We start from the raw sequence: 72,089 nt of genomic DNA on the forward strand, positions 1-72,089 counted from the left end.
ATCCTTATCCTTATTATTTTAAATAAATGACATCTTTTATCCCTCCAATATGTTCGTTTGTAATTTTCTCTTCAATATGTTCGTTTGTAATTTCAATTTGACATTTGTGTTTTTGAACATTAATTTTTGTATGAACTCACTTTATGAACTATAAATATTTTGTTTTACTTTATATATTTTCAAATATATGTTCTTACTTTATATTTTATTAAAATATATTGGTTTTCATTATTTTATATTTTAATAGGTAAACAAACATATACATTTACATTTTATGAAGATGTCCTTTTTAGTCTTTTTACATTTATCAGCTTATCAAAAAGCTAATTTTACTAAACACTTTTAAACATAACAGTTAGTTTAACAACTATTCAGATTTTAGCTACTAGCTTATAGTCCCTCCGTCCCATTTTACCTGTCTTACTTTCCTTTTTAATCTGTCCCAAAATTTTGTCCACTTTTCTAAAATGAACATCATTACATTTCTATTTTTCCTATTTTACCCTTTTAACTTAAACTTCAACTACTCCATACTCTGATATACTCAACAATTGCAATCCACTCAAATATTCTTAAAAATCGTGCCCAATTAGAAATAGTGATGAACATATCTCTTCCTGGGTTTCTTCATTTGCACTTCGCAAACCGAAGAAATGGTTTTTTTTTCTTACTTTCTTCAAAAAAACAAAAAAGAAAAAAAAAACTGGGTTTCTTAATTTCTCTTCCTGGATTTCTTCACTTCGGTTACCATTCTTCGCCGGAAGAAGACTCGCGCCGCCTGAGTCCATGGTAGATGGATTCTTCACTTTGTGCTTTAATTTCTAAAAAAATTGAATAATAGAGAAGAAGAAATATAATGGGTAGAAGTAAAGAATAGATGGATTCTTTTTCTTCATAACTTCGACGCCGCCTGAGTGCCGTGAAACCACCGCCACTAAAGTGATTATTAATTTTTTTAAAAAGAAAAAATATAGATGTTTAATCAAATAATCTAAAAAAATGCCATTCAAACTCCATTTTCGTAGAGGATAGAGGTGAGGAAGAAGAAATGGAATTACAGAGATAAAGATATTTGATGTATACGGGGTAACTTTCTGAGCAAAGTACAACACATTAAAAATTGAAATTGAATAGTCAACTCATCACATGCTTATGTTCGGGGCAAAATAGGAAAAACATGCATTCGTTTGTTCACTTCCTAAAAATGCATGCAAATGCTAAGTATGACTTATATTTCGGGACAGAGGGAGAAACTTTTAAGCTTTCAGCTAGTTTTGACAAACATAGTCATAGAATTAATATTCAAAAGATACAAAATTTCATAACACAAAATATAAAAAGTCGTAATACAAAATACAAACACACAAATCAAGGTTCATAATGCAATGTGAATCCTAGTTCATGGTATAACGATTATGTTTATAGTTACATGTAATTTTCAATTGCACTTTTATGAATAGTAAGAAGAGGATTATTTGCTCCTGGGAGCAGAGATACCAGGAGGAGTCTTTTTCGATGGTCAAAACCAGAGTCAAGTTGGCTTAAGCTCAACACTGATGGCAGCAGAAATAGAAGGACAGGAATCGCGGGCTGTGGAGGTGTGTTTCGTGATGACAAAGGTAATTGGATTGAAGGTTTCATAGCCAACCTTGGTATATGCTCATCTGAGGAAGCTGAAGCTTGGGCCGTGCTGAAGGGACTCAAAATAGCTTGGGAAAGAGGATTTAGGAAGGTTATGGTGGAGACTGATGCTAACAATATTGTTGAAGCGCTTAATATGCCTAATAGTGGAAGTAACTATCGTGGGTTATTGGCTAATATCATCCAGAATTGCAAACAATGGTTGATGAAGTCTTGGGATATTACTGTGACTCATATTTTTCGGGAACAGAACCGAGTGGCTGACGTCTTGGCTAAACGGGCACTTTCTTATGATCGTGGCCTCTTGATTTTTCATCAGCCTGTGCATGAGGTTGTTTTGTCCCTTGAGGAGGATGTGCTTGGATTTCCCCAAGTGAGGTTGGTTTCTAGCATGAGCTAATCTAGGTATCCCCTCCACTGGAAGAAAAGAAAAAAAAGAAAGAAGAGGATTATTTTATAACATATACATAATATAATATATGTTGGGGACATAATATCTTGTCGACATAAATTGTGAAACAATATAATCCAGAGGTGATTAGTGACAAGTTGAAGGCAATGCTTATAAGATAGCGTATAGTATTGCATTTTCATTTTGGACCACTTGCCGAGGAGTGGTGACAATAGTTTGGAGCAGGCCAGAAAAAGAACAGTGATTCAACATGAAGATTGAGGGGGTGGAGCCACATGATTAAATTGGAAAAGAAAGGATGTGATCTAATTAGAAAGTCTAAAGCATAGTTTAATCACATGAAAATAACCGTATAAATTTTGAGAAATTTGTAACAGCATTCTCAATAACAATGTTTTTTTTAGGTGTTAACTAGGAGAAACAAAGCACATGACACGCCAGCTGGCATTGTGTTGCAATGCACGCGACTAGGCGCAAAAATTATAGATTTTGATAGGTTCCATAAGTCTGATAAAAATCAAGATTCTTGCAAGGAGATTTTTTATTCTCTCTCCTTACCCTCTCTCCTCCACGTAAGCTTGCTTTCTCAAAAACTACACAAAAACTCACACAAAAACTCACATAAAAACTTATATTGATAATGCTCTAATGCATATTGTAATTCGATAAATAATAAATGTTTTCTCTATAATTTGTATCATTTCATTCATAATGCTCTAATGCCTTCATTAAAGTCTCGCTCACAATCTTTCTTAATGAGCAAATATCAATTTTGGTCCCACGACTATTAGTAAAATGATAATTTTGGTCCATATATTTAATTTCTACCAATTTTGGTTCTACGACAATTGTTTTAGTACCAATTTTGGTCCCACGATTATTGTTTTAGTGCCAAAATTCATCGCATCAGTCACCAATCCGTTCAAAACATGCCGAAATCCAAAAATTTTAAAGGTATTTTCGTCCTTTTCAACTCAATATCCCAATTTGAGCATGAATAAAAAGATTTAAGCTTTAAGATCGATCACAATTCACAGTTTTTCTCCTCAAATTAAGGTAAAATGAGGATGAAAACAACAAATTTTGATCGATCTTAGAACTTATATCCATTTATTCATGCTCAAATTGAGATATTAAGTTGAAAATGATGAAAATACCCTTAACAATTTTAGATTTTTGGACGTTTTAAACGGATGAGTGACCGGCATGATGAATTTTGGCATTAAAACATTAGTCGTAGATGAAAATTGGTACTAAAACAATAGTCATGGGACCAAAATTGGTAGAAATTAAACATGTGGACCAAAATTGTCATTTTGATAATAGTCGTGGGACCAAAATTGATATTTGCTCCTTTCTTAATTTATTACTTTTTAATCCTTTGATCAAAAACTTACTCTCTCCGTTCCATTTTGGTTGTCTGGTTCGTTTAACGAGGCTTGACTGAAGTTATTTTTAATCCAATTTTTCATAATATTAAGTTTAGTATTAATATATAAAATTTATATATTTAGAAACTAAATCAAAAGTACTATTAAACACAAAAAATTAAATTTAAAAATAAAAAAAAATTACTAAAGAAAATAAGCAATGAAGAAAGAGTTGGTTTGACCAATGAATAGTAAATAAGACAGGTAAAATGGGACGGAGGGAGTATTATTAAACTTTTGTAACACAAAAATCCAAATAATTAATACACACTAATTAGCAATCACAAAAATCTCAACCCACAATTAATTATTACTAAAATCTCGTAACAGTTTGTAATAAAAGTTGATTAGTATTTATAGAGCACGTGAGTTAATTTTAGTAAGTTTTCTCGCAATTCATCATTTCACACACGTGTTTCTTATGCTCACTTGTTCCGTGTTCTTCCGCTAGCTGTGGATGCAGAAAACTACAAAAAGGACAGGGGGCGAAAATGACATTTAACAAAAGCCTGTTTTGTAGGTCTGATGCATATGTCATTTCAATTAAATCGCTGTTATTTCACTACTGCAAGTGCATCTTATTATTATATTTTTATTTTTATTTTTTAAATAAATTTTTAAATTTTTATTATATATATATACCCCGCACACCTCATGTATAATGTATCACACCCATCTTCTTCCTCTCACTTTCCTTTTCTCTCTTCTCTTTCTATAGCCATGGCTTTTGAAGCTTTTGCAATCATTCTTTTCCTTTTGGCTATCATCTTTCTTGTAATTCGTTCTGTTTCGAAACTGAAACCTCTGTGTAAGTGTGAGATTTGTAAGACGTATTTGACGTCGAGCTGGGCGATGGAGCATAGCAATCTGAGCGATTGGTATTCTTGTCTGCTCAACAAATCTCCGACAGGCACCATTCACATCCATGTTCTCGGCAACGTTATCACTGCTAATCCTGCGAATGTGGAGTACATGTTGAAGACGAAGTTCGAGAATTTTCCCAAGGGGAAACAGTTCGCTTCCATCCTGGGCGATCTGTTGGGGCGCGGCATATTCGCCGTCGACGGAGATTTGTGGAAGTTTCAGAGGAAGATGGCGAGCCGGGAGTACGGAAGCGTGTCCATTTGCACCTACGCTTTCGAGATCGTGGCTGCCGAGGTTAGGACGAGATTGTTCCCTCTCCTTTCGTTTTACGGGGAAAAACAGGAGGTTTTGGACTTCCAGGATGTTCTGCGCCGATTCTCGTTCGACAATATCTGTAAATTCTCTTTCGGGATGGATCCGGGGTGCTTGAGCTTGTCTCTGCCGGCGTCGAAGTTCGCCGCCGCCTTTGACCTTGCGTCGAAGCTCTCGGCGGAGCGCGCCATGACGGCGTCGCCGGCGGTGTGGAAGGTCAAGAGATTGTTGAATATTGGGTCCGAGAAGATGCTTGGCGAGGCTATTGGTTTGATCAATGAATTGGCGGAGGAGATGATCGAACAAAAGAGGAAATGCAGCGGAGGGGACGCGTCCGACCAATCAGATCTTCTCTCGAGATTCATGGGAATCATCGACGACGATAAATTGCTACGAGATATCGTCATCAGTTTCCTTTTGGCGGGAAGGGACACCATTGCTTCCGCGTTGACTAGCTTCTTTTGGCTGCTGTCAAGGCATCCCGAAGTTACGGATCGAATTCGGGCCGAGTCGGGCCGGATGATGGAGCCCGATCAAGACTTGCCATCCTACCAGCAAATCCGCGACATGAATTACTTAACGGCGGCGATACACGAGAGCATGCGGCTGTTTCCGCCGGTGCAATTCGACTCCAAGTTCTGCCTCGACGACGACACGATGCCGGACGGCACGTTTGTCAGGAAGGGCACTAGGGTTACGTACCACCCGTACGCAATGGGCCGGATGGACTCAATCTGGGGGCTCGACTGTCGCGAGTTTAAACCCGAAAGGTGGCTGGAAGACGGTGTTTTCAAGTCCGAAAATCTCTTCAAGTACCCGGTTTTTCAAGCCGGGCCTAGAGTTTGTCTAGGAAAAGATATGGCGTTGGTGGAAATGAAAAGTGTTGCAGTGGCTCTGATTAGGGCTTTTGATATAGAAGTTGCTTGTGAGCCATGTCACACGCCTAGATACGCGCCGGGACTGACCGCCACCGTGAGAGGCGGACTTCCGGTGAGGATCACTGACAGACGGCCACGGAAGGATTAATACTAGCTAGTCTCATACTGGTAGTTGTATAGGGAAGTTAGGCTCAGAATATGGATTTGAAAAAAATGCAAATTTTGTAGTGATTTCCAAACTTCCAACTTAATTATATATGATTCAAGTTAACACTTCTATTTTGTTTTTATTTACATTTGAAGTAAATAATGAAAGTTCAATTTAACCACTAATTAACCAAAAATTGCAAATATCATTTACATCATTAATCATCTGATGGAATAATAAGCATAGTCCAATAACAAGAAATGCTCCTAAAAATATAGTTTTTGATTTTCACACTCAGCATGTATTTAGTTAAGAGGTCTCAAAATCATGTCATCTCAATAGATAGTTATATTATTAGCTCGAACAACTTGTCAAATTATGCATTACATTACCTGCTTGATCGAAAGTTCTCAATTAAGTTTAATCTGAGGTGCGATTGAGTAGAAGTGACTCATCCATTCTTAATCGAAGGTCAAGAGTTTGATCATTGACTTTGAGCATGGATCAATCTTAAGAGTTCGATCCTTGATGAATGATTGTATATATAGGTGATTTACAAACTGCAATCTACTTATTAGATGCAAGTTAACAATATATTGTTCTGTTTCATTTTTATTTATATATATGTAGTGAATGAAAGTTCAACTTAACCAGTAACACAAAAATTGCAAATATCATTTGCATGATTAATGGTTTAAAAGAGTAATAAATATAGCTCAATTCATTATTTGTCTCGATATAAACAAAATATTCCTAATAATATTGATGAGTTAAATATAGATGGTCTAATATTAGGCCTCGTTTTGGGTGGTCAAACTCGGCCCAATGGTCAGACCATGCTCAGTATAGTCTGAAACTTGGAGACACATTATATCATTTATGGAAAGTACAAATGGAAGATTTAGACCAGTTTAGAATATTGTTTTCCTTATTATTTTTTAAAAATAGCTTTCTTTATGTTTTAAAAAGATAACTTGTAATTAGTATACCTTTGATTTAAGGGATTTACTTTTCATATTCGATCCAAGTCCTTGACGGGATAATTTGAACTATATAAATATCTTGAAAAATAGTTTGTATAATAACGCCGAAATGGTCTATTTTTCAAGCCCTTTCTACGCTTTTTACGTGAAACCACCAAGTATATAGTTATCAATTAAGTTTATACTCTGAGGTCTTGAATCATGCCATCTAGAAGGTTATAGAGGTTCAAACTGCTGCTCAAATTAAGCAGGAAAACCTAGCTACAAATTGAATTGATTCAGCAAGATTGTAGGGCTGGAATGAGGATGTGTAATTGTTGTTGAACAATCACCTTTAAAAAAAATTGGGTTGTTTTTATAAGAATTTTGAAACACTTTGATAGTGTATTTTATTTAATAATATACGTAGTAATAAATTGTTGGTGAATCACTTTTTGCATGATTGACATTTATTCCATGCATCAAGCTATTTATAGCAGAATGGGATACGGATTGGGTAGGGAATCTAATTAGTTATTGAATTAAATCATACCCATTGAATAATTAACAAAAAATACACCAAGTAAAATTTTATTTCTTCAATTCAATGAGGTTACAATGAATTCAATTCAAACCAATTAACTAATAAATACACAACAATAATTATCAATGCTTGTAGCTTCAAAACAAATAAACACGTTTCATAGCAATAATATTAAACAAACAAAGTATCCAATCTTCTATAGAGAAGTAAATCATATTATTGAGATAATGTTCAATAATAAGAAATAATTGATTTATGATCTCACTGCACCAAAACTACTATACACAACCTTAAAATTTTTAATCTTCAAAGAATGCATGATTTTTGAAGAAGATATGATATGGATGATGATGAAACATTATTGAGACTGATACCAATACTTTGAAGCATGCATTATAATATATGTATATATGCAAGAAAGTTGGAACTATATATGTAGGGTGTGTGCATGCCCATATGCAATGGATAAGGTGGGTCAAGACACCCACGTTCTTGTGCTTTGATTTCATCCTCAAATCTTCCTTGGAATCTTCAAATAATGCAACATTATTCGTTGGTAAGTTGTTATACAATGGAATAGGTTCCACTTGCCAGGTACACCCTGCTTTTAAATGATATTGAATTATGTATTTTTAGTATTGGAATTGTGAACTTCCAGAATGTAAATTGTGTTTTTAAGTCAAAGCATATAATAACTGTACTAAATTTTAAAAAGGTTAAATTGTGTATTTTTAGTATGTATTAGAATGGATTGCTTGAAAGAAACTTGTGAATACAAAACAAGGTAATCAATTGTGTATTTTTAGTATTGGAAATGACTACAACATTTGAAAGGAACTTGTGAATACAAAACAATGTAATCTTTAACATTGTGTGTTTGTAATATACAAATCGTGAATTTTTAAAAGATAAATTGTGGACATTTAGTATGTAAATTATATATGAATCTATTTTACAAGGTAGATCTGGTCCACAAAATAATTTGCGTTAGTTAGTGTCATACATTGACCTTTTGTTCACAAAAATATATGAATATACATTATTATATATATTCTACACCTCGTGATTTTGTATCGAGTTACAAAATCGATATACATTATTATATATATGCTTCCAAAAATGGATCAATCGGAAAATAGTTTATTCAAAGATAAAAGAGATTTTTTTTTTCAAATAAAAAATAAAGGCATGTAATGTAAACCATTAGTTAGGTAGTCTGACATAGTTTCTTTCTTTGATTTCTTTAAAGGCTGCCACCATTATATAAAGGTGTTTTCTAAGTGAAGCACATCTTGTGACTTTAGTCGACAAAAAACTACAAGAAAGTAAACCAGCTCAAGTTGTTCAACATAGTTTCTTTCTCATGGCCAATCTTGACCATGTGCGGTCAGGGCAACGACACGGGCCCCCAATTTTTAGAGGCCCATTTTTTAAAAAAATTATATAACCTATTTTTTATACTTGGTAATAATTATGTTTTGAGAGTTCATGTATTAGTTTTAATTGCCATTAATAATGAAACTTTGAAAGAAATTGATGTTAAAAATTTGGTGAATGATTTTGTATCTAAATATGCATGACGAATGTCACTTGTACTACGTTAAATTTTGACTTGTAATTTTCCTTGTTAAATATTTTGTGCATTATATTTTGATAAAAAATTTAATAAATATTTATCAACCTGGTTTTTTGTTGTTTTGTTTTAGAATTGAAAATTAAACTCGTGACATTCTCTATACTAATTGTCAAGATAAAGCATTTATCATATGCCAAAAGATATTGCGAGTAGCGATCATGTAACTTTATTTTCTTATACATAAAAAAATAGTCAACACCACGTACGTTTAAATAATATAATGTTGAACTTGACCGTAACCTCAAAATATCTGTCCCACACTTTTTCGTTCAATAAATACAATAATATCATGACAATCTTTTATACATCGATAGATAACAATTAACAAGCAAATTAAAACACTGTATGTAATCACAAAGTAACAGCAATCTTAACAAGATATATATTTCAATTAATAGTCGAAATCATCCTTTAACTATGAGATCAAGGAGAGGTGATTGGAAGTAGTTGGCATGGGTAGGGTATGGTGTGGAAATGTGGAGTGGTATGGGTAATGGCCATGGAAGATGGATTTTTAAGGGCTTTGGTCCGGATAACACAAAGGGATAAACAATAGTGCAAGTGGAAACAAGATGCATTGAAAGGTGGAAGTGGGATTAGGCAAATTATTTTGTGGACCCGGGATTTTTTAAGGTGAATCCGAGTCTAAAATACACAATTTACATACTGAATGTTCACAATTTATATATTGAAGATTCACAATGCAACTAAATATTCGCAATTTACATACTGAATGTTCAGTATGTAAATTGTGACGAGTCCATTTTGTAAGGTGGATCCGAGTCCATGTATAACTATTGGTCGGATTATTGGGATGATTTTAAAGATTATATCTTAGAGAATTATAACTAGATAAAAAAAGAGATTATATTGCCCCATGTGGATGGGTATGTAAGATGCAAAGCACTTGTCTCAACAAATTAAAACATTCTTTGACAATAATCCCAAGTTTGAAATATGATATTACTTTTATATGTACCAACAAATTAAAGTATATGATCCGATCCACTCCACTCATTAATTAATTATTCGTTTCAATAATTTTGAAGTAAATTTATAATATTGTTTTCTATGCAATTCATAGTTAATTATAAAGGAAGATCATAAATTAAAAAAATGTCATATCGATAATTATTTTAATAAAAAAACATATCCAATGATATAACAATATAATACTCTGTAACATGTAAAATGTATTGTAATTATAGGGATAAGCTCACATGATGAGAACTTGTTCCAAGAGAAAATTAAAACCCAATCTCAGACGTCGTCCATTTAGAAAAATCCAGCAAACCTAAAGCAATGACAGAAAAATATCGTAAGGTTCTGATAATTTTGTCAACTTTGAAATGCACTTCACAACACTACATAGTGCACTTTGTAAGAGTGAACTTTACAAAATGCATTTTGTGGTTGTAAGTGTACAAATGGTACACATTTGGACCACCTTATAATTGGCCTAATTATTAGTCAAAAACATAGGTTATTTTATTATGTTGCATTTTATTATGCTGGATCAGTTTTATGGACCACAGTTAGAGCACGCTACAGTTAGTCTAGATCAGCGTCAGAATGCAGTACCGATTTTGGTATCTTTGATCCACTATTTTTGTTGCGATTTTAAAAGAAAGTTGCAGCTTATTTTGAGTAAATTTCAGCTGCACAAATTCAGATCATATTGGTTGAAGGATCGGCTATATAAACAACTCTAGTTCTTGGGATTTATTACTTGAATCAATTCGCTATTTTGATCCAGAATTTCACGAGAGCTTTAAACAGTTTCCCTCTTATTATTTTTGAGAATTAATCAGCGTGTATGAGTGCTTGATGTTGTTGTATTGTTGATGGGTGATTATGGTGTGCACGGTGCCAGCTTGAAGATGATGAAGGTGTAGTTAGGAGTGTTTTTGTAACCATTGATGTTGTGTGGTTGTTTCATGACTCTTTGTAACCCCTTATGATCATCTAGTGGATTGGGCTGACGTGAAGTGCCCCGCATACGTAGGAGTGTAGCTCAGAACTGCGTAAACAATTCTCGGTGTCCGGTTCCTTTCTTTTGCTTTATTGTTTATTTATTTTATTTATCTGATCTAGTAACTAATCTAGATAAATAATATTGATAAAATTAAGTAGGAACCATAGGCTTATCTTGTACATTCAAGATTCACGATACAATTTCAGTGGTGTTGCTAGCTAAGTGTACTTTCCAAAATGATATTTTTGTAATGGTGTAATTAAAAAAAAATTAATAGACAAAATAATTGATAATTTTCACTTATGAGAAGCAAACAGCAAACAAAAAGATGTAATTACCTTAGGAGCTGCGAACAGTTTGGGAGCGAAGATGTAATTACCTTCATTGTATGTTATATATATTGCTATAATTGTAGCCCCAAAATGTTAGGAGCTGCAATAGGAGACTTATAGGATATATCCATTCTCAAGATGATCTGTACTGATCATTTACAGATATATGCTTTTTGTTTGCGAAACGGCCTGCGAACATAGCAGTCCATTTATTTGCAAAAAGATGCTATTTCATTTCTAGGCTAGGTTGTGCTGAATGAAGTGTTGCTCCTTCGTTTTTGTTGGATGATTTAACTACGGATGCTAGATTTAATGAATTATTTTTCTCCTTTGCCAAAAAAAAAAAAATATGACATAAATTTTTTATTATTCAAGTGATGGTTGGCGTACTGAAAGCGAGATATAGGTTTTGATCTTCACGTCAATTCGATCAAATGCAGCATAATTCAGCATTATATTAAAGTTGTGACTTGAGATAGCTGGTTGTATTGATGCGGATAGCTGGACCCGCGGCACCGATGGCGGCGATGCACAAACAGCGGAGGAGTTCAAAAAAATGCAAGAATTCATGGCTGCTCCAATTAAATATTTATGTTTTTTTTTGATAGATATATTAAGTTATCATCTTAGGCTAGACTAATCCTAGCCTCCAGAACTCCTGTCCAAAGGACATGAGGCACTAAATTTCTAACCGCCCAAGCAGCCAAGCAGGCTCCCAGTCAGTTCTACATTTCCGCCAACTTGAGGAGCACAATCTCCAATCTATGGAGCCCAAGGATCCAAACTCTAGATTGATGAGAAACCCTAGTCCAGGATGTTGTTGGCGAGAATTGAACCCCCACCTTGTTGCTCAAGTGGTAACTTTAGGTCAGGTGATAAAAAAATGTGAAACTCTCATCCCACACCCTGGTCTTACGAAAATTGTGGAAGAATTAAATCACGTTGACTTAGCAGACCCGTAGGTGGAGGACCACTACATTGTGCCCACAAGAAGCCACCAACACAAGAGGCTAAGCTATGAAACTTCATATTGCGAATTTAAGCATGCGTCATTTGGTGCAATCTATTATCTATCACCCAAAAATCAACTTTACTACTTATATTATGAGAAAAAATATTTGCTTTTCTCATATATATAATACTAGGAAACTAGAAATAGGTTGTAACACCCCAAAACTCTAACATGGATAGATAAATAAAAGGAGAAATAGAGAGATGACATCTTGTTTCAAAGGAAATTCAAACTGTAGAAGCTTAACTCAAATCCTCAAGTTTCGGGGTGTCACGCCACATTTGGGCCAACCAGGCCCAAATGCTAAGGCTAATTTAAGGTCTATTACATCCCAATTATAAAATATCTAAACTAAACCATCAGTAACTAAGTCATATTACAAAACACTATCTCGGCATTATCAAACTACAAAGTCTACTCATAACAAAAGGAAGCGGAACTAAACCAACACTTCTCTAAGCCGCTCTCAACAAGTCTACTCCATTCTTGAAAACATTAGTTAAAACGTTAGCGAGAAACGCTAGGTAATCCCACTCCACCACATAAAATACGCACATTTGTTGTTTTGAAAATAGTTTTATATCCAAAATAGGTTTTGACACAAATAGTACCACTCACGCATTCTATCAAACTCTATAGGAAGGTTTTCAAAATGATAACTATACAAAATGGTAGAAGTTTATGAAAAGGAAACACATTTACTAAAGTAGCCTTCTAAAAGAAGATCAAGACACAGGAGAGTGCCTGGACAGAAGTACTCAACACCCACTTATACAAGATCACCAGACTTAAAGGAACATAACAAGAGTACGAGGGTTCATTACCGACAAAGTATTTATACATTTATTCATATATGTAAGTACATAGATATTCATAACAATATAATATGGGAGGAACATGTCAATTGTCATCTCAAATAGGTTTCCAAATCATATCATAATTGCAACATAACTCAAAAATCATAATCAAGTAGTAATCATATCACAACAGTATGCAAGTGAAGTTATTCAAAATATTGAAGCATCATATACCAGTGTGGAGATACTAATTAACCTTACCAAGGGAGGAACTCTACCACAGTGAAGCCTAGTGAAATGTGCCCACACATCCGCCAACTCCGCCCAAACAACGGAACCTCACCTAATCACAACAGTCTAGTAAGGCAGGACTCCACCATAGTGAAGCCTAATGAACAGTGTTTCTTACACATCCGTCACCTCCGCGCCAACCAGTGGAACCCCACTTAATCACAACAACCTAGCAAGGCAGGACTCCACCACAGTGAAGCCTAGTGAACGGTGCATCCGTCACCTCCGCCTAAACAGCGGAACCCCACTCAATCATAAAAGTCTAGCAAATCCAATAAACAATCATCCTAGGAGCTTACTCTAGCCCATGCTCTTCAACTTGATCCTCCAAGGTTCTTCCTAGATTTGAAACTGGTGAAGCTTTGTCAATAACAATGATGGAGATGAAATGGTAAGAGTGTTTGTATGTAAAGTGGCGTGGGAGTGAGTGAAGAGGAGGAAGACTTCTTCTTAGGGTTTTACTATTGTCTTATTTCGCAAATTATGCTGTGGACCCAAGTCCACCTTGCAAGGTGGACCTGAGTCCAAAACTACGTCGTTTTGTCTCTTTTTTTTTTCTTTTTTTTTAAATTAGTAAACATATTGCTGAATATAGAGTTGTCCAAAATGTGTGAATGTAGAGGTTTCAAAGTGTGAATGTAGAGTATAGAAATCGTGAATGTAGACTTATGATTGTGTGAATGTAGAGTTGCCCAGAAATGTGTGAATGTGGAGGTTTCAAATTGTGAATATGGAGTATAGAAATCGTGAATGTAGAGTTATGCATGTGTGAATCTGTAATAGAGTTAAGAAGTTCTAGCAACTTGTAGCCCTATAATGTGTGAATGTGGAGTTCTCAAGTTGTGAATATGGAGTATAGGACATGTAAATATAGAGTTTTGAATGTGTGAATGCATAACAGTGGTAATATAGTTACTAAACATATAATCGTGTAATGTGTGAATGTGGAGTTTACAAATTGTGAATATAGAGTATAGTGTATGTGAATGTAGAGTTTGTGTTCCATATTTCAGGCCAATATGTTTAGTATAAAAATAAATAAATAAAATAAAATAAAATAAAATAAACGGCATCGTTTTTGGACCCAGGTCCACCTTGGACCTGGGTCCACGGCATAACTACTGGTATATTGGTCTAGAATTCTAGGAATTTTGCAAGAATAGTAAGTTGGGCTTGCTTTGTAAAAAAAAAATAAGTTGGGTTTGAAGGTATATATTATAAGACCTATATAATAATGAATTGGGTCATCTAGTTTGAGATATTCATAATATCAAAATAAGGCTTTATTTGGACTTCTAGCCCAAGTCTTAAAATAACACACACACACACACAAGGGTATAAAATAAAACATCTTAAAAAGGGGCTTTGTAGTAGAAGATAATATGCTTAATATTTCGTAACTTTTAAAATAATCATGATAGAAAAATAATTTAGTATTAAGAAATAATTTTACAAAATAATTTTGGAATTAAAATATACGGGTTGCTGCATAAGTTGCGAAATTTAATGCATTTTTTTTAGCCAAAGAATAGTGTGATTTTTTAAAATTTTTTTTAATAACGTGAGAAACCTGCAATCACTACTTAAAGATGTGGAGTACTAGGAGATCATGTGCAATGGGCTCAACAATCAAAATATTTAAAAAATTAAACTTGTGACATTCATATATATATGATGAAAATCATGTTTCACTCATTTACTCATACATTTCAAGACTAAATTAATTTTAACCATGAGTAGTACGTTAACTATTAATTATTTATTTTATGTTTTATGTTTAACAAATAAAAGGAATGCCATATGAACTGGATTATATATATATATATATATATATATATATATATATATATAATACTTTAGAAAAAATGTATATGGAAATATTAGGAAAAAAAATGACCAACACAATAATATGTCAAAAAAAAAACACATTAAAAATAAAATTTATAAAAAAAAAATTTAACATGCGTAATAAAACGCATCATTCTGCGTATTAAAATACATCGCAACGTGCCTCATGTCAGTTTATAAACATGCACTATTACACATATTAGAAAATATGTGCTAAAATATGCACCATTCTACGTATTAAAATGCACCACAACATGTGTTAAAATGCACAATTCCAGTTATTGAAAATCCTCGTCCCAAATTATAAACATGCACTATTACACTTATTAGAAAACATATATTAAAATACACACCATTCGATATACGTATTAAAATGCACCAGAGGACGGATTAAAACACATCATTACACAACACAGTTAAACACCATTCTACGTATGAAAATGCACCAGAGAACGGATTAAAACACACTATTCCACAACAAAGTTAAGGCTATGTTTGGCAAACCTAGCTGAAACGGTAGCTGAAAGCTGAAAAGCTATAAGCCCGAAGCTGAAATCTGAAGAGCTGTTAAGCTAGTTGTTATGCTTAAAAGTGTTTGGTAAAATTAGCTTTTCGATAAGTTGATAAATGTAAAAAGACTAAAAATGATATCTTCATAAAAGTTAAATCGTTTTAAATTTAAATAGATTTGTTTACATATTAAAATATAAAATAATGAAATCAATATAATTTAATTAAATATAAAGTATAACATATATTTGAAAATATATAAAGTAAAACAAGATGTTTATAATTTATAAAATTAGTTCATACATAAATTATTGTTCAAACACAAATATCAAATTAAAATTACAACGAAACATATTGAAGAAAAAATGCCAAAAGAGTTTTAATTGGGAGGGATAAATTATGTCATTTATATAAAATAATAAGGATAAAGATGGAAAAAAGTTAAGAAGCTACTAGCTTATTTTTGAAAAACTACCTGAAGTAGCATTTCAAAATAATCTTTTATTTTAAGCTACTAGCTTATTTTGAGAACATTACCAAACAAAGCTTATAGCTTATTAGTAGCTTAAAATAAGCTATAAGCTCCTAAATAAGCTCTGCCAAACATAGCCTAAATGTACCAACATACATGATAAAACGCACCACAACATGTATTAAAACGCACCACACCATGTACTAAAATGCACCACAATATAATATAGATACTAAAATTATCATAACACCCTCCACTTAACATACGCGAATTGCAATTTTCTATACACTAAGATAATACTGCCACAGTTAGATTACTCGAATCTGATGACAAAATGCAGCCACACGACCGCATGGGAGCTCCAAGCCACATATGAGCCAAAATTTATATTGCGTTCAGGTGCGAACCACTCGCCTAGGAAAGAATTGAGAACACATGTCATCCGTCCATGTGTCCAGATCTAACTGATCAGAAACACTGCTTTTTTTATTTTAAAAAAAAACGTTGTGGAATTTTTATAAATAACTGAATATCAAAGTGCAAGTAAAATATATTACAAGCGTAAGTAAAATATATTACAAGTGCAAGTAGCAGTTCCATATAACGAAACTAAGTGCAAATAAATTGTATTACAAGTGCAAGTAAAATGTAGGGAAAAGGTACAAATAAGCCATCGAACTATTTGGGAATTAGCAATTAAGCCATCGAAATTGAATAAGCTCCAAATAAGCCACTGAACTCAGAAAAACAAAGCAATTAAGCCATTAAACTGTAAAAAAAAAAACAATTAACATTTTTAACAGGTCATTTGCATATTTCAGCCACCAGCGATGACTTTTCCGGCCACCGGCGAACACTTTCGGCTATTGGCGATGAAGGAATCGTCGCCGGTCGAATTTTCCGGCGAGGGCGACCATTTTTGGACGCCCTAGCCGAAGAAGGCGACCAGATCTGGTTACCTTCCCCATGGAGAAGGCGACCAAAACTGGTCACCTTCTCCTTGGTAAACGCGACGAGAACTGGTCACCGGAAGTGTTCGCCGGTGGTCGGAATAGGCAAATTACCTGTTAAAAATGTTAATTGTTATTTTTTTCCGATTTAATGGCTTAATTGCTTTATTTTTCCGAGTTTAGTGGCTTATTTGGAGCTTATTCAAGTTCGATGGCTTAATTGCTAATTCCCAAATAATTCGATGGCTTATTTGTACCTTTTCTCTAAAACGTATTATAGGTGCACGTAAAATTTACACTGAGCATCAATACTAAGTACACCTAATGTTATAACTAGTTGCACCTAACATTATAATTATGTGCACCTAGGTGCATGAATGTTAACAATGTAAATTACTTGCACGTATAAGTGATTTTACTTGCACTTTTTAGTTGCAAATGTGCACCAGCTACTTGCACTTATAACACAATAACTTGCACCAAAGTTTGAGTTGTTTACGAAAATGCCACCGCGTCGTTTTTTTTTAAAATTATATCTGATTCGTTGACTTAGACACGTGGACGGCTGCGAAGCGTTCTCATTTCTTTTCTGGGCGAGGGTTCACACTTGAGCGCGCCCATATATATATATATATATATATATATATATATATATATACAGAATTAGGATCATATGAGATCACTTGTTTAGGTAAGATTGTGAGATCAGATATTGTGCATCCATTTGATAATTTAACGGTCTAGATTGATTTAAGATGCTAAGTTGAAGTGTGTGCAAACGGTAATAAAATGTGTGCGAATGGTGATTAACTGTGTGCGGACGATGATTAAATGTGTGCAAACGATGATTAAATGTGTGTGAACGGTGATTGATGTACAAGATTTGATTTCAAAATTTTTTAATGGTCTAGATTGATTAGGATTCCAAGTTCAAGTGTGTGCGAACGGTGATTAAATGTGTATGAACGAAGAGTGTGTGTGTGTCAATCAATCTAGACCATTAAAAAGTATTACATGAATGCTTAAGATATGATCTCACGATCTTACCTAAGCAAGTGGTCTCACTGGAACCCTACCCTATATATATATGTGTGTGTGTGTGTGTGTGTGTGTGATGGTTATCTTAGCAGTTGAAACTCCACTTATTTTATTTGAACAATGTTAGAATTATTAGGGAAAATTGTAATTTTTGTCCCTCCATAATATGTAAATTATAAATGTCACCCCTGAATTATTAGTGGTGTAACTGTTGCCCCTCAATTTTAAAAAACGGTACGTATATTGCTGATGGACAATTTTAATATAGTTCTCGCAAGTGCACGAATCACTATAGTAATAGTATGCAAAATGCAAGGCTCGATCCCACAGGGAATTGAAACAATGCAATTTAAAGACTTGAAAATAATTTAATTGAATGCAATAAAGTAAAGACAAAACTGATAAAATAACTTAGAGCAATAAAATAATTGAAGACCAGACCAAACGAGATAACGGGAAATAAGTAACTAGCAGGAAAAATTAATAAATTAACAATGAAACAAGGCACCAAATGATTAAAGGCTAGGAACATGAATCAATTACCACTATTAATCATGCAAATTAGTTTAACTTGCCAGTCAAATTAAGGATTCGTTCTAACTATTACCTGATTAATCTGTATAGCGTCCAGATTCAGTCACGTATTCTAATGGTTCGTACGCTTAAGACATTTATTTAAACCGTTAGAACCCATTAAGTCAGGAAGAACTTACGGAATACCCGATTTATGAACCAAATAAACAATTTAATAAGACAACTAAATTGTTCATTCATTTATCCTATAGAACTTGAATTATGAAGCATGGTGTATACTCTATAATTCCCCTCAAACAGACTAATTATACTAGAATTGGCCAGATTAGAGTACAATTAATCACAATACAAAATTATAGGATAAAACAAAATTAAATTGGCAAATTAAAACTGATTAATGTAGATTGTTCAGAGTAAATAGTCCATGTTCCTAGAGAGATTATTTAGCAATGCGTCATGAATTTGCAGTCATCCATTAGCTCAGGCAATATCATCAAGCTTTAGGTAGCAGCACAAACAATTCAACAAATTAAAGTTAAAGTTTAAATTAAAAAGGATAGTGGGTTACGACCCACACTAAACTAAATTGCTTAACAATTACGAAGACGCCACATACCCAAATTAAGGGAAAAATGAAGAAGGAACCAGAAATTGCCAAGCTGCTATCGCAAGCTTCCTGCTACCGTAACAATCCTGTGCCACTGAATGGATTCCGCCGCAGACCAGACTCTTTGTCGCCGAGAGCAACTGCCGAACGGAACCGGCTCGCCTCCGGAATTGGTCCGGACTTGAATTGATGATGAAGCCTTCCTTGAATTCTCTATATATTTATACTCTTCAGGCTCAAGGCTTCCTCCCTAAAATTGTTGCTGTCATTGAAGATTTCCGCTCAGAGTTTTAGCTAGTCGATCGGGCATCCAGGAAGACTGAGTTTGATGAAACCTACGCCATTCAGAGCTCTGGTTTACCGCAAAAAGGGCTTCTATGAAGAATACGATCCCAGAGTAATTCTTTTTATTAATATAAACTAGTAATTGTCGCGTGCGATACACGGACTTATGCTATTTTTAATTTGAAGTTAATTAAAAAGATTTACTTAAAAGATAATGAATGCATTTTTTGATTTAAGATTCATGACTTTAACAGAAATAGTTGAACAACATCATTGTTTTGAAATTACAAATTAATAAATACTTCATGGTACACCACATTTGTAATTGTAGTACCACTCATTTCACCTGGGTAGCTACCCCTTGAAACAGCAACGTACAACTGACCATGAACAAAAACATATTTCTTTAACAGCAACCCTACACGAGTTAACGTCTGTCCTTCACTCTTGTTTATAGTCATTGCATAAGAAAGTATAAGAGAGAAAATAACTTTCTCATGTATACTTAATTTTATTAAGCTACCACCTCCATACAATTCAATTAGGCATATTAGTAATTACTATTTGTATTATTTGGTTCTAATACTTGTATCATTTGATTTTCAATTAGGACTACACTCACATTTGAATCTACACTTATTATGAGTTACAATGCTCAATGGTGAATTTCTTGAAGTGTCAAAAACATCAGAAACGTACAAAAATGACAATTAAGACCCTGAGTTTCTTTTAGAGGATCACATATTATTTCCTTCTAGCGACCTTAAATTACCATTCTTTGCCAAGAAAACAATATTAATATCATGAACCGTATAGTGTTCATACGATTGTACGCTTAAGATTTGTATTCACATAATTTTTTTTTTTTGAAAATAAATTCACATAATTCTTTCAAACCACTGTTTACTATAATTCAATCAACTAAAACATTAATCGGATGTAATTAACGATAATTATAATATCACTAAACACAAAATATATATTGAAAACATGTATTGAAAATAAGAGTATAACTAATAAATATAACAAAGATACGTACACTAAGTATGAACATAGATTTCTAAATTGTGAATATAAAATTTTAAAATTTTGAAATCCATAGCATAACAACTGATATTCTTAGACCCTTTAATTTAATACAGAAAATGAGAATGGCAACTGCAGCACAACAATTAAATAATATATTTGAGCCCATTCAAATAGCAAATTATTGCATGGACCAAAAATGAAAAGTACATTTTTCTAATACTAAAAATACATTATTTTTGTTATGAAGGTACATTATTTGATAATATATATAAAATAATGTATTTTTAGTACTTATATAATGTAAACTAAAAAAATGTACTTTATGTACAAAAATAATATACTTTTAATATATAAAAAATATATTTTTTATATATGATCTACACAGCTGTGTGAACCATAGTCCATGCAATAATGATATGATTGCATTCAAATATGGCCATACCAATACCCGCCCATTAGCCCATTCCCGAAAACACACCTAAATTAAGCAATATACTACCACTACCCAAATTTACCCTTCCCCATTTCAGCCTATTCATTTCTGGGTTTCACCGAACGGGAAAACACTTCGATCCTTCATCTATTTCTCCGATCGTCCTTCTTTCTCTCACATTCTTAGCTAGTTCTAGGATTTCATTATTGTATTAATTTAACTTCCACCTTTTTTTAGCTATTTGGCACGATTCAAAGGCATCCTTAAATTAGACAAATTGGGGTTTACAACCTAGATAAGTATTTTTCGTTTTTTGTTCTTAAATGTAGTAGGCTAATTTTTTTTTTTCGAATGTAGATGATTTTCTGCTTCTTATCGGTTATTGCTAGCAATTGTTGTATTACATAGTTTCAGTTCGTAAATTTGGATTTTTTTAAATATTTATCTTATGTCCGATTCCTCTTGCATGTTGTTCTATTGTTGATTTTGTGATTTATCTACATTATTTTGTAGTAATATTTAAGTTTGTATTTGAATTTCAATTCCTCAAATACTGATCTGTATTTTGTGCAGAAATTTATGTTTTCTTAGATCCTTTTAACACTCTTTGTAATATTTCCTTTATCTAGGTTGGGAATTCAAAATTAGATAAGTATTTTCCTAAATTTTTGTATCATAACACTAATAGCTGTTCCATAATTTGTAATCTAGAAGTTCCGCTGCTTATTTGTTTTTATTACGAATTTATGTACTACCCAGGATCTAACTATGGTTGTTGCATATTTGCTATGAAAAGCCAGTCACATTCACTTAGACCTACTCTGATTCTGAAAATGCATTCACAGTGTAATGCTGTGCATTGGTAAAAGTTTTAGACAGTGACACTATTTTTAAATTACAGCTCTAGTATTGCGCATAGGTAATTTATTATTCAATAGCTTACCTTACAAATTTAAGTCTGATATGATCTTTAGCTTGATATCTGACAACACTGTAATAAACCACTCTTGCAGGTGAAGGTACAGTTTGTTATCATTCAATATTCAAATGTATGGAAGAACAACCTTCATTCCTCACACTTAGCATTCTGCTCAGGTAAAGTTATTATTACTTAATTCATACTATGCAATTTGCTTTGGCATTCAATGGAATTCAGAGTATCTAAGTACTTACTATATCACTTTACATACATCAACTAAGTATCCATACTACTCAGCCTTTTAGGCTTTAAACAGGGTACATAACATTATCACAACTGTGACTATGATAATTTACCTAACAACTTTTTCAACACCTTTGGTGACCTATATTCCCTAACACATGAATGCCTTATGATAGTTGAAGGATAACCTCCAATATGCTTCAATTGGTCAGTTGTGTCATGTTACTTGGATTAATCCCTGCACACAAAAGCGCAGAAAACTACAGACATAAGGTAATGGCAAATATATAAAGTTCAATATGAAACCTATATTTCATAGTCTTAAAAGACCACTCCCAGTACCATCGTGTTCATGCCCATAGTGCATGAACAATAAAACCACAAAGAAAATGCACAAGTTTGTCCAATCATAAGTTTGGAGAATCCATTACACAGTTCAATTCTTCATCACCCCAAGCACAATCTAGCTTTTCAATTTTCACAACAATGTCTTAAAGTTTCTTCGATTCCTAGTTTGATGAAAACTCATTCAGCAAAGAGCTCTTGACAGACCCATCAGTGGCCACAGGACTGACTGCCTCATCACTTAGAAAACCATGGAATATCAACCATGATGTCAGCTTATATGTAAATATTCTTTAAGACATATATAGTTTAATCAGAACATGTAGTTTTGAGGGATACTTGTTTACCTTATCAAAATCATCATTCCCCTCACTTAAATGCAATTCTGATGTCAAATCCTTATCTTGTGCATTTATGAATTCTGGACAATGTTGAGACACCTCTCTGATCAGTGTTAATTCTGAGTATAGGAAACGCGTTGTGTCTATTGACATACTGTTCTTTCCTTGCTGCTATTCTGAATATCATAGTTTTCCCAACCAAATCAAGAATTTCCCTGGGAGGTTTATAACTTCTCTGTTAAAGGTAAAAATTAAAATGGGATAATAAGGAATGGTGTATTACCTCATTATGCTTGTCCTTCAACACCTGTGCTCCAATGCCTAGTAACTCATTTGATTCCCTATCCCAGAGGAAGCATTGCCATTCATATCAAAAACCCTAATTCTCAATCTGTACCTTAAAATACCATCAGACCAACTCATAAGACATTTATCACAGATTTATTCCACTGCTTACAGTTAGTTTTTTGTTACAACCCCTAGTTTTGCAAGAGCTATAATACCAATCATCTGTGCTTTCAATTCCAGATATTCTTGCAGCCACCAAAAAGTCCCTAAACTGTTAGCATGATAGTTAAAAGTTTAAAAATAAATTTAGGAAATTTATCCCCAAGTATGTAAACTACCATAGGTCAGAAACTACCTCCTCCTTCTCATTGATCTCACTTAGAGTAACCACTTCCATTGAATGACTTGCAGAGCCCTCAAAAGTGTTGCTGTAACTCAGACTGGACATGGTATATGTGCATGTATAACAGTGTCCTGCAATCAGAAAACATACAATTGATTTTTACTATGCACATTACAAATTGAAAAAATAAATTATTTCACAGGGGTATAATGTGGAAAGAGACGTACCTGTTCATCATGGAAGACAATCTCTTGGATTTGATATCAGTTGAACCTTTCCTCTCCATCACCAAGTATGTACATACAATCCTTACCTTGACAGTGCTCCTATTTTTTGAAGGTTGATAAATCACTTGTAAGAACGTACACCCCTCTATTGGAAGACCACTATTTAGGTCTGATAAATTTGTAGTTCTGCGATTGTTTGTATTCACTTATTAAACCTGTATTATATAGGCCTGAGTTTGTAGATAGGCCAAGAGTTTCAGACCTAAATGGTCTCTTCAAGACTCTTAATTACCGGAGTTTTGAATGTTGTCTTCAAGAATCGAATCGATCCATTCATTAAACAAAAAATGTGCTGCTTCATTAATCCATGTATGCAATTAAGAAAATAATACATCGGGCACCGATATATTACCACCGAATCGATTAATAAAGGATGCTGATAACAAACCACTATACACCTTCTCAAAACGACCTCGTTTCGGTTTGAGCGGGAACTTTTTCCCAAAATGCATTTACTGCTCCTTATGGCTATTTTTTATTAGAGGATTATTTTGGCTATACAAAAGGGCAACGTTTTCCCATTACCATATATACATTAATTATTAATGATTTTCTTCTCCCAAATTATTAATTATTTTGGCACATGAAAGGGCAATGTTTCCTGTAATGCCCAACAATCTTGGCGGGAAATTTTTTTCTATTTTTAATTCAAAAAAGATTCTGCTTTATTATAGTAGAAGATATAATAAACACTATTTATTTATTTAAAACCTTAATAATCACTTGAAAGTTAGAACCCAAATAGAATTAGCCTAACTCATTATTAACAAATAATTAGTACGTAATGGACTAAACAATTACTACCATTATTATTATTATTATTATATTATTATTATTATTATTATTATTATTAAGCATTATTACTATTATTTATAAATATTATTTTACAGATAAAAAGTGTAACAATTTAATAAGATTAAGTAAAAAACATTACTCGATAATAACAATTATTAAATTAAACATTATAAAATAAAGTATGAAAATCGCACTCATCAGTTGCCCCTCCCGTACCGAAAGGAGGGCAATATTTATACCATGGGAGGGGCAATATATGTACCGTTTTTAAAAATTAAGGGGCAACATTTACACCACTAATAATTCAGGGATGACATTGATAATTGGCATATTATGGAGGAGCATAAATTACAATTTTCCCGAATTATTATTATTATTAAATTTAAATAAATATTTATGAGCCATAGAAAATAATAATGAACCATATAATAATAATAATAATAATAATAATAATAATAATAATAATAATAATAATAATAATTCTAACATTCTCCCACTTGGCTCATAAATCATAAATGTAATAATGAACGTGAAACATAATATGCATAGTATAAGCTAATTCCTTCGTTACATTAGCCAGAACATAAGTCACCATCTAGTTAGAAACTAATAAGAATCATGGCGGTAATACGTCACTAATTTAACGCAGTCCCTTCCATGATATTTTTCATGATGGTCCACGATAATGTCTTTGTCAAAGAAAAATCTTGTTCATATTGACATAAAACATTCATGTATATATACTCCAAAACTAAACAGGACACTTAATACATAAACGAAACTATATTGAGCTCCAAGTGTCAAATATATCAAAAACACAAACCTTAACATAATGTTTACTGTTTTCAATAACACTCATTCTTTCAACATGCTCATTAAATGTTTTTGGTGGCAAGACTTTAGTTAATGAGTCTGCTCACTTTTTACTCTTTTTTTTGGGTAATATCTACTAGTGTTCGTACCAGTGCGATGCACGTAATGAATTTGCTATAATATTTTAAGAATAGTTGAATTGGTATATAATTGTAGAAATTATAATATCAAATATTATATAGTGCAATTGAAAATATGGGTTGGATCGATTATGTTTTGTAATGTTATCCTTGCATGAATTTGACCAAATATTTGTTGAACTAATAACTAATGTGTAGATGTAAGCATCCGGTGTTGAAACTTTGAGAATTTTATATATCAGTGTGTGAAAAAAAAAAACATAAAATCAGCAGTTCAAATTACGCATTATTTAAAGCCTCTTTCTTTGTAGACGACATTGATAGTACTAACAGAATCTTATCCATCATCATCTAGCACTAACACCTTCAGGCCATCACGATGGGTGACTAGGGAAAAAGTCACATACAATTGGTCGTGGTTAAACACTGGTTTGCCTAACATGAGTTAGTGTTTGCCTGACTTTTGTTGATAGTCATGGCATATGCGAGCATCAATTGAATTGTTTACGCTGAAACTTAAAAGGGCAATATAATCTCATATTAGGAGGAATGAAAAACATTCGGGGGATAAGAACTTTGGTTCCTTCATGTGTCCCATTAACTATTCTTGCTTCGACAATGTGATCTGCCAATCTTGTGACGATGAGACGCATACCGTTGCAAAGACCAATATGGTAGTCTATGTTCCGCAATAACATAACAGGTGTACCAATCTTTAATGTCAATGAATGATTAGGGAGTCTAAACAATCTCAAACTATTTAAAAATTCAGGAGCGTGTACTTTTGATAGATTTTCACCGTTTGATTCTGCTGTACACAAACAATCACAACTTAAATATGTTCGTCATTTTGTAATGTTCATGTCGCACATGTATTGATTAATTTGATAATAAAATCAAATAAGTATATAATATTTAACAAATTAACTGGAGTAAATCAATAATTTAAAACAACAAATTAATCAAAATTTATATAATAAAATGTAAAGGTTATTACAAATAACTAGTATTTTCACCCGTGCGATGCATAGAATGGATTTATTATTGTAACACCCCGGCCCGGCTATACCGTACAACCGGAGTAGTTACCGCCACACCTAGACTGAACCCAATCAAATACAGAAAGAGTTCACTCTAGATGCACAGGCTAAAGGTAAGGAAACTGTATCATATCATCATAACCATCATAACTTTATATATATATATAACATCAGCAAAAGAGTAGCTAAACTAGCTACTAACATGAACCATAGTTTTCTTACAACCCATTAAAAGAGTTTGAGCTAGACCCGACCTTACTAGCCACCTTAGAACTAGCATGGCTACAAAAGATATATACACAAAAAGGCCAGACTTGACTTTCCTCCCGAGACACAAACTAGTCTAACGAGTGGTACACCGGGCCAGTATACGTGCCCCAAACGAGGTGCCACTCACCCTCGAACAAGGTAATGTGGTCTAGGAAGTTGCAAGTGTTGATGACCATCATCCACTCCTCATGATACTCCGGAGGACTCGGGTCCCACGGATAGGGGTAGTGAACGACAAACTCAAGGGGGTCACTCTCAGGTAAAACCTCCATGGGATAAAACCCATAGCTCGCCTGAATGACATCCATAGGACACCACGGATTAACGGGGGCAGGAGACCAAACAGGTACCACTGGTGAGACAGGAGTGGGAATGGGGTCAGGATTACAAGCCGGAAATGGAGGATCTGGAGCGTAGCCGGGAGCAAACGGGTCGCCATCAGATAGGTACTGTACATAGTCGTCATAGTCTAAGACAGGGAACACAAACTCTGATCGGTCATCAGAGTCCCCGGGGCTGCACGAGCCCACGCTAGACTGCATCTGATAAAGGACACAATGAAGTGTAGTTAGCACGACGGCTAAGTAAGGAAATCCATTGTCACTCAAAAGTAAACAAAGGTTTCGAAAAACATAATACTCAGAAAACTGTAAGCTTTACCCATAAGTTGAAATCTATCTGCAACCATATTATCAACAAAAGAAAGTATAGCATAGTATATGAGCGGCATCCACAAATAATACCTTTCATTTCCGGGAGTTCTCATCATTTTAACTCAACAAAATAGAGCGTTCAACAACACACTTCACTGCTCAAAATTCGTGACATTTTATTTTTCAACATAGTTACGGAGTAACTAAATTTCAACAATCTCGGGCCACGGCTCACAAGCCTCCCGCAGGTCAAACATCTCAACAATCTCGGGCCGCGACACTCATGCCTCCTGCAGGTCAAACAACTCGACAACCTCGGGCCGCGGCACTCATGCCTCTCGCAGGTCAAACATCTCAACAACCTCGGGCCGCGGCACTAATGCCTCCCGCAGGTCAAACAACTCGACAACCTCGGGCCGCGGCACTCATGCCTCCCGCAGGTCAAACAACTTGACAACCTCGGGCCGCGGCACTCATGCCTCCCGCAGGTCAAACATCTCAACAACCTCAGGCCGCGACACTCATGCCTCCCGCAGGTCAGACAACTCGACAACCTCGGGCCGCGGCACTCATGCCTCCCGCAGGTCAAACATCTCAACAATCTCGGGCCACGGCTCACAAGCCTCCCGCAGGTCAAACATATCCTTCACAACTATATCCATAAACTAAGGTTTTTAAAACATTCTTTCTTGATATATATAATTAGTATTTTCACATAAAGTCTCAAAACGATTATTCCTATCAAAATATATTCCCAAATATTCATATTTGTCATTGACTTTTTACCATAAATTCCCAAGTGACAAGAGTTACACTTGTTTCTTGAAAACACGATTTTTCTTCCAAACCAATGTACGTAATTTACAAAACAATATTTGAACTTTCAGAAATTGAACTCGGGTGCCCGTAGGCCTTTCAAACATCATATCATGCAAGAGCAAAAATTACGGAAGAAAGTTCGGTCGAAAACAGAACCACGCATCGCAGCCGCGCGAATTCCCGCACCGCTAGACGCACGGCGGACGCGCGCGTCCGGGCCGCGTCCGTCCGTTCGGCCGTGATGCCGAAACACTGGACACCAACAGACGCGCAGTGGACGCGCGTCCGTGGTCGCGTCCGGCCTTCCGGCCGTGATCTCAAAGCACTGGGCGCCGATGGACTCACGGTGGACGCGCGTCCAAGGCCGCGTCCATCCGAATCTGCCAGTTTTGGGCAGTAAAAACGGCGTTGTAACGCCTTGATTTCCCACTATTTTCACAAGTATACGCTTATATGGGCATTAATACAACATATACATGCATACATTAGCTATGAACATGTATACAAAAATTACCAAAAATTTAAAGTGTAGTCTTTTGAGCCAACTTAAAGATCCACAAACTTAACACATAATTTTCACATAAAATTCCGAGTCACATAATTTACTAGCATTTGTTCATTTTCAAGTGACTAAACCAACTTAAGGGATTCCTTACCTCCCAAGTAGTTTTTACTACCATAGACAAAGTGGTGATCTTCTCCTCCAAACTTTCACCGAAGATCCTAAACAATAATCACCATTATAACAACATTTTCATGAATCCTTAGCTTAAACTTAAGTTCTAGGAAGGATTCTAGCCATATTAATCGAATAAAACCAAAGTTTTACCTATTATGGAACCACTTGTGTTGAAAAAAAATAGCTATGGAGTTCTTGGATCTCAAGAAAAAGATGATATTTTCTTCTCTTCTTTTCCTTCTCCTAATTTCGAAAATGAGTGTGGGAGAAATGGGGAAAGATAACTTGGAGCTTAAGCCAACTAGTATGGTTCATCCTATACTCTCTTATGACAAAACATTATTTAATTACTATGTGGTAATTATTGTGACACTTGTCACAATTCCATGGTAAATCATGAATAGTAGGATTTATCTTGCCAGTTTTGGATTAAATCAGATAAAAGTTCGGAGGAATATAACTTAATTCGGGAAAATTTTAATACCAAAATTATTCTAAAAATAATCCCGTCATTAACCACTAAAATCGGGAAATTTTCCGGTATCTCGCGAAATACAGTGGTACGAAGGTCCGTAACAATTTCACTCTTACAGTCCGTTTAATTTTCACTTGAACTAAATAGGAAGTTCAGGCTTAATCGTATCATACTTAATAATCCATTCTCTAGGGAAATTCGAACTGTATATACATCCTTAAAAATTTGTCGGTTTGTGACTGGTACGTAGATTGCAGCTTATTAATAACTAGTCTTACTAAAAAAAAAATCCTTTTGAAGTACCGAGAGATCTTCTCATAAATGTCATAGCCTAAAAATATTTTTCGAACCCTAAACTTATCGGAATAGCTGAGGGGTTACAATTATAATATATTAAAAATATTTGGATCGATATATAATTATATAAATTATAACATCAAATATTATATAGTGCAATTGAAGATATGTTTTGGATCATATCGATTATGTTTTCTAATGTTATCCTTGTTTGAATTCCAGCAAATAATTGCTTAATTAATAGCTAATGTGTAGATGTATGCATGTGGTGCTAGAATTTTAGAGATTTTATATAGGGAAAATGACACTTTTTCCCCTATGTTATGTGCATATAGCATTTTTCCCCCTGTGTTATTAAAGTGGCACTTTTTCCCCCTGAAATGTTAAATTGACATTTTTACCCTTAAAAATAATTATTTCATTTTTTTTCTCCAAAAAATTATTACTTATATGTATGGATGATCACGATTCGATTCAAACCTAACCAAACACTGTAGCAATCATATCGAAATAGTAGTGGACGGTTCTGGTTACGATTCAGAACCGAAAAAATAAAATTAAATAATTGTTGAACCGTAAACCGGAACTGAACCACATTCATATACAGTGAAAATGATCAAACACTTATTTGATAAATCAGTACGGTTCGATTCCAATTTCGATTTTGAACCGCCAATCGAAACTTATTTATTTATTTTTATAATTTTATTTCTTATTTAAAAATAGTATAAATTTAACAATTATTTTATTTAATTTTTTCAGTTCTTAATTGTAACCGTAACCGTCCATACTTTTTAAGTTCAATTGCTACGGTGTTCGATTAGGTTCGTATCGAACCGTAATCTTCCATGCATATTAGTAATATAATTGGTTAGAGAATAAAAATAAATGAAATAGTTATTTTTAAGGGCAAAAATGTCAATTTAACATTTCAGGGGGAAAAACTACCACTTTTAAAATAACTGAGTGGAAAAAACTGCCACTTTAATAACTCAGGGGGGAAAAGTGCTATATGCACATAACTTAGGGGGAAAAAGTGCCATTTTCCCTTTTATATATCATTGTTTAGGATTTTTATAAATTGGGCAAATATACTCATTCCCTAGTAACTCAGTTATAGGAATCAATTGTTATTCTAACTCATATGTATGGAAGATATATTTTTGTGTAGATATATATCAATTTTTTCATCTTGAAAAAAAAAACATAATATCACCGGTTGTATTTACACATTATTGAAAACCTCTTTGTAGACAACATTAGTAGTAGCAACACAATCTTGTCCATCCTCGTCTAGAACTAATTAACAATTTCATCAGGCTATCAGGATGGGTGACTCGGGAGAAAGCCATGTACAATTGATCGTGATTAAACACTGGTTTTTTTAGTAATAACCCAACGTGAGTTAGTGTTCAGCCCTGACTTTTGTTGATAGTAATGGCATATGCAAGCATCAATGGGAAGTATTTATGCTGGAACTTGAAGGCCAATCTCGTATCAGAAAGAGTGAGAGACATTTGAGGGATAAGAACTTTGGTTCCTTCATGTGTCCGGTGTCCCATTAACTATTCTTGTTTCAACAATGTGATCTACCAATCTTGTGATGATGAGTCGCATACCGTTATAAAGACCAAGAGAATGGTATATCTTCCGCAATAACATAACGGGTGCACCGACCTTTAATTAATGTCAATGAATGATTAAGAAAATCATACAATCTCAAACTATTTAAGAATTTAGAAGTGTGTACTTCTAATATATTTTCACCGTCTGGTTCTGCCTTACACAAAGAGTTACAACTTAAATATGTTCGTCCTTTTGCAATGTTCATATCATACATGTATTGATTAATTTGATCAATGACATCTAAAGTCGGCGAGCGGATCTCTGACCTTCCAGCTGCGACTTATCAAGCGTGCCACATCTTGAGCTTGTAATTTTAAAAAAATCACTTTTAATGTAATCAAAGCATTGAATCATAACAATATTGACACTGAAATTTTAATTTTATAATCTACATGTATATATTCTGTGATTTATTCCATAAAATTAGTTTTGATAGTCAAACTGTAAAACATATTGATTTTACCAATTACTAAATTTCTAAATGTTTTAGATTCTCAGGTATATAAAAGTAAAACTCACATCTAAAGCCTAATTTTTTTTTTTTGTAAATATTTCATACATATAAAGCAAGCCTCTAACTGTTGTGAGAAGTTAGTAACCTTGAGTTTAGCATACAACATAAAGCATTGTGTGATTGTGTGATAGTGGGTAGTAACTTTGAGGTAAGACCATTCAAGCATATAAGCATGTTTCGAGCTTGTTTCTATGCTCTCAAAATTCAAATCATCATACTGACATCATGCAATAAACAAAAATATATCAGAATATATGAATCATATATCTAAACTGTTAATCCAAACTTCACTCCAGATCACCAAATGGAGTGTATGACTTTTTGGAATTATGCCCATCCAAACTGTTGAAATGCGATGTCCATAACCGTTGATTGGCAAACTACTCATGTTTCATATTTCATTAAAGTATCCATTTCTTACGATATTATGATTTATAACATTTAAGAATCGACAAATAAACTATAGTATGAGTCTTCCTTGCATGAAACAAATATCACAAAAATTCAGTATTCTAAAATAAGTGTATAAATGTAATATGTATATAATTTGTATTGCATTATATATCATTTATTTAATTACTTGTCCGTTAGTTATTGCAAGATCTTGAGGTACACTTATATTTTGATATTCAGTAAGTATAACTATATTAGAGAAAAATTTACTTGGAGTAATAGGATAATCAGTTGAGTGATTGTTAGTTGACCGTAGAGCGTTGATATTCTCTGGACAAATAACTATTGAAAAAAATAGCATAAAATGTCATTTTAGTGGATATATTGTGGTAGAGTTTTTTCCACTTTTGGTCCTATGACTTTAGTGCTTCTGTCAATTTAGGTACACGACTTTCATTCCTGACATAAGTAGTGCTTGACTTTAATTTTTTTGCCACTTTTAGTCCTTGACTTTGATTTTTTTTTTCCACTTTTAGTCCTTTCGACCATTTGAGCTACAACTTTTAATCGAAATCAACAAACTGTCGTGCCATTAAGGTTAAATAACGTTTAATGTATTTAGGGATTTATCTATAGACAATTTTACCCTTAATGGCACAACAGTTGTTGATTCCGATTAAAAGTTGTCGCTTAAAAAGAGAAGCAGAACAAGCACATAACGTTTTTTTTCCTATTTTTTATCTGATTTTATTTATAAATATATTTAGCGCTTTATCAAAAGAAACTTTTACTCTTAATGGCACAACAATTTGTTGATTTCGATTAAAAGTTGTCGCTCGGATGGCCGAAAGGACTAAAAGTGGAAAAAAAAATCAAAGTCAAGGACTAAAAGTGGCAAAAAAATTAAAGTCAAGCACTACTTATGTCAGGAATGAAAGTCNGACTTTCATTCCTGACATAAGTAGTGCTTGACTTTAATTTTTTTGCCACTTTTAGTCCTTGACTTTGATTTTTTTTTCCACTTTTAGTCCTTTCGGCCATCCGAGCGACAACTTTTAATCGAAATCAACAAATTGTTGTGCCATTAAGAGTAAAAGTTTCTTTTGATAAAGCGCTAAATATATTTATAAATAAAATCAGATAAAAAATAGGAAAAAAAACGTTATGTGCTTGTTCTGCTTCTCTTTTTAAGCGACAACTTTTAATCGGAATCAACAACTGTTGTGCCATTAAGGGTAAAATTGTCTATAGATAAATCCCTAAATACATTAAACGTTATTTAACCTTAATGGCACGACAGTTTGTTGATTTCGATTAAAAGTTGTAGCTCAAATGGTCGAAAGGACTAAAAGTGGAAAAAAAAAATCAAAGTCAAGGACTAAAAGTGGCAAAAAAATTAAAGTCAAGCACTACTTATGTCAGGAATGAAAGTCATGTACCTAAATTGACGGAGGCACTAAAGTCATAGGACCAAAAGTGGAAAAAATTCTATTGTGGTACAAATATATGTGTGTTCTCCTTTCGATTTGGGTTGGGTCAAAATGGATTCGGGTTTTTCGTAGTTAGATGAAAAAATTGATATAATGTACGCTTAAAACAGACAATGGGTGAATGAAAAATTGTTTCTCAAAGTTGACACATTGAAGTTATAAAAGTGGAGAGAAAAAACTCGCAAGTAGCTTTCGTCCCACATTGGTTTGGGAAGTGGTTTGTGCAACTACTTATACAAGAGTCTTTTTAAGACTTATTGATGAATTGTAATTTTGTATAGTATAGAGAATATTAAATACCAGAGGAGGTCCCCTGACTTTGATGGCACCGCCACTTTTAAATCAACCACTTTTAGTCCTCCGACTTTGATGTCACTGCCACTTTTAGTCCTCAACTTTTAAATCAACCACTTTTAGCCCTCTTACTTTTTGTTTCTAGCCACCTATGGTTCTTCTTTTACAATTGGACATCTAATGTCATTTTCTCAAGGGTAATTTAGTCATTTGGTCCAAAATTTAGTGTTAACAAAGGAGAGTGGAGAATAGGGTTTCTTCAATTATTCTGATGAGGAAACATAATACTTAATAGATTAATTATGAAATTACTGAATTGCCCTTGAGAAAATGACATTAGATGTCCAATTGTAAAGGCAGGACCATAGGTGGCTAAAAACAAAAAGTAAGAGGACTAAAAGTGGTTGATTTAAAAGTTGAGGATTAAAAGTGGCAGTGCCATCAAAGTCGGAGGACTAAAAGTGGTTGATTTAAAAGTTGAGAACTAAAAGTGGCGGTGCCATCAAAGTCGGAGGACATCCTCTGGTATTTACTCGAGATTAATAGTATAGATTGTATTGCAGGGAAATATATGTACTCTATTATTATGATTAGTAATTTTAAGGGAAAATTGTAAAAAATGCCCCTCTATAATATGCCACTTATCAATGTGGCTCCTGAATTATTAGGAGTGTAAATGTTGCCCCTCAATTATCATAACGTTACACATACTGCCCCTCTCGTAACGGATCCGTTAGTGTGCTCCGTTATGTGAGGATAAAAAAGTAATTTCATTCTTTTTCCTTGTTTTATCTTGCGTATCCCATTTCCCCCTTTCTTTACCGTGTTCACCCAGCATATGCTTACCAGAAGAGACGAAGAACAAACCAACAGAACACAAGCCACCTACAGCGACTGACCACGATAGAAGATCCTGATTCGTCGTTCGTGTTCGCCTTTCTGTTCCTCGCCAACAACTAGGTTTGTCATTCTTCTCATTTTTTTGTTCTCTTCTTCTTAATTAACTGTGTTAAATAACCCTAATTAATTATTGGAAGAATTGAATTTTATTTACCGTTGGAAATTTTTGGAATCAAAGATGGCTAGTGGTATCTTTGTATTTGAAAAGCCCTAGGAATTTTTAAAATAATGTTTTTTGTTTGATGCATTTGAAGATATGTCTGGGGGGAGCCAAAGCTTTTCATGTTCATCAATGGAGGAGATACGTTGTCATTGTGGTATTCTTGCACCCGTCAAAATGTCATGGAGCAATGCGAATCCGGGAAAGAGATATCGAGCATGTCAAAGATATGGTGTAATTAATTCTGATTGGAAATGTTCATTTTCTAGATAATTATGAATAACCTCCAGATAAAATGTGTTGGGAATAATTGCAGGGCCATGGAAGTTGTCGTTTTTTTCAGTGGTTAGATTTCGATGTGACTGAACGAGTAGCACAATTGATCAGAGGCCTACTTAAACGATTGGATAAGCAGCAGAATCAAATCCAGAAACTTGAAATTGAGATTGAAAAGAAGGAGGTTGAGGTGCAGCATCTAACACTAAAGAATACAAGGTTGGAATTTGCTTTGAATAACCAAAGAGGGAGAAGTATGTTTTTTTTGTGGGGGTTTAGTGTAGGATTAGTACTTCCTTTTATTTGGAAAATGATATGGGAATGTGTTGTTGCAGGTGATGGTGTTTTACAGTTAAATTAAGCGTTATTTACATCTTGTATGGAAGTATTGCTACAAAATAGAGACAAGAAAGTATATTTCAGGCTAATATTATGTAGTAGGTGATGGAGTATGTTATTTTTCAGGCTAATATTATGTAGTAGGTGATGGAGTATGTTATTTTGTATTTGAATGAAAATGAAACTGTTTCTAGTGATCTGCAATTTATTATTTCTTGTTCATCTGTGTATTAGTTTTTTTTTTAATTTATTATTTCTTGTTCATCTGTGTATTAGTTTTTTTTTTGCCATTTTCTGTTGTAGGCAGCCTCTTTTCCTTTCTTTTACTCTTTCTTCCTCTCCTATTATATTCATTTTTTTTCTTCCACTTGTGTCTTCCTCTCCTATTATATTCATTTTTTTTCTTCCACTTGTGCATTGAAGGGATTCAAGCACACCACTTTGTCAGAATGCATTATGATCCAAATATTAGTCTATCTTCCCCAATTTGTGTGCTGCCTAAACATGTAATTAGTGAACAATATATGTGCATAAACAAATGTTGAATTCAGGCTAATAAGACAAACAGTGTGGCTTTAAATGAATAAATACAAGGTCATGGCATGTCCATTGTATATAGCGTATATAATGCTAAAAAATCCCTGTTGTAAAGCACAATGTGCTGTCCAAAATGACATAAGAGACAAAAAGCAAAAGGCAAAAAGTCACAAAAGAACGAAGAAGGATGTGCATAATTCATCAAAAGTAGATTCCATACTTAGGCAATTGTGCATACAGTAGAAGCTGTGCATGATTTATCAAAAAGCATCCAGCTGTTGCAAAATAATTTAAGACTACTGCCAACTTCATCTACTGCCTGAATTTTACATCAAAATACAAAGCAATAATTTAAGACTATTGCCAACTTGATAAGTACTGCCAACTCCATCTAATTCATGACTTCTTTTTTTTGTTATCCTTAGACACATTCATCTTCTTCTGTAGAGTTGAGATAGTTACATATTATCTTCCCCCTTTCCTAATGACATTGTCTGCTGTTGGAAGTTGTTCCATGTGTGATGAAATAAAATTTGATACTTGAGGTTCATGATTTCCAACATTCTTATACTTGAGGTTCTGACTGGGTTGAGAATTCATCATGTCCTGCACATTTTGTAGTCATTTAGCAAAAAATGTTTGCATTCAAGAGAGTTTCAGTAATAACATCCTCTATTTCATCTTACCATTTCATGTAATACAGATGGTGGCACTTGAGTTTCAACAACAACATCTTGTAGTTCTACTTCTGGCTCTGCTTCTTCTACTCCCATGTTTAGTTCTGCTTCCTCTTCTATTCCTGCTGTTACATCTGCCTCTTCCTCAATTGCCTACACAGTTTTATTTGCAAAAAAAAAAAAATCAGATTAAACATGTTTGTAATTTGGTTTAAGTAACATACTTTTTAAACAATTTTATGTGCATCTAACCTGCTTGTCTTTTGCCTTACACCTTCTTTTGTTATGCCCTTTCATTCCACACACAGTACACCGTTTTGATTCACCCACTTTTCCCTTGTTTCCAACTTGATCTGTAGCTGATTCTGTCAGTCCCATTCTTCTTTTTCTTTTTGGCCTTCCTGGTTGTGCTTTATATTTTGGTGGCAGTGGGGGTGGGAACCCTGTCTTGTGCCATAATTCTGAAGAAGTAATCGGTAAAATAGCAGGTTCATAAGATCTCAGGTAGGACTCCACAGTGTAACAGTTGTTAACATATTCTTCAGGAATGCAACCTTTCCTCCTAATAGCTGCAATGCTGTGGCTGCAAGGGATACCTGTAGAAAGTATATTCATTATGTGTAAATATAATGGCTACAATGCTGTACTTTATAATCATAATGTGTTAATAAAAGTAGAAAACTAAGTAATGGCATACCTGTGAGATCCCATCTTCTACAGGAGCAATGATATTGGCTTAAATCTACTTTATATTTCCTTCCATAGCAATCCTCTACTTCATAAACATCATCCTTTGACCTATAGGCAGTGCAGTCATTGGACTTGTCTTTGGCCTCTTCTACCAACTTCATAATCTTAGGACAGATCTTCAAAGGGTGTTTCTTCATGTTGTCTCTGTTTTGTTGCATCCTCACCATTAGGTAAACCCTTATGTTTTCACACATTGTCATAATTCCATTCTCCCTAAACTGTAAGATTGAGCTATTCCATGATTCACACAGGTTGTTTAAAAGAATATCACAGTTGGGAAAAGAGCTAAAGAAAGCCCTGCAGTAATGGTGCGGTTCCCTGGCAGAAACCCAATCAGCTGCTTTGGGATTGAGCTTCCTCAACTCTTCCATTTTAGTCAAGTATTCAGGTACTGTAGTAGCTCTACAAATTGCCCACAATTTATGCTTTAATAACTGCCCAGAGAATCCATCTTTAACAAAATTAGCATGCATATGTCTCACACAAAACCTATGTTCTACCCCTGATAGTTGTTCCTCCACAGCAGGCAACAACCCTTTTTGCTTGTCTGAGATGATGGTCCAAGCATTTGGATTTTCTGAAATGTTCAAATCTTGGTCTAACAACTCCAAAAACCATGCCCATGTCTCTTTAAGTTCCCCTTCCACAATGGCAAATGCAATTGGAAACATTGCATTATTGGCATCAACACCAACTGCAGTTAGTAATTGGCCTCCCTTTTGACATCCCTTTAAATGACACCCATCCAATCCAATGAAAGGCCTACAACCTGCTAGAAATCCCTCTTTACATGCTGCATAACAAATATATAACCTCATAAACCTTGACCTTCCACTGATTGTGCAATCCTCATCAACCTTCATTTTTGTAGTGGTTCCTGGGTTGCTTTTCCTCAACTCTTCACAATAGTCCCAAAGCAGTTCAAATTGTTTGTGATCATCCCCATTATTTTCCTTGTGTGCCAATCTCTTTGCCCTCCATGATTGGTGTTTACTTATTACAGAATTAAATTTCTTCTTCACTTGTTGTTGAAACTGAATTCTATTCCATGAATCATCAGCACTTTTGAACTCATCTTGATAGTACTTAGCAAGAAATCCAGCATTCACATTCTTAATATCATTTTGAACAGCACATGTATGGTCTGGGTTATAACTTTTAATGCTCAGTAGGCTGTTAGAATTACTCTTTGAAGCATACATCTTCTATTTACAGTTCACATCTTTACAGGCAACAGTAATTCTAGCAGGTTCAATCTTAGTAAATTTGATTTCTCTTTTCCTAAGTGCTTGGTTACATTTTACAGCCCATTTAAACTCATCATTACTGTTAAATATCATTCCAACAACAAACTGGAATCCTTCTTTTTCAAGATCCTTTTCATGAAAAACATTTGATGGTTTTGATAGGTCTAAGTCTGAGTCAGATGAACACAAACTCCTCAACTCATCTTCAGAATGGACAAAATCTTTTTCTTTATCATAATCTATCACTTTTTCTTTGTTTTTCCTGATTTTAGACACCCCAACTTCAGTAGCATTGACATTAGCATCCACAGTAGCATCAACAGAAACATCCACAGTAGCATCAACAAAAGCATTCACATTCACATTGTCACCAACTTCAAATTCCCAATCTTCTAAAGGAGCATTAGTTTCAGATTCCACCCACAACTCATCAGAAATATATCCCTCAACCTCTACCTCATAGTCCCACTGGTCCTCTATTACATGTTCTACAAACATTTCAACCTCTTTATTTTTGGGAATTTCATACATGATACTCAACAATTCAGCATCTGTTTTAATCTGTCTAACTTTTGGATAACTCTTAGAACCGAATTTAAAACAAAAATTAATCTTCTTATCACTGAACTTTAAGCTTTTCACCATTTTTCTTAGCTCTAAAATGCTACCTTCTTCAGCAGAGAAGTTGTCAAAATACTCAATTCTACCATTCTTATATTGAACTCTAGGTTTTAGCACTAATTCACCACCATAATATAGTTTCAGAGTGTACATATCTGGCTCATCATCTGGCAGTAAATAAATGGAAGAATAACTACATTAATTTCAAGTCAAACTACTTGGGACCACAACAACAAAGCTCAATTTTACTAAACCGACATGTTTTTGACAACACACAGTATTGGGGACCACATGTAGCTTTAATCTATGTAAAAAAAAAAACAACTATTGTACTAATCTGGGTAGAAAAAAAAAAGCATACTTAACACAATGTTGGGACCTACACACATGTGGAGAATTCAGACAACAACACACTATTAAGAGGCTCAACTATTAAACTACTACCATTTATGACAAGTCAGACAACAACAAACCAATTCAATTTAGTACTTACATTTGGGTGTAGCAGTTAGTCCAGATAGCCTTCGACTAGTCATTATTATATACTCCAAGCTTCGAATTTGTTCCAATTTGCTCCGTATTAACTGTCTTTTTCGAGTAGGGTTAGGGTTTTGAACAAGGAGAATTGAATGCCGAATGGTTCAAATATGTCATTGATCGTCTTCAGTAGGAGAGGAATCTATCAGCATCAGACAGTGGCTCTCTGTCGTTGCCGTCGCAGGAGTCTGTCGAAGTCTTCGAACAATCTGCCAATGTCGTTGCCCTCTGTTTTCAATTGCAGAATAAAAAGGAAATAAAAAGAAAGGGATATACGTAATCTAAAGGGAATGGAAATCTAGAAAACAAAGGGAAAAAAAAAGAAAAAAATAATAATAAATAATGAAATTACTTTTTTATCCTCACATAATGGAGCATACTAACGGATCCGTTACGGGAGGGGCAGTATGTGTAACGTTATGATAATTGAGGGGCAACATTTACACTCCTAATAATTCAGGAGCCACATTGATAAGTGGCATATTTTAGAGGGGCATTTTTTACAATTTTTCCTAATTTTAATATAGAATTGTATTATGAATAGGAACGTAGGAAAGAATATATTTTATTAGCAATTGCATTAACATATTTTAATTTACAATTGTATTACGAATTGGAATTGTATTACCATATTTTACAATACTATGCAATCCTTAATAATATAGGAGTGCTTGGACGGGAAGTTAAAGTTGAGGATATTGTTTTTATTAATTGTATAGATAGATTTGAATTTGAGTTGTATTACCATTCCTAGGCATATTAATAGGTGTTCTTAAAAAAATATATTTTATTAGGAATTGTATTAAGTACTAACATATTTTAATGTATAATTGTAATACGAATAGGAATTGTATTACTATATTTTACAATATTACGCAAACCTTAATAGTATAACACTGTTTTGGTCGGGAAGTTAAAATAGAATATTTTATTTTTATTAATAGTATAGATAGATTACGTTGCAGGAAAGTATATGTAATGTAGTATTACGATTAGTAATTTATTCTAGAATTGTATTAAGAATAAGAAAGTAAGAATATATATTGTATTAGGAATTTTATTACCATGTTTTAATGTACAATTATTGCAGTACGAATAGGAATTGTGTTACCATATTTTTACAATATTACGCAAACCTTAATGACCTGTTTGGTTGATTGTAGTTTGAAGGGCATTGAATTTCAATTCAATGAATTCCTAAATTATGTTGTTTGGTTGGATGGCATTGCAATTCCGTAGAGTTGCAATTTATGGGGTATCCCATGAATCCCATGAATTGTAATTCGGTGGAGAGGAGGGGCAATTTTTTTGGTGTAAAGATAATTTTGCCCCTCCTTCCATACCCTTCGTCTTTTATAATTTTTTTGAAAGAATTATTATTATTATTATTATTATTATTATTATTCTTCTTCTTCTTTTTAAAGAATTATTATTATTGTTATTATTATTATTATTATTTTTTTAAAATTATTAATATTATTTTGAAAGAATTATTATTACTACTGCATAAGGGCATTTTAGTCATTTTGTCGTTTCTTACATTTCAATTCTCTGTACCCCTATTCCTGCATAGCAAACACTTTAATTTCAATTCCTACTTTATTCATTGAATTGCAATTTTCATCTAATTACAATTCTTTTCTTCCTTAATTCTCTAATCTCAACCAAATGCCCTGTAATAGTATATGACTGTTTTGTGAGGGAAATTAAAATGGAGAATTTTGTTTTTATTAATAGTATAGATATAGATAGTATAGAAGTATAGATATAGATTAGCTTGATAAATGATACTCCGTATATATTATTACTTCCGTCCCATTTTGGTTATCTGGTTCGTTTAATGAGGCTTGACTGAAGTTATTTTTAATCCAATTTTTCATAATATTAAGTTTAGCATTAATATATAAAATTTATATATTTAGAAACTAATTAAAAGTACTATTAAACAAAAAATTAAATTTAAAAATAATAAAAAATTACTAAAGAAAATAAGCAATATGGAGAAAGAGTTGATTTGACCAGTGAATAGTAAATAGGATAAGTAAAATGGGACAGAGGGAGTATCTTTTATATATATATATATATATTGCACGTTGATTTGATGAATTGATATGATCTAATGGTTGAAAATATATATATATATATATATATATATATATATATATGTTACAAAACACACCATTCTACGTACTAAAACGCATCAAAGACCGATAAAACACACCATTCCACACAATATACCAAATGCACATATTCACTTAAAATTAATCAATATACTTAATAAAACACATCATTCTACATATTAAAATGTACCACAACATGTCTCATGTCAGATTATAAGCATACACTATTTACACATATTAGAAAACATGTGTTAAAATATGCACCATTTTACGTATTAAAATGCACCACAACGTGTGTTAAAATGCACTACTCCACCTATTAAAAATCCCCATCCCCAGATTATAAACATGCACTATTACAGTTATTAGAAAACGTGTGTTAAAATACACACCATTCAACGTATTAAAATGCACCAGATGACGTATTAAAACACACCATTCCACAACACAGTTACACATCATTCTACGTATGAAAATGCACCAGGACTAAAACACATCATTCCACAACATAGTTAATGCACCAACATGCGTAATAAAACGCACCACAACATGTATTTAAACGCACCACACTATGTACTAAAATGCACCATTCCAATTCATGTAATATAAATACTAAAATTACCATAATAACCTGACTTAAACATACGTGAATTTCAGTAGGATTAATGAAATTGGACGGTGAGAGGGAAAGACGCTGCAAATTTGGATCAAGGGCAAATTAGAGAATGAACAAGAATTTCAATTATGATAAGATTTGAATTAACAAAAAAGAAGTTGATTTCATACATAAATAAGGAAACCTACGCTACTACTGTCATAATAGCGTAGATGCTTTACGAAAATACTTTCACCAACTACCAAACATGCTAAATACTTTCACCAAAAACCCATTACCATTATCAAGTATTTGATACTCATTCCGATTCCGATTCCCATGTGCGAACCAAACGCACCCTTAGTCTACGAAAAGATGTCAATATATACTTAGGCACACAATATACTCAGCATTGGCATAAAATTATATGAATCTCGGCACATAATAATCTGCATGTAACATAACTGACTGAGTTTAAAGTAAACAAATAAACCCACAAGCTGATAACATGCGGAAAAAAAAAAAGAGACTAGGAACGGCATCGCAACCACCGTCAACCCTACGGCAAGTCGGGAAAGCAACCTTGTAGACCGAACACACCCACCGGATCGGATTGCATGCACCAGAAAACCCAACAGATGAAACTATAACAAAAATAAATAAATAACATAAAAAACGAACCCAAAACGAAAACCCTACCTCGACTTGCCGACCCCATCTCCGGACCAGACTGCTGAGGTCGCCGACCGCCAACACCGCCGCCATCCACCATCACTGCACCGCAAGTCTTCAAAACCGTGACAACCGCCGACGAATTCTGCTGACTCCCCTCCGTCAAGAACACACCACCAGAGCTATCGCCAACACCAAGAAACGAAAAGCCTCCGGTCGAACACAAAACAGAAAAGAAATAAAACCACTAACACAAAGACAAAAATATCCCCCATCCTAAAAATATCCAACTGTTCAGCTCCCAACTTACCAAATAATCACAAAATAAAGAATAAATCTACACCATTAAAAATCTCAATCTAACGCATCAAATTAGTCTTCATAATCCTCTATAATCTATAGGTCCTCGTGTGAATACATTGCTATATAGGCCATATATATATATATATATTATTATTTATAATAATTTCTTAAATAATTAAAGGTTTTTTTTTAATCATGGATGCTTAGCCACCGTAGTTCAGGAATGGAGTATTGGGACTCTCCACTCATCGTTAATCTCCGCCTCTCTGGCGCCCTAGTAGAGCTTCCTCAACAATAATTTCGTTTTCTCTATCAATCAAGCCGGCGTATACACATCTCAATCTCCTATTGACTCTGCATCTCTCTCCCTAGCCGCCGCCGCCGTCGCCGTCGTCGTCGTCGTCTTTCTATCTCAAAAGTAAGCTCGTTTCTCTAGCGCAATTTTGAATTCTTAATCGCTTCCTTCCAGATCTAGATTGTGTTGTTGTGGTTATGCTTTTTGCTGTTTGTGTTTGTTTATCTATCCGGATTGACTAAATATCGTTACCGATCAGGACTCTGCGTCTCAGTATGTTTAGCTCGGAATTCGGATTTTTTTAATTATTGAATCTGTTAATAGGATTTAAATTCTGTTGTGCGATTGATATTCGTAGATATCCTCACCTTGCGCGTTGTGTGGTTGTGCTACATGTAGGTCTAGTTACATTCTTTTTCTGATTAATCTCTTGTTTAGGTATGGATACATTCTTATACGGATTAAACTCTTGTTTCGAGTAAATACAACTGTTAAATGAAGGTGTTTGGAATAGCTATGTAGGACGTAGCGGCGGATCAGATAATGATTTGCATTATATGAGTTGAGTGTGCGGGTATATGGTGGGCATTTAAGCACTTTCTGCTTAATTAGATGTGCTATAATGCTGGAAATTTTTGCACTATGTTTTAGTTGTTCCAGTTTGGAAGAAGTTAGCTAGGGTGTTTTCTCAACCATTCCATTTTGTAAGTTTCTAACCGTGTAAGGTGCAAAGCAGTGAAAGGACGCCTGATGATAAGAATGGTAGTAATTTCTAGTTGGTCAGGGTTTAGATTATAATTGTTCTGTTATGTTTCATCTGATATATATACTGAGCTCATGGCTTGAAGGTACTCATTTGACTTGTATTCTTTTGTCTAATGGGATCCTTGTGCTGTCTGCAACAAGCTTACATTGCGAAAGGAGGCTTGTTGCTTCATTATAGATTAAATTGCTTATTGTCTTTGCTGATCCAAAGAAAAGGAATAGTGACTCTTCAACGGATGATGTGAAAGTTTTTACCCCGTTATCTATGTTGATTTAAAAATGAATTTTCAATGTGAATGGAGTACTTTACAAGTAAAATCTTAGTAGGGACTAGTCTGTACTCTGTAGCTTAATGCCTTAACCATAGGTGCAACTTTCTGGAATATGAAATGCCTTAGGAGTATAGTATGGGTCTATGGCTGACTTTACCTTTTGGTTTTATACTGTTTTGGTAAACTCCATTGATATTTGAATGCTACAGTTATGTGGGGAATTAGTGAATATGTGATGATAGTACTGTCTTTGTTTGGCTTGAGATTCAGAGAGTTGAATTATTTCTTTTGATTTATTTGAAATCACCCATCATACTATTTGTTTGAATAGTATTGGAAACACATGAATGGTAATTAGCCTGAAGATAGTATTAAATTGTTGATTTTTTAAAAATCAGCGATAATTTCACTTGGACCACCTAAGGACTAGAATGATAGTGTATGCTTGATGCTTGATTGTGATATCAATGGCATATCTTTTCTAAGGAGTTACACATTGATTAGCAGTGAAGAGACTAAAATGATGAATTTAAATCAACAAAGGTAACCTCAACTAGATTGAAATATTCAGTTTGGTTGAGTTGTAATATGGCTAATTGCATTAGATTTTGTTAAGGTTAAGTTTGATCTGTCAATTCTATGTAAGAAATCATTCATGATTCTTGCATTGATATGGGAAAGACCTGATTTTGCAGAGGTCAAAATGGCTAGATAAAATTTAATTGGTAATATCAGAAATTCAGAATGAAAGTAATATGTTGTGAAGAAAGAGGGCTGTTCCACGATGCTATTTTCATATTTTATTTCTTTTCCAATTTTTGTACTGACTTATTTGTAATATAGCATATCAGAATTCTAGTAGTAACATGGAGCCTTTTTATTGTCTTTGAAATATGAACAAAATTTTCCAGCATTTTATGAAATTGTTGGGGACAACTTTAGGTATTTAAAGCAGTAGTAGTGGTCACTTGTTTGTTTGATGAATGGAAAATAGAAGAAAAAGAATTAGATACACTCTAATGTTTTCTTTCTTTGACAGAAATGGCTGGGCAAAACCAACGCTTAAATGTGGTTCCTACTGTCACAATGCTTGGTGTCATGAAAGCTCGCCTTGTTGGTGCCACAAGAGGCCATGCTTTGCTTAAGAAGAAAAGTGATGCTCTCACCGTGCAGTTCAGACAGATTCTCAAGAAAATTGTGTCAACAAAAGAATCTATGGGAGAGGTCATGAAAAGTTCCTCCTTTGCTCTCACTGAGGTCAAATATTGTGCTGGTGAGAACATTAAACATATAGTGCTTGAAAATGTTCAGAATGCAACACTTAAAGTTCGTTCACGCCAAGAAAATATTGCTGGTGTTAAGCTCCCCAAGTTTGAGTATTTCTCTGAAGGAGAGACAAAGAATGACTTGACTGGATTAGCTAGAGGAGGGCAACAGGTACAAGCATGCCGTGCTGCCTATGTGAAAGCAATCGAGCTCCTTGTTGAGCTTGCATCCCTGCAAACATCATTTCTCACTCTTGACGAGGCTATTAAGACCACAAACCGCAGGGTTAATGCACTTGAGAACGTGGTGAAACCAAGGCTAGAGAACACAATAAACTACATCAAGGGAGAACTGGATGAGTTGGAGCGAGAGGACTTCTTTAGGCTGAAGAAGATCCAAGGCTACAAGAAGAGAGAGATAGAGAAACAGATGGCCTCTGCTAAACTATTTGCAGAGGAGAAGGTTGCTGAAGAAATTTCTTTGAGGAAAGGCATTTCACTTGGCGCAGCGCATAATTTGCTATCCCAGGGTTCACAGAAAGATGAGGACATCATTTTCTGATATGAATGTCAACCTATTTATCTTTATTTAAGCTTTCTAAGTGAATCTTTCACATATCTTATCCTGTGTAATAGGGACGGGTAATACTTCTAGTTGGACAAATCTAATTTTCTGAATAAGAGCTCTCTGCAGGCTTGTATTCTTTGAATCATTTTGTATGCTTTTACCTTGTTGGTTGAACAGCTATCTTCTGAATTTGAAGGCCACTTTTTCCTTCTGCAGTTTGTATAATTTTATGATTCATGATCTATAGAATAATTGATTATTTGATATACTGATTTGCACAGTTCTTTTTAAAATTATTGACTATGTGATATACTGATTTGTATAATTCTCTTTAATTTTGGTCCTTTCATTAAATCCGTTAACCACGTGATTAGTCTATCTATTTACATAAGTAATTTTAATAGTTCAGCTGTTTTGGATATATTGTTACTAAATGAGAGCTTTTGAGTTTAATTAATAAAGAATATTAATATTAAGATTATGTTACTATTTCACGATCCTATCAAGTCATGGTGTGGGAGCTTTGGGGTAAAACTTAACTAGTTTTACGGTTGAAATTTGGGGTAAAACTTCAGTCGTTATACCGTGGACCACGGTCCACAATGCATTGTGCACCGTGGTCACTGATACTATAGGTCATCTCAAAAGATAGTGCATTACATTTGTTTTTATATTATCGAATGAAACTGTTAGTTATATCGAAATGTAACTGTAGTTGTGTTGAAATGTAACTGCAGTGTATATGAACTGATACTGAATAACAGTTTCACTTTTGTGTTTTATATTATCGAATGAAACTGTAGTTATATCGAAATATAACTGAAATGTAACTGCATTGTATATGAACTGATACTGAATAACAGTTTCACATTTGTGTTTTGATATTATCGAATGAAACTGTAGTTATATCGAAATGTAACTGCAGTTGTGTTGAATGTAACTGCATTGTATATGAACTGAAAGTGAATGGCGCGGAACGGAGGTGGTTTCATCTGTCTGTTTGTATTAATCAAAACGACGTCGTTTTGATGCGCGGTCCACAATCCATTGCGAACCGCGGTCCACGATATAATTTGCGGTGAAACTTAACTAGTTTAACTAGGTTATTGTATTATATAAACCATAACAAAATAATACAATAAGAAAAAATATAAACTTTTTCAAATCCGGAACAAATAGTCAAATGTGTTTTAGCCGCTACAACGGAGTCCTTTGCGCTCATTGGTGGTCCTGTATTAAGTGTCAAATTAGCCCCTAAAATTCAAACCCTCTAAATTGGTAAAATTACTCAATTGAGTCCAGATCAACCTAGATCAACTTGTTTAGCAGGTTAGTACTTCTCAAGTGTTGACACGTGTCTTTATCTTTAAAAAACATTTTTTTATCTGATTAAAAAAATACAGTCACCGTGTAAGGCTACCCGGCAAGGACAATTGGAAAAGAATGTTTGTTGGGTGAAAATCGAAGCCCAAACGTTCCTCACGGTCACACCAAATGCGAGTGCAATTGTTATGCCATGGACTCGGGTCCACCTTGCAAGGTGGACCCGACTCTATATTCACAATTTCATAATTTTATATTCATAATTTCATAATACATGTTTACAATTTCATAACTTCATGTTAACATTTTTTAACTTCATATTCACAATTTCATAATTTCATGTTTACAATTTCATAGTTCTACGTTCACAATTTAATAACTCTATGTTCACAAGTTTATAGCTCTATGTTCACAATTTCATAACTTTATGTTCAATACTATAACACAATTTTTGAATCTATATAACAAAATTGTGAATATAGAGTTCAAAAGTTGTAAATATTGAGTGATGTAATTTTGTATATTAAGATCTAAAATTATTAATATAGAGTTATAAATTTGTTAGCATAAACCAAAGTCCATATTGCAAGGTGGATCGGGTCCATAACATAATTTGCCATGCGAGTGGGGGCAGGCGAAGAATGAAGCTAGTGCAGAGCCCGACAATGGCTACGAGTTTGGCTCGGTTAGGCTGGCCAGCACCGGCTACGAGTTTGGCTCGGTTCGGCTGGCCAGCACCGAGGTCGTTTCCCACTCTCGTCAACACTCCAAAACTTAGAGAAGACGGGAAAATATAAATCTGAATAACAGAATCACGATTTCATGCCACCACCATTCCAGACACACCCTGACGCAACTCGAAATTGCTAAATTTATTAAAGATTTGGTAGCCTTTATGCATTCCCAGGAAATCCCACCACACGGTTTTTGTAAATCTCGGACACTGCAACATAGACGACTAGCGAACCAACGACGTTGAAATTACACCAAATGCTGCTCAACGCCACGCCTTTGATTGCCAAATTGAAAACCATCCATTAAAGGGAAGTAATTGATCGGAATATGTAAAATGCGGCGCAGTAAGTAAGCGGCATAGTTACGATCTTACGGACTGCAAGCGGAGATAAATACGGAGGGGATGAAGCAAAGTATTGGGCAACAGGAACAGTGAGGAAATAAAGAATGAAGGACTGAGATTCCATGGAGATTTTCATATCCTGGTCGCAAACAATCAAGAAGGGCGGCAATGGGGATTTAGGTAAACAACAACAAAACAATCGTCTTCTTCTGCAAAGTAATTCCCAGAAGCTTAAAACTTTTTAGAAACATAAAAAAAGTTTTTTTTTTTTAATAAAACAAAAATTTAAAAAAAACACACGTGTAACAGGTTAATTTGGACTCAATTTAATACTTTTACCGGTTTAGGGCTTTTGAATGGAGTTTTTTTTTCTTTACTTATTAGTAGACCCAATTGCACTATCCGGTTGACTTACACTACTACAAAAATGGTCTACTACGGCAGATATTTTTGCACATAGACGGCGGTTATATAAGCGCCGTATAGGTAGGCGATTTAGTAAATCAATACTTTACACGGCGGTTCTAAAGAACCGCCGTGTATATTATTTATATACGGCGGTTAAAAACCGCCGTGTACTCATAAACATACACGCCGTCATAACAAATTTACGCATTACATATATACTTTATAAGGCGATTCTGAATAATGACCACCGTCTAAAGTATACTTTATATGGCGGTTCTGAGTAATAATCGCCGTCTATAACAAATTTACACATTACATATATACTTTACAAGGCGGTTCTGATAAATAACCGACGTCTACAATGTACTTTATACGGCGGTTCCGAATAATAATCGCCTTATAATACAAATTTACGCATTACATATATACTTTATAAGGTGGTTCCGAGTAATAACCGCTGTATAAAACAAATTTACACATTACATATATACTTTATACGGCGGTTCTGAATAATGGCCGCCATCTAAAGTGTACTTTATACAGCGGATTCGAGTAATAACCACCGTCATAAGTATTTATTAAGAATAAAAATATATGTATATATTTTTTAAAAATATTAATTTTTTATGAACGCTTAAAAATATTATTAATTTATTAAAATTACAATTTTTCTTACATGAGCTTAAACATTCAATTAAAGGGTACACAATAGCTCCAAACTTTATCAACAATTCAACACATATAACTCTGCACACATAATTAAAATTAATCAAATTAAAAACATTTAATATTCCATATACATATGTTTGAAAGAAATCCTATTTACATACTAAATCAACAAACATTCTTTCCAATCGACCCCAAACTAAAGAACCAGATAGCAAGAGCCGGAGCAAATGTGAAACCAACTTTACTTGAACCAAATGGTTGTATGCTGAACAATGCACCAAGGATGACTATCGAAGTGATAACAAGATCATCTGCAAAAGAAATAAGGGTTTTTTTTTTCTTACTTAGGGGACCCAATTGCACTATCCGATTAACTTAGTGGGTCAATTTGACACTTTTTCCTAAAGAAAAATATAAAATTTTTTGCTGTCGAGGATTGAACACGGAACATTTAATAAATTGTGTTTAGCCAATGCTACAACGGAGCCCTAGGTGTTTAAGTATTATATAAAACTTATCGAAATAATAATACAATAAGTAAAAATATAAAATATTTCAAACCCGGAACATGTGTTTTAGCCATTGTTACAACGGTCCCTTTGCGTTCATTGGTTTTCACGTATTATATAAACCTTATAAAAACAGGAATAGAATAAGGAAAAATATAAAATTTTCAATTGCCGAGGTTTGAACTCGGAGCATTTAATAAATTGTGTTTAGCCAATGCTACAACGGAGCCCTAGGTGTTTTTGTATGATATAAACCTTATCAAAATAATAATACAATAAGAAAAAATATAAAAATTATCAAACCCGGAAGATAATGTGAAATGTGTTTTAGCCATTGCATATAAAATTTTCCGTTACCGAGTTTTGAACTCGAAACATTTAATAAATTATGTTTAGCCGGTGCTATAGCGAAGCTCTTTGTGCTTATCGGTGTTCATTTATTATATAAATCTTATCTTAATAACAATACAATAAGTAAAAATATAAAATTTTAGTAATCCGCAACATAAAATCAACTCTGTTCTAGCCATTGCTATAGTAGTGGAGCCCTTTGAACTCATTGGAGTGTTTTGTATTATATAAACCTTATAAAAAAAGGAATAGGATAACGGAAAATATAAAATTTTCCGCTGCCGGGTTTTAAACCCGAAACATTTAATCAATTTTATTTAGCCAATGCTACAGCGGAGCCCTTTGTGCTTATCTGTGTTCATTTATTATATAAACCTTATCTTAATAATAATACAATAAGTAAAAATATAGAATTTACCTAATCCGAAACATAAAATCAACTCTGTTCTAGTCATTGCTACAATAGTGGAACCCTTTGAACTCATTGGTGTTTTTTGCATTATATAAACCTTATAAAAAAAGGAATATGATAACGAAAAATATAAAATTTTCCACTGCCGGGTTTTGAACCTATAACATTTAATCAATTTTGTTTAGCCAGTGCTATAGCAGAGCCCTTTGTGCTTATCGGTGTTCATTTATTATATAAACCTGATGTTAATAATAATACAATAAAAAAAAATATAAAATTTTCCGCAACATAAAATCAACTCTGTTCTAGCCATTGCTATAGTAGTGGAGCCCTTTGAACTCATTGGTGTTTTTTATATTATATAAACCTTATAAAAAAAGGAATAGGATAACGAAAAATATAAAATTTTCCGTTGCCGAATTTTGAACCCGAAACATTTAATCAATTTTGTTTAGCCAGTGCTATTGCGGAGCCCTTTGTGCTTATCGGTGTTCATTTATTATATAAACCTTATCTTAATAATAATACAATAAGTAAAATTATAAAATTTTCGTAATCCGCAACATAAAATCAACTCTGTTCTAGCCATTGCTACAGTAGTGGAGCCCTTTGAACTCATTGATGTTTTATGTATTATATAAACCTTATCAAAACAATAATACAATAAGAAAAAATATAAAAATTATCAAAACCGGAAGATATTGTCAAATGTGTTTTAGCCATTGCTAGAACGGAGCCCTTTGTCCTCATTGGTGTTCTTGTATTATATAAACCTTATAAAAAAAGGAATAGGATAACGAAAATTAATTTTCCACTACCATGTTTTGAACCCAGAACATTTAATCAATTTTGTTTAGCTAGTGCTATAGCGGAGCCCTTTGTGCTTATCGATATTCATTTATTATATAAACCTTATCTTAATAATAATACAATAAGTAAAAATATAAAATTTTCGTAATCCGCAACATAAAATCAACTCTGTTCTAGCCATTGCTACAGTAGTGGAGCCCTTTGAACTCATTGGTGTTTTTTGTATTATAGTAGTGGAGCCCTTTGAACTCATTGGTGTTTTTTGTATTATATAAAACTTATCAAAAAAGGAACTTATTGGTGTTTTTTGTATTATATAAACCTTATCAAAAAAGGAATAGGATAACGAAAAATATAAAATTTTTCGCTACCGGGTTTTAAACCCGGAACATTTAATCCATTTTGTTTAGCCAGTGTAACAGCGGAGCCCTTTAATTTGTGCTTATAGGTGTTCATTTATTATATAATCATTATCTTAATAATAATACAACAAGTAAAAGTGTACAATTATCCTAATCCGCAACATAAAATCAACTGTATTCTACCCATTGCTACAGTTGTTGAGCCTTTTGAACTCAATGGTGTTTTTTGTATTGTATTAACCTTATCAAAATAATAATACAATAAGAAAAAATATAAAAATTATCAAAACCGGAAGATATTGTCAAATGTGTTTTAGCTATTGCTAGAACGGAGCCCTTTGCGCTCATTGGTGTTCTTGTATTATATAAACCGTATAAAAAAAGGAATAGGATAACGAAAAATATAAAATTTTCCACTGCCATGTATTGAACCCGGTACATTTAATCAATTTTGTTTAGCCAGTGCTATTGCGGAGCCCTTTGTGCTTATCGGTGTTCATTTATTATATAAACCTTATCTTAATAATAATACAATAAGTAAAAATATAAAATTTTCGTAATCCGCAACATAAAATCAACTCTGTTCTAGCCATTGCTACAGTAGTGGAGCCCTTTGAACTCATTGATGTTTTATGTATTATATAAACCTTATCAAAACAATAATACAATAAGAAAAAATATAAAAATTATCAAAACCGGAAGATATTGTCAAATGTGTTTTAGCCATTGCTAGAACGGAGCCCTTTGTCCTCATTGGTGTTCTTGTATTATATAAACCTTATAAGAAAAGGAATAGGGTAACGAATAATATAAAATTTTCCACTGCCGGGTTTTAATCCCGGAACATTTAATCAATTTTGTTTAGCCAGTGCTATAGCGGAGCACTTTGTGCTTATCGGTGATCATTTATTATATAAACCTTCTCTTAATAATAATACAATAAGTAAAAATATAAAATTTTCCGCAACAGAAAATCAACTCTGTTCTAGCCATTGCTACAGTAGTGGAGCCCTTTGAACTCGTTGATGTTTTATGTATTATATAAACCTTATCAAAACAATAATACAATAAGAAAAAATATAAAAATTATCAAAATCGGAAGATATTGTTAAATGTGTTTTAGCCATTGCTAGAACGGAGCCCTTTGTCCCTATTGGTGTTCTTGTATTATATAAACCTTATAAAAAAAGGAATAGGGTAACGAATAATATAAAATTTGCCACTGCCGGGTTTTAATCCCGGAACATTTAATCAATTTTGTTTAGCTAGTGCTATAGCGGAGCCCTTTGTGCTTATCGGTGATCATTTATTATATAAACCTTCTCTTAATAATAATACAATAAGTAAAAATATAAAATTTTCCGCAACAGAAAATCAACTCTGTTCTAGCCATTGCTACAGTAGTGGAGCCCTTTGAACTCATTGGTGTTTGTTGTATTATATAAACCTTATTAAAAAAGGAATAGGATAACGAAAAATATAAAATTTTCCGCTACCAAATTTTGAACTCGTACATTTAATCAATTTTGTTTAGCCAATGCTACAGCAAAGCACTTTGTGTTTATCTTTGTTCATTTATTATATAAATCTTATCTTAATAATAATACAGTAAGTAAAAATATAAAATTTTCCTAATCCGCATCATAAAATCAACTCTATTCTAGCCATTGCTATAATTGTGGAGCCCTTTGAACTCATTGATGTTTTTTGTATTATATAAACCTTATCAAAATAATAATACAATAAGAAAAAATATAAAAATTATCAAAACCGGAAGATATCGTCAAATGTGTTTTAGCCATGGCTAGAACGGAGCCCTTTGCCCTCATTGGTGTTCTTGTATTATATAAACCTTATAAAAAAAGCAATAGGATAACAAAAAATATAAAATTTTCCACAGCCATGTTTTGAACCCGGAACATTTAATCAATTTTCTTTAGCCAGTGCTATAGCGAAGCCCTTTGTGCTTATCGGTGTTAATTTATTATATAAACCTTATCTTAATAACAATACACCTAAGTAAAAGTATAAAATTTTCATAATCCGCAACATAAAATCAACTCTGTTCTAGCCATTGCTACAATAATGGAACCCTTTGAACTCATTGGTGTTTTTTGCATTATATAAACCTTATAATAAAAAGAATAGCATAACGAAAAATATAAGATTTTCCACTGCCGGATTTTGAACCCAGAACATTTAATCAATTTTGTTTAGCCAGTGCTACAGCAGAGCACTTTGTGCTTATCTGTGTTCATTTAACATATAAACCTTATCTTAATAATAATACAATAAGTAAAAATATAAAATTTTCCTAATCCGCAACATAAAATCAACTCTATTCTTGCCATTGCTACAGTTGTGGAGCCCTCTGAACTCATTGGTGTTTTTTGTAATATATAAACCTTATCAAAATAATAATACAATAAGAAAAAATATAAAAATTATCAAAACTGGAAGATATTGTCAAATGTGTTTTAGCCATTGCTAGAACGGAGCCCTTTGCCCTCATTGGTGTTGATATCTACTATTTTGTACAATAATTCACCCCTTATTTTAGTTGTTTTTATTCTTATTTTCTTTATCCTAATGAAACTGAGAATTGTTTGTGTGTTATATTATCCCAAGAGTTGAATTATCCACAAGGAGTAGCAAAGGAAGAATTTTGGAGCATTTTAGACAAGTTTTGGAAGAAAAGGAAATTACCAAGAAATAATAGGAAAGAAGAATAAGAATTGGAAGAGAATTGGAAGTTGTCTCATGGGCCCAAGGCCCATCTATCTCTTATATATTCTACATATTCTCTACAATTTAGGGGGTTCCGAACCCTAGTTAGTTTTAGATTATTTTTTTCCCTTCTCTTTATATTCCCTAGCATAGTTTATATTAGTTTTATATTAGATTATTTAATTTCAAGCTTGGAATCTCGGATTGAAGTTGGATTTGTTCTTCATCAGTAAAGTTCTCTTATTCCTTTATTTACTTTCTTCTCAGATTTCTTGCAATGTTTATGATTATTTATTATTGCATTGTTTTGATGCATGAGTAGTTAGCTTTTGGTTTGGATTAGGGTTCTATTGCTATTCTTGATGCTAGATTTGTGATTATTGCATAAAGGGAAATAATTGGTTACCTAGGGTTTATGTTTGAGTTGGATTATATTTTCGTCTTATTGATAATTGATGCACAACTTTTATTGATTTGTTTTGGAGAGGATTTCATCACAACGAAAGTTGGGTGAGAGACTCAGCCTAATCAATTTCAACCCAATTTTTCCTACTATGAGAATATGGGTAATTTGGGGGCTTATAATGCTTTTGTGTTTAAGGTTATGATTGATGCATCACGAAAGTATGCTTTTGTGTTTAAGGTTATGATTGATGCATCACGAAAGTGGGGCAATCTTTTTAAGGTTATGATTGATGCATCACGAAAGTGGGGCAATCTTAGCCTAATTATGATTGATGCATCACGAAAGTGGGGCAATCTTAGCCTAATTCTTGTTGATGCATCACGAAAGTGGGGCAATCTTAGCCTAATTCTTGTCATTGATTACGAAAGTAGCTAACTTGAATTCTTGAGTGCATTGCCAATAAATCCCTTGGTTAATTGTTTTTCCCTAATTCTAAGTTTGTTAGAGCATCAAGATTGCAATACCCCTAATCTGACCCCACTCTTTTATCATATAGTTATTTCCCTATTTAATTTGCATTCCTTTTATTTCCCATATTTAATTATAATTTATTTGGATTCTAGTGAATTCCAATATTTTAGTGCCTAGAATTTAATAATTCACACAATACGTGCCATAGCCCCAATACTCAGCGGAACGACATTTACACACTTTTTTTTACACTCACTATTATATTCGGGGTACAGAATGGTTAATGATGAAGAGGTGTGTAATACCCCAAAATTTTGTAAGTATTTTAAAGAAAATATTATTATTGACAAAATTTCAGGGTACTTCCCATGGATATTCAAAGGGAAAAAATTTTATTTTTGGCATATGATTAACATTCTCCCTAGATAATGTGAACAATGACACACTCTCCAAAGATAAAACACACCCATAAGACAAGACCAATAAATCAATCAAGCAAACAAGACATTATAAGCACAAGGTGCATCCTTTCCACACTTTAGAACAAACATCGTCCTCGGTGTTGCCATGAAGATCAAGTGGAACAAAGGAGCATGGTTATTCAAAATCAATCAAACCCTTTCCACATTTTAGAAGTGTTTCCGGGGGTGTGGGGTGTCAATAATATAGCATTTTGTGGGTGCAAAATAGCGTGTGCTTAACAAGTATGCAAGGAACACGTATAACAATTCAATTTCCACACTTTATAATTGAAAAACAAGGCATAAAAAGTAGAAGGGATAAGAGGTTTACAACCAAGTAAGCATCCCTTCATTTCCACACTTTAAGCTTCTAACATCTCTTTTGCCTTCGTTCTCCAAGCTACATGAAACAATGTTAGCACAAGAAGATAACCAATAGACGTGCAATGACCTGGCGGAAGTTCTTTTATTCATAATGAAAGTATTAAAGCATAAATCCTAAAACAAGGTAATTAATTAAAACAAAAGCAATAAGAAAGATATGTAAATCAAGATAGGAGATGATTTTTGGCACTGCTAGACCTGGGAGACTTAGGAAAATTGGATGAAAAGAAAATAATGCACGAAAATCTGTCCAGGATCTGTCTACGCGACTCACACGCGTGGTGGTACTCGTGGGCCAGCACTGGAAAGATTCCACGCCTGTCACCACGCGTGTGAGCAGGCGTGGTCAGCAGTGCTGATCACTTTCTTCGTCTCCCGGCTTTTGCATTTCGTTTTTTATCCGGTTTAGCTCATTCGTCATGGCTTAGCACCAAAATCACCTGCATTGTTAGCTCAAGCACGGCTATGCTAAAAAGAAAAATTGCTAATAAACAAAGAGAAAGTAAAAAGTAAACAAGAAATAAAATTTCTAATATCTAAGATAACGTTGGGACTGCCTCCCAAATGCGCCATGGTTTAACGTCTCCTGGCCAGACGTTGTGTGCTCTATCCTTTGAAGCACACAGATTTTGGGACCTTTCCAAGCGTCCCGTGAACTTTTGCTTCAAGGTATGCCCCAAGATGTAGGACATCCTTGAATTTGGAAACTAAGGAGAGGAAAATAAAATGCAACGATAAGTAAGCTCGGGGTATTATTTCAGGATGTTCAAAGATAATATACCCCTCTTCTTCTTTCTCCTTATAGGTTCCTACCCCTGCAACATTTTCCTTAAAGATCTCCCAATGAACACTCTCTCCACAGTCTATCTCATCTAAAGCATTTTCTCTCCACTCTTGTTCTTTTGGATTGTCAATGGTGACAATCTTTTCCCTTCTTTCCCTTTCTCCTTCTATGATCCCTAATAACTCGATATCATCCTCACTCCGCAAATCATCACAAAATTGTAAGGAATCACTCTCCCATGAGCAAAAAGAATCTTTATCACAGTCATCAAAATTATCATGAAGTACAAGGGAATCATCCTCACAAACATTATAAGAATTTTTAATAAGAGTTGGAGTGAGAGTCTTACCTTGTGTGGGTTTTTTCGTCTTCCCACACAATTTCAATGTGATCATCGTCTTCACTCTCAATCTCTCCCCATTGTTGTGTGTTCAACTCAGGAGTCGAAACTTCTTGGAGCACCGGGGTGTCAAGTTGTCTCCCTAGCTTTGCAAGAGGCTGAGGAACTAATCGAGAGAATATCTAAAAACACATCCTGTTGGTATGAACGGAGAGGAGATCATGCAGGAATTTATGAAGTTGATAATCGAGTGGCAGGTGAGTCCAAAATCGAAGCAATGAATCACGAAATCAAAAAGCTACAGGCTATGGTAGAAAAAATGGAAGGAAAACCCAAGCCTTGCATGGCATTGGCACTTTATTGTAATATATGTGGAGGACCTCATGACACCAATATTTGCACTTCTACGTCTGCATTTGAACAAGTCGAGGCGGTAGATTATCAAAGGAACTCCAACTTCAATGCTTACGGACAAAACCAAATATCAAACAACAATTGGAAACAGGGAGAGGGTTGGAACAATAGCCACAATGACGGATATCAAGCGCAAAGACAATACAACTATGGACAAAAGCCTGCATATGGACAAAATGACAAGAACAGACTAATGTACAATCAAAACCAAGGAAATAGAAATCAAATGACCCAGTTCAGGCCACAATACGACTCTCAACTTGATTTTACTCAACAGAGAAGAGATGACATCCGTGAGGTAGATGAAAGACTTACAAGGATGATCATGGAACTCAAAAATGATCGGGCAAATCTGAAACAAGAAATTACTCAAGAGAGTAGGCAAGAAATTTCTAGTCTTCGCCAAGAGTCTAAGGCTACACTAAAGACAATTGAGAATCAAATCTCTCAGATGTTTAAGATGATGTCAGATCGACACTACGGACAACTCCCAAGCAACAGTGAAAACAACCCGAAAGAGAGAGTCAACGCCAATGATGCCAAAGAAGAAACACATGAGAAATGTAATCCAATGGATGCTATCTGTGCAACTTGCCAATGTAAGGTAGACGACCAAAGAAACAAGACTACCTCTTGTAGTCTTAATCTTGAATTTAAAAATGCGAATAGTGCATGCACCATATCAATGAAGGAATGCAAGGAGGAAACCACTTCGGAAGAAGGCCCGAAAGAAAAGGAACTACCAAGAGACAACATCAAAAGCTCAAAAGAAGAGGAAACAGCTCGAGAAGGTAAATTTAAAGCTTTTATTCGAAAATTCTTCAATAGCAAAGAATGTCGTGAGTTGTTTGAGAATGACATTTGTGATAATTTTACATGTTTAAGCCAAGAATCTTCGGCTTGTTTGACTGAGAGAAACCCCAAAAAGAAGGGTGACCCTGGAGCTTTATTAATCCCTTGTTCTATACAGAACATGGAACCTAGAAACGCTCTTGCTGATCTTGGTGCTTCTATCAATGTCCCTAGAAACGCTCTTGCTGATCTTGGTGCTTCTATCAATGTCACTAGAAACGCTCTTGCTGATCTTGGTGCTTCTATCAATGTCATGTCTTTAAATCTTGCTGATCTTGGTGCTTCTATCAATGTCATGTCTTTAAATCTTTTTGATCTTGGTGCTTCTATCAATGTCATGTCTTTAAATCTTTTTGAAAATGGTGCTTCTATCAATGTCATGTCTTTAAATCTTTTTGAAAATTTGAAATTACCACGTTTGAAACCGACGAGGCTGACTCTACGTTTAGCTGACGGAACCACACGGTATCTTGAAGGCTTAGCGGGAGATGTTCTAGTAAGAGTAGGAAAATTTCTTGTGCCTGTCGATTTTATTGTCTGTAAGATGGGAGATGATGATCCCCATGAATCCTTAATTCTTGGAAGACTATTTCTGGCTACTTGTCGTGCACGAATAGATGTTAGTTCAGGAGAAATTACCCTGAGATTCGAAGGACAAGCCACGAATGATGACAAGGAGAAGGCAAAAGAAGGAGCTGATGACGATGAAAGGGCGAAGGTCAAATCAAAGGTGAAACCAAAACCGAAGTGGAGGAATGATAAGCTTACTTGGAAAAACACGTGGGTACCAAAATGCTTCTTACCCACCACCAAGGAATATGGATGAATTCAAACCAAGGTATAATGCATCTAGCCAATGACGTAAACCGTTGCGCTACTTGGGAGGCAACCCAAGATTTTAATAAAATGCTTTACATTATTGCTATGCTTTCGTTTTTAATGTTTTTGTTCTAATAAATTGCTACAATCATATGAAACCATGTTTTGAGGACTAATTTGTAGGATTCGAGACTAGAAATTGCTTTGGAAGAGCTTAAATTGGATATAGGTATGAGAGGCAAGGCAAAAAATCAGAAGAAAATGATGCAGTGGACCTACACGAGGCTCACACGTGTGTAGCCGTGCGTGGGAAGGAGGCAGTAGCCTCCCACGCACGCTCACACGCGTGTTGCCATGCGTGAGAGCGAGGCAGAGAGCTCCCACGCACGGTCACACGAGTGTGACCGGCGTGGAGGCCCCTACGGGTTTAAAACCCTTGTTTGGCCATCCCACCTTATTTTGCTCCTAAAATCAATTTTTCTCTTCTCCTCTCCATAAGGAAGAACCAAACTCAAGGTTTGAACATACTTCTCACTTTTTACCATTCAAAGAAGATTAAAACATCAACATCAAGGTAATCTTTCATCTTTTTGACTCTTTATCCTTGAATATTCATGAGTTTGAAAGAGTTTGAATGTGAAATTTATTCTAAAATGCCTTGCATGATTTTGAATGATTAAATTGGTTATAATGCTTCATAGAACTATCCTTTGATGTTTTCTTTCATTATTGATGGTTACATTGATGGATTGTTGTATATTCTTGAACTTCAAGTGTGAACACCATTGATGAACAAATGAGTTTGTTAGATTTCTTGTTGAAATTATGAAATTGATGCTTGAATTGATGAATAAACTTGTTATAGAACTATTATATGTCATCAATTTGACTTTTCACATGCTACATTGCCCAAATTGAATTTTCAATTTCAAAACCCTAATTTTGAATTTGGGGAAGAAGATGAAGTTGACTTTTTGAAATTCTTGACTTTTGTAGTTGACTTCTTATTTGACTATCAAATTGATATATCTTATGATGAATTTATGCATGTGTGTGATAATGGAATGATATTGTTGATATTCTTACTGGAGCTTTATTAATCCCTTGTTCTATACAGAACATGGAACCTAGAAACGCTCTTGCTGATCTTGGTGCTTCTATCAATGTCATGTCTTTAAATCTTTTTGAAAAGTTGAAATTACCACGTTTGAAACCGACGAGGCTGACTCTACGTTTAGCTGACGGAACCACACGGTATCTTGAAGGCTTAGCGGGAGATGTTATAGTAAGAGTAGGAATTCTTAACTTTTGTAGTTGACTTCTTATTTGACTATCAAATTGATATATCTTATGATGAATTTATGCATGTGTGTGATAATGGAATGATATTGTTGATATTCTTATGCTTGATTTGTCCAAAATATAGGGGAAACTATGGCGAAATTTTTGAAAATTCTTAGCCCTATATGTTTGAAATCCATTATCTTGACAACGAATTTTACACAAATATAATGGTGACTTATTCAAAGCCAATTACCATGAATGATAATTTCTATAATTAACAAGATGGGACGCTCGAAAGAAATTGCAAAGAAATCAAAGCATGATGTAGAAGAATCGAGTCGATCAAGGACACGGCAGCACACTACTGCTCAACAGGCTATACAAGAGCCGGGATCAAGGTCACTACGACACTTGACACCCATTCAACTTGCGACAGTAGACAACTATAAAGGGAAGTAGCTTTCTGTTGGCCGTCACTTTGAGGATAATGTTTTAAGGGAATTTGGTTGTTTGGAAGAAGTGAATATGCTCCTTAGGCACCCACAGCTCCGCTATCTGTTTCAGTGGAGAGGACCCACCTATGCGCCTGTCACCTATGAGTTCTTGGCGACCCTGGAGATTAGAAGGGAAGTCAACGATGCAAGGGAGTCTATTTCATTCACTCTTTTCGGCAACCACTACAGTATGTCTGTTAACACTTTGGGTGTTACACTCGGTTTTCATGATGCAACAAGCGTGTCCATGCCATATTTCAGAGATTTCTAAGAAGATTTTGATTCAGATGAAGTTGCTAGATGATACTGGAGAAGCATCACAAACAATGCCCCATACAACTCTTCAAACTTGAAGGCAAAGCTCATCACCCGGAATGCTTTGAAGGCTATCAAATTAGCCTTTGCTATAAATCTCTCTGGCCGAACCACGAATAGAAATAAGGTATACAAGCAGGACTTATTCTACATGTGGTGCATGGAGAATGATGTCAGTATCAACATGGGCGTTCAGGCTAGGAAATGGCTCCAAACCCAACAAAAGCCAAAGGTTCAAACTGTGTTTATTGGACCTTTTGTTACTAAACTGTGCATTGGGTTGGGCCTACTAAACCGGTTGATGGGAGAGAGATCTGATGGTTGTACAATTTCTTTCTCCGTGGGTGAGTTCTTTGTTGCATAACTAAGGCTTGGAGGTGATGATGCACCTGATCTAGAGGCTTCTGATGAGGATGATGATGAGGACGAGTAAGAGAATGAGGAGGAGGACGCTGCACAGGAGCAAGGCCCTACTCCTATGGATTGGGCCGCGTCGCAGAATTTTCATAGACAGCTCCATGAGGAACAAATGAACTATTGGCGTGAGGAGCATACTTGGCAGCAAGGCCACTTCACATCCATCTCCGCAAGATAGGATGTTCACACCGAGGACCTCAACCGCATGAGACAGGCGGTGGAGGAAAATGATAGAAGAATTGCCGCTCTTGAAGCTAGATTCGACAGGCAATTCAATCCATTCGAATGAGTGATGCCTTCCTTCGATTTTTCTCGGTCCTAACTGATTGACACTTGATTCTGAGTTTCTTGACTATTGGTTACTATGGTTGCTAGCCCCATCTGAACATTAGGATCCCTATGCGCAGGGTTCCGACTTTTATTTCTTTTATCTCTTTACTTTGCTTTATTTATCTTTATCGCTTTATGTTATTTCATTTCCAACTGCTTTACTTTTCTGCATTTCTATTCAGATATTTCTACTTATCTTTATGCTTTATTATCTAAGTTTTTGTTATTTTTATTGCTTTTATATTTCTATCAGCTTATAATAATTGAATAGTACTCCGAAAACCCTTTTTGTATGTTATATCTCCATTTCTTATAGAGCATCTATAACGGGAGCGAGCCTATGCTGGAAGCTAAAGTGTGGAAAGAGGGATGCATACTTGGTTTATCCTCTTATCCCTTTTCNTGACTTATTCAAAGCCAATTACCATGAATGATAATTTCTATAATTAACAAGATGGGACGCTCGAAAGAAATTGCAAAGAAATCAAAGCATGATGTAGAAGAATCGAGTCGATCAAGGACACGGCAGCACACTACTGCTCAACAGGCTATACAAGAGCCGGGATCAAGGTCACTACGACACTTGACACCCATTCAACTTGCGACAGTAGACAACTATAAAGGGAAGTAGCTTTCTGTTGGCCGTCACTTTGAGGATAATGTTTTAAGGGAATTTGGTTGTTTGGAAGAAGTGAATATGCTCCTTAGGCACCCACAGCTCCGCTATCTGTTTCAGTGGAGAGGACCCACCTATGCGCCTGTCACCTATGAGTTCTTGGCGACCCTGGAGATTAGAAGGGAAGTCAACGATGCAAGGGAGTCTATTTCATTCACTCTTTTCGGCAACCACTACAGTATGTCTGTTAACACTTTGGGTGTTACACTCGGTTTTCATGATGCAACAAGCGTGTCCATGCCATATTTCAGAGATTTCTAAGAAGATTTTGATTCAGATGAAGTTGCTAGATGATACTGGAGAAGCATCACAAACAATGCCCCATACAACTCTTCAAACTTGAAGGCAAAGCTCATCACCCGGAATGCTTTGAAGGCTATCAAATTAGCCTTTGCTATAAATCTCTCTGGCCGAACCACGAATAGAAATAAGGTATACAAGCAGGACTTATTCTACATGTGGTGCATGGAGAATGATGTCAGTATCAACATGGGCGTTCAGGCTAGGAAATGGCTCCAAACCCAACAAAAGCCAAAGGTTCAAACTGTGTTTATTGGACCTTTTGTTACTAAACTGTGCATTGGGTTGGGCCTACTAAACCGGTTGATGGGAGAGAGATCTGATGGTTGTACAATTTCTTTCTCCGTGGGTGAGTTCTTTGTTGCATAACTAAGGCTTGGAGGTGATGATGCACCTGATCTAGAGGCTTCTGATGAGGATGATGATGAGGACGAGTAAGAGAATGAGGAGGAGGACGCTGCACAGGAGCAAGGCCCTACTCCTATGGATTGGGCCGCGTCGCAGAATTTTCATAGACAGCTCCATGAGGAACAAATGAACTATTGGCGTGAGGAGCATACTTGGCAGCAAGGCCACTTCACATCCATCTCCGCAAGATAGGATGTTCACACCGAGGACCTCAACCGCATGAGACAGGCGGTGGAGGAAAATGATAGAAGAATTGCCGCTCTTGAAGCTAGATTCGACAGGCAATTCAATCCATTCGAATGAGTGATGCCTTCCTTCGATTTTTCTCGGTCCTAACTGATTGACACTTGATTCTGAGTTTCTTGACTATTGGTTACTATGGTTGCTAGCCCCATCTGAACATTAGGATCCCTATGCGCAGGGTTCCGACTTTTATTTCTTTTATCTCTTTACTTTGCTTTATTTATCTTTATCGCTTTATGTTATTTCATTTCCAACTGCTTTACTTTTCTGCATTTCTATTCAGATATTTCTACTTATCTTTATGCTTTATTATCTAAGTTTTTGTTATTTTTATTGCTTTTATATTTCTATCAGCTTATAATAATTGAATAGTACTCCGAAAACCCTTTTTGTATGTTATATCTCCATTTCTTATAGAGCATCTATAACGGGAGCGAGCCTATGCTGGAAGCTAAAGTGTGGAAAGAGGGATGCATACTTGGTTTATCCTCTTATCCCGTGTGGAAAGAGGGATGCATACTTGGTTTATCCTCTTATCCCTTGTGGAAAGAGGGATGCATACTTGGTTTATCCTCTTATCCCTTTTCTAATTTGGGATGCATACTTGGTTTATCCTCTTATCCCTTTTCTAATTTCAAGCCCTGTTTTGATCTCTAAAGTGTGGAAATATTTTCTTTATAGCTTTGTGTATGAGTATATTACAGTTTGCCATGATTAATAGGATCGTTTGATGCATACCCTATATCCCAGAGCAATTTCCAAAGTGTGGAAAGGGATTTTTATTTGTCTATCCTTAGAATTCCTGTTTAGTTCTTTTACCCTGTACGTATAGAAACATCGAGGACGATGTTTACTTTAAAGTGTGGAAAGGACGCACTTCGTGCTTTACATGCTTACATGCTTAGTATTAGAAGTTGAAGCTCTTGGGAATGATAAGCGGGTGCATTTGCAGTTTTGAATTCCTTGGTGTTTTTTGTATTATATAAACCTTATTGATAAGACTCCGAGATACCCTTATTTCAGGCACATTTTAAGGTGTTTTATCGCGTCTATAGCATCCTTATTTGGTAAATCATATGCGTAAATGCTTGAAAATCACTAACTGATGCACAGAAGCTACTTATAGCTCAAAGGAAGTAAAACAGGAGCCCCGGGAGCAAATAGGACCAAAAGATAAGCTTAAAGAGCAAACCAGGCAAAAGCGGAGCACCGGAAGACCAAACTGGGAGGCCACACGCGTGTGAGCAAGCGTGGAAACTTTCCAGAAGCTCACCACGCACGCTCACACGCGTGTGAGAGGCGTGGAGGCGTGATGTGCGAATTTCAGCTAGGGTTGTCATTTCGGAGACTATTTAAACCCCTTTGATGAATTTCCAGAGGAGGATTCCAGAATTTTAGTTTTCCCTTTTCTTAGTTTTTCCTTTGGAGAACTTTCTCCATTTTTCTTAGTTTTTAGATTAGATCAATCTCCATTGTAGAAGACAACAAGCTTGGATTGAAGATCTTCTTCTATCTAGGTGATCTCTATTTCATTTCTATAATTTTAGCTATCTTGTTCTTGGATTAAATTAGCTTTTGCTTGCATTTCATATCATGAGTAGCTAATTTAGTCTAGGGATTTGGAGTGTGTGATTGAATATTGCTTTTGTGATGATCTTATTTATATATCTTGGATGTATGAGTTTGTGTTGATGGATTATCTATTCTTGTCTTTTGATTGTTGTTTTGATGAGATCTTGTTTGGATTTGACCAATCGAGATGAGAGATTGAGCTCTTGACACTTTCATGTCTTTGATTAGAGTTAGGATTTGAAGCTTTACACAATCAAAGTTCCTATGGACTTCTTAAGAATAGTAGGATAGTGTGTAGCTCAAGTGTTTGATAAAATTCCTCTTAGAACTTTGGATGCTTGAAGGCACTCCTAAGTCAAAGAAGCCTTAGTACAGAAGGTGGAAAAGCACTAAGACAACACGCTCTTGAATAGACAATATCCTAGCAATCCTAATCCATGACCTTAGACACTCACTATGCAATACTCATGAACACTATCCAATCCCTACCCCTTTTACATATTCCCAAAATCACTTTTACTTTACTACTCTCTTGCACTCAAACCAACCAATGAACTACACTCTCACTTGCAAATCCACCCTTCACCACACTCGAATCTTATGCATGATCCAATCAAGTAAACTCCCGAACGTTTGACACACCTTCACGTCCCTCCTTCGAGACCGACACTCGGGGAGTCACAGACTTTTCGTTTTATCATAAATATCTTTTGACGAATCAACCCCTACACAATACTGCATTCTTTCACTTATAAAAAAAGGGAATAGGATAACGAAAAATATAAAATTTTTTGCTTCCGAGTTTTGAACCCGGAATAATTATTCAATTTTGTTTAGCCAATGCTACAGCGGAGCCCTTTGTGCTTATTAGTGTTCATTTATTATATAAACCTTATCTTAATAATAGTACAGTAAGTAAAAATATAAAATTTTCGTAATTTGCAACATAAAATCAACTCTATTCTAGGCATTCTACAGTAGTGGAGCCCTTTGAACTTATTGGTGTTTTTTGTATTATATAAACCTGATAAGCCTCCGAGATACCCTTAAATCAAGCTCATATTAGGGTGTTTTGTCACGGCTATAGCATCCTTACATGATCAATTATGCTCATAATTGCTTGAAATTCACTAACCAACACACAAAAGCTACTTTTAGCCTAAAGGAGGTGAAACAGAAGCCCGGGAGCAAATAGGAGCAAAAGTTGAGCTTAAAGAGCGAACCAGGCAAGATCGGAGCCCCGGAGGACCCAACAGGATGGCCACACGCGTCTGAGCGTGCGTGGAAATAATCTAGTAGCCTCCCACGCACACTCACACGTGTGTGAGCAGGCGTGGAGATTGCATTGCGCGAAATTTGATTAGGGTTGCCTTTTCGGAGACTATTTGGGAAGCGTTACAAATGGCAATGGGCACTCAACTCAAATTAAGTACAGCTTTTCACCTTGCCACTGATGGCCAAACGGAGCGAACAATACAAACGTTGGAAGATATGCTCAGAGGTTGTGTGCTCGATTTCCAAGGTTCATGGGACGAATAGTTGGATTTAATAGAATTTTCCTATAACAACAGTCACCATGCGAGTATAGGAATGGCTCCTTATGAGGCATTATATGGGCGGAAATGTCGAAGTCCTCTATGCTGGAGCGACAAAAGCGATGTCGTTACACTTGGACCTCAGTACTTACAAGAGACTACTGAGGCAATCAAGGTAATTCGAGAGAGGATGAAGGTCGCGCAGGATCGACAAAAGTCGTATGCTGATTTGAAGCGACAATTCACCGAATATCAAGTTGGGGAGAAGGTGTTACTGAAAGTCTCACCCACTAAAGGAGTCAGAAGGTTTGGGAAGAAAGGAAAGTTGAGTCCTCGTTATATAGGACCTTACGAAATTCTGGAAAGGATAGGAAATTTAGCCTACTGATTGGCCCTACCAATTGAGCTTGATAGAGTACATAACGTATTTCATGTTTCTCAACTTAAGCGGTATGTACCTGATGCATCCCATATATTGGAGCCGGAGGAACTGGAGATGGATGATTCGTTGGCATACGAGGAAAGAACAATTCCAATCTTGGAGTCAAAAACTCGAGATACAAGAAGGAAATCAGTCAAAATGATCAAAGTCCAATGGTCGAATCACAGTCCCGAGGAAGCTACGTGGGAATTGGAAAGCGTTTTGATAGGATGTTATCCGGAATTGTTTAACCCAGGTGCGTGGAATCGATCTAATTATTATGTGCCTAAACAAATTGTGTGTTAAGACTAGGCATACTAGAAATTCGTTATGTATAAGAGAAGGTGAGTAGTAATCTACTTTGAATTCACGGATAACAAAAGGGAAGTTTCGGGGACGAAACTATTTTAAGGGGGGAAGACTGTAACCCCTCAGCTATTCCGATAAGTTTAGGGTTTGAAAAATATTTTTTTAGGCTATGACATTTATGAGAAGATCTCTCGGTACTTCAAAAGGATTTTTTTTAGTAAGACTAGTTATTAATAAGCTGCGATCTACGTACCGGTCACGAACCGAAAAATTTTTAAGGATGTGTATACAGTTCGAATTTTTCCTAGGAAATGGATTATTAAGTATGATACGATTAAGCCTGAACTTCCTATTTAGTTCAAGTGAGAAATAAACAGACTGTAAGAGTGAAATTGTTACGGACCTTCGTATCACTGTATTTCGCGAGATACCGGAAAAATTCCCGATTTTAGTGGTTAATGACGGGATTATTTTTAGAATAATTTTGGTATTAAAATTTTCCCGAATTAAGTTATATTCCTCTGAACTTTTATCTGATTTAATACCAAACTAGCAAGATAAATCCTACTCTTCATGATTTACCATGGAATTGTGACAAGTGTCACAATAATTACCACATAGTAATTAAATATTGTTTGTCATAAGAGAGTATGGGATGAACCATACTAGTTAGCTTAAGCTTCAAGTTATCATTCCCATCACCCCCTCATTTTCGAAATTAAGGAAGGAAAAAGGAGAGAAGAAAAAAAAAAAAAAATATATATATATATATCATCTTCCTCTTGGGATCCAAGAACTCCATAACCAATTTTTCCACACAAGTGCTTCCACAATAGGTAAAACTTTTGTTTATTTGGTTAATATGGCTAGAATCCTTCCTAGAACTTAAGTTTAAGCTAAGGATTCATGAAAATGTTGTTATTATGGTGATTATGGTTTAGTCACTTGAAAATGAACAAATGCTAGTAAATTATGAGAGTAGAAATTTTATGTGAAAATTATGTGTTAAGTTTGTGGATTTATAAGTTGCTTCAAAAGACTACACTTTAAATTTTTGGTAATTTTTGTATACATGTTCATGGCTAATTTATGCATGTATATGTTGTATTTATGCCCATATAAGCTTATACTTGTGAAAATAGTGGGAAATCGAGGCATTACAACGCCGTTTTTACTGCTCGAAACTAGCAGATTCGGATGGACGCGGCCTTGGACGCGCGTCCATCGGCGTCTAGTGTTTCGGCATCACGGCCGAAAGGTCGGACGCGCGTCCACTGCGCGTCCGTTGGTGTCCAATGTTTTGGCATCACGGCCGAACGGCCGGACGCGCGCGTCCTCCATGCGTCCGGCAGTGCGGGAATTCGCGCGGCTGCGGTGCGCGGTTCTGTTTTCGACCGAACATTCTTCCGTAATTTTTGCTCTTGCATGATATGATGTTTGAAAGGCCTACGGGCGACCGAGTTCGATTTTCTGAGAGTTCAAATATTGTTTTATAAATTACGTACATTGGGTTGGGAGAAAAATCGTGTTTTTAAGGAACAAGTGTAACTCTTGTAACTTGGGAATTTATGGTAAAAATTCAATGGCAAATATGTATATTTTTGGAAATATATTATGGTAGAAATAATTGTTTTGAGACTATGTGAATATACTAATTAAACCCGAGAAGGAAAGAATGTTTTAAAAACTTTAGTTTCTGGATAAAGTTGTGAAGGATATGTTTGATCTGCGGGAGGCTTGTGAGCCGTGCCCCGAGGTTGTTGAGATGTTTGACCTGCGGGAGGCATGAGTGCCGTGGCCCGAGGTTGTTGAGATGTTTGACCTGCGGGAGGCTTGTGAGCCGTGGCCCGAGGTTGTTGAGATGTTTGACCTGCGGGAGGCATGAGTGCCGTGGCCCGAGGTTGTTGAGATGTTTGACCTGCGGGAGGCTTGTGAGCCGTGGCCCGAGGTTATTGAGATGTTTGACCTGCGGGAGGCATGAATGCCGTGGCCCGAGGTTCTTGAAAATATTCCAAGAATGCCTTGCACTTATCCAGGGGGAAACTAAGTAAATTTCTAACTATGAAAATTTAGTTACTCCGTAATTATGTTGAAGAATAAAATGTCACGAATTTTGAGCAGTGAAGTGTGTTGTTGAACCCTCTATTTTTGAGTTAAAATGATGAAAACTCGCTGAGATGAAAGGTATTATTTGTGGATGCCACTCGTATACTATGCTATACTTTCTTTTGTTGTTAATATGGTTGTAGGTAGATTTCAACTTATGGGTAAAGCTTACAGTTTTCTGAGTATTATGTTTTTCGAAACCTTTGTTTACTTTTGAGTGACAATGGATTTCCTTACTTAGCCGTCGTGCTAACTACACTTCATTGTGTCCTTTATCAGATGCAGTATAGCGTGGGCTCGTGCAGCCCCGGGGACTCTGATGACCCATCAGAGTTCGTGTTCCCTGTCTTAGACTATGACGACTATGTATAGTAAATATCAGAGGAAGACCCGTTTGCTCCCGGCTACGCTCCAGACCCTCCAGTTCCGGCTTGTACTCCCGACCCCGTTCCCACTCCTGTCTCACCAGTGGTACCTGTTTGGTCACCTGCCCCCGTTAATCCGTGGTGTCCTATGGATGTCATTCAGGCGAGCTATGGGTTTTATCCCATGAAGGTTTTACCTGAGAGTGACCCCCTTGAGTTTGTCGTTCACTACCCCTATCCGTGGGACCCGAGTCCTCTGGAGTATCATGACGAGTGGATGATGTACTTCAACACTTGCAATTTCCTGGACCACATTACCTGGTTCGAGGGTGAGTGGCACCTCGTTTGGGGCACGTATACTGGCCCGGTGTACCACTCGTTAGACTAGTCGTGTCTCGGAAGGAAAGTCGAGTCTAGCCTTTTGTGTATATATCTTTTGTAGCCATGCTAGTTCTAAGATGGCTAGTAAGGTCGGGTCTAGCTCAAACTCTTTTAATGGGCTGTAACTAAACCATGGTACATGTTAGTAGCTAGTTTAGCTACTATTTTGCTGATGCTACATATATATATAAAGTTATGATGGTTATGATGATATGGTACAGTTTCCTTATCTTTAGCCTGTGCATCTAGAATGAATCTTATATGTATGTGATTGGGTTTAGTCTAGGTGTGGCGGTAACTACTCCGGTTGTTCGGTATAGCCGAGCCGGGGTGTTACAAGTTGGTATCAGAGCCCTGTTTCGAGTCAGAATCCTAAGTCAAACTTTTTCGAGTCAGCTCTAGTTTCGAGTTAACCAAGTTTCGAAGTCAGCTTAGGTTCGTTAAGACCAA

General features: G+C 35.0%; 3 protein-coding genes and 1 long non-coding RNA gene across 4 annotated transcripts; 3 read left to right on the plus strand and 1 right to left on the minus strand.

Moving 5' to 3' along the window:
• The first annotated feature begins 4,163 nt into the window (after window positions 1-4,163).
• LOC116003730 (cytochrome P450 94C1-like) lies at window positions 4,164-5,816 on the plus strand. The gene has a single exon (XM_031243643.1). The coding sequence runs from the start codon at window positions 4,204-4,206 to the stop codon at window positions 5,683-5,685; it is 1,482 nt and encodes a 493-aa protein (XP_031099503.1). The 5' UTR covers window positions 4,164-4,203; the 3' UTR covers window positions 5,686-5,816.
• Window positions 5,817-20,982: 15,166 nt separating this feature from the next.
• Window positions 20,983-24,010, plus strand: LOC116003772. The gene is made up of 2 exons (XR_004094704.1): window positions 20,983-22,035; window positions 23,622-24,010. It is a non-coding gene; the product is annotated as an uncharacterized LOC116003772 (long non-coding RNA).
• Window positions 24,011-36,436: 12,426 nt separating this feature from the next.
• On the minus strand, window positions 36,437-38,845 carry LOC116003910. Its single transcript, XM_031243850.1, has 4 exons — window positions 37,591-38,845; window positions 37,146-37,489; window positions 36,903-37,046; window positions 36,437-36,822 (listed from the first exon to the last, which is right to left on the minus strand). The coding sequence occupies exons 1-4, from the start codon at window positions 38,843-38,845 to the stop codon at window positions 36,682-36,684; spliced, it is 1,884 nt and encodes a 627-aa protein (XP_031099710.1). The 3' UTR covers window positions 36,437-36,681.
• Window positions 38,846-43,924: 5,079 nt separating this feature from the next.
• LOC116005098 (V-type proton ATPase subunit D) lies at window positions 43,925-47,169 on the plus strand. The gene is made up of 2 exons (XM_031245341.1): window positions 43,925-44,156; window positions 46,110-47,169. Exon 2 carries the CDS (start codon window positions 46,112-46,114, stop codon window positions 46,895-46,897), a length of 786 nt encoding a protein of 261 aa, XP_031101201.1. The 5' UTR covers window positions 43,925-44,156; window positions 46,110-46,111; the 3' UTR covers window positions 46,898-47,169.
• Window positions 47,170-72,089: the final 24,920 nt, after the last annotated feature.

This window comes from Ipomoea triloba, chromosome 14 (assembly GCF_003576645.1).
Source record: "Ipomoea triloba cultivar NCNSP0323 chromosome 14, ASM357664v1".
Classification (NCBI taxonomy): Eukaryota; Viridiplantae; Streptophyta; class Magnoliopsida; order Solanales; family Convolvulaceae; genus Ipomoea; species Ipomoea triloba.

Coding starts and splice junctions, on each gene's coding strand:
- LOC116003910 (XM_031243850.1), bottom strand. CDS start 38,845: ATGTATGCTTCAAAGAGTAATTCTAACAGCCTACTGAGCATTAAAAGT. Junction 37,047..37,145: donor GTAAGGCAAAAGACAAGCAG/GTTAGATGCACA, acceptor AAAACTGTGTAG/GCAATTGAGGAAGAGGCAGA. Junction 36,823..36,902: donor CATCTGTATTACATGAAATG/GTAAGATGAAAT, acceptor CAAAATGTGCAG/GACATGATGAATTCTCAACC.
- LOC116005098 (XM_031245341.1), top strand. CDS start 46,112: ATGGCTGGGCAAAACCAACGCTTAAATGTGGTTCCTACTGTCACAATG.
- LOC116003730 (XM_031243643.1), top strand. CDS start 4,204: ATGGCTTTTGAAGCTTTTGCAATCATTCTTTTCCTTTTGGCTATCATC.